Source organism: Canis lupus, chromosome 22, assembly GCF_048164855.1.
Source record: "Canis lupus baileyi chromosome 22, mCanLup2.hap1, whole genome shotgun sequence".
Lineage (NCBI taxonomy): Eukaryota > Metazoa > Chordata > Mammalia > Carnivora > Canidae > Canis > Canis lupus.
In genome coordinates, this window is record NC_132859.1 from 52,146 (window position 1) to 122,081 (window position 69,936).

Consider the following 69,936-nt stretch of genomic DNA (forward strand, 5'->3'; position numbering starts at 1 on the left):
GGCCTCTTCGGCGTCTATTCCAATCCCCTGACCCTACTTGGCCAAACTCCTACCAATGGGCAACAAAGAGATGTTCAAAACGGGGGCGCTTCCTCCTTACAGCTACTCACTGTGTGATCTTGTGGTGGGTATGGATCTTGGTACCCAAATTCATTTGTTCAAGAAATGAAAATAAAGAAATAATTTTCTTTATTTTGTTTAAAGTGATCTCAGATCCTCCATGCCCCCGTCCTTCGTGGCAGAGGAAGTGAGTCCCAGGCGTGACAGGGGATCTGTCCTGCGCTCTCTCCCATGTCTGGCGAGCAGGCCCGGGCTTGCTTTCCTGGCACCACGAGGCTGTCCCGGGAGGGCCCCCCTCCCCCTGCCCAGGGGCCAAGGCTGCCCGGAACTCCAGGGGCACCTCCAGGTCTGGGAGAAACTTCTCACCGCTCCTCCCAGGCCCACGTCCCTCTACACCTCGGCTTCTACGAGAGACAGTGGGAGACTTGACGTTCAGGTGGGTTTTGCTTGTTCTACAGAAACCCCTGAGGCAAGGATCTCCACCTGCTCAGAAGGCTTGTGAAAATTCAGGAAAACTGCGTGCAAAGTAACACTTTAAAGACGTTCTTGTGTAAAACTGGAACTCCGCCATCTGGGAGACTCTGCATTTGTCTTGAGTCCTTAGCTTTACCTGAGCAAATCACCAGCTCGTCAGCCTCCTTTTTCCCATGTGTAAGTGAGGGGAAATCATAGTAGAGACCCCTTCACGGCATTGTTACGAGGGTCCAATCTGGATTGCATGCAAAATTCTTAGGATTGGGGGATGCCTGGGGGGCTCAGCGGTGGAGCATCTGCCTCCGGCTCAGGCTGTGACCCTGGGGTCCCGGGATCGAGTCCGGCGTTGGGCTCCCTGCAGGGAGCCTGCTCCTCCCTCTGCCTGGGTCTCTGCCTCTCTGTGTGTCTCTCATGAATAAATAAATCTTATTCATCACACACACACACACACACACACACACACACACACACACACATAGGCAGATAACCAGGCAGAGGGAGGAGCAGGCTACACGCAGGGATCCCGACGCAGGACTCGATCCCAGGACTCCAGGACCAAGCCCTGTGCCGAAGGCAGGTGCTAAACCGCTGAGTCACCTGGGGATCCCCCAATAAATAAAATCTTTTAAAAAATTCTTAGGATGGTGTCTGGCTCACGGCGAGTACTCAATAAATGTTAGCTACGATTTTAATAACGTGCGGTGTTAGCTACGGACGTAAAATAGACTGCTAACCGTTATCTCCCGGCTTCGGGATGGATGGCATAGGTAAAGTTCTGTGGAGGGTGGCTTCCCTGGTCCCGCTAAGCCCTCCCACCTTCCCGGCTGTGAAGGGCCTTGATGAGGCCAGCAGTGCTTTCCGTGTTCCTTGAAGAGCAGGTGCAAGTCTGGTCACGATTTCCCATCAACCTCCTTGTCAAACCCAGGGAGAGTGATGATCCATCCTGCTCGGAGGTTCCTACTTACCGCGTGGCAGCTTTTGAGTTATAACCTCTCTTGTTCAGAGTTTTTTTCTTCCCTCTACTCCTCCCTCCCCTCCAAAATACTACAAGTGAGTATCATTTATACTGATTTTTTTTTTAAACCGTACCCTCTGGGGAGCTGATTCCCACCCCCAGAAAGTCTGGGAGGCCGGCCTCTGATGATATTTTTCCTAAGGCTAAGTCAAATTTTCGTTTGTTATGGAAATACTAAATCTTTTTAAAAAACAGCCTCCAGTCTTTGGGACAAACACTGATGTGGGCCGATGACAGGAGGGGAAGCTGGGAGGACGGGAGGCTCTTATGGATGCCCCGGGGCAGAAGTGCTGAAGCCTCAGACAGACGGAGACGGGAAGACAAGCTGGGTGTCTGGGCCCGAGGGGGACAGAGACAGAGACCAAGAGACAGGAGAGTCAGAGATCCTTAGGGTGGGGGCCTGGGGAAAAAGACGGCAAGGGCAGCCTGTGTGGTTTTCCGAGCATTCAATCTAAGAAAAGATTTGAAATGAGCGGGGAACAGTGATGTAAGGAAATGGCTAAAGGACGAGTTAACCGCATCTTTCCAAACTGAAAGCCGGACCCGGAAAGTTTCATTCAGGAATTAAACCCAGAGGAGGGCCGACAGACTGCGTACAGGTGCTCATATCTTTCTGACTTTGAGTCATTCTGCAGCTTTGAATAAGTCATCTCTGAAAGTATTTTTCTAGACTTTTTAAGAAAAAAGCTTGACCTTGTCGGGTTTGACGGTAATATGTTCGAGGACTAGTTTTATTTAGTGCCTGATGTGTGTTAAGTATTTAGTAGAGGTTTTAAAAATGTGTCTGAATTGACCCTGAACACAATCCTGTGTGGGAGATACTGTTTTTCTTTTTATTTTTTTTAAAGATTTTATTTCTTTATCTATTCATGAAAGACAGAGAGAGAGAGAGGCAGAGACACAAGCAGGCTCCATGCAGAGAGCCCGATGCAGGACTCGATCCCGGGTCTCCAGGATCACACCCCGGGCTGCAGCCACCAGCGCTGCCCCTGTTTTTCTTTCTAATAAATATAGAAAGTGAGGCTCCGGGGGATTAAATAGCTTTCCAAAGTCCCATGACCTGTAAGTGCTGAAGCTGGGATTCGAACCCAGGCCAGCTCAGGCTCACTGTCCGTCCAGCGCACTGCACCTCACCAGACGGGACCTGAGCATGATCTCCCCAGTGTTGTACCACCTTCTCCAGCTTCCAGACTTCCAAGGAACCCATTCCTCAAGGCTCCCATCCCAGCCGCATCCACTCGGAAGCCTGGTCGACGCAGCTGCCCTCTCCCTCCAAACAGCCCAGAAGGGCCAGCATCCCAGGTACATTTGGGATATTTCTTTACCTGATAGTCTCCCAGGGATGTTGTTAACCCTTGGCAACATACTGTCTTAGTTTAAAATTTTACCTTACTTGATAGCTTTTTAATTTTAGGTGGGTTTTTTTTTTTTTTGAAGATTTTATTTACTTATTCCTGAGAGACACAGAGAGAGGCAGAGACCCAGACAGAGGGAGAAGCAAGCTCCCTGGGGGACCCCGATGTGGGACTCGATCCCGGGACACCGAGGTCACGCCTTGAGCCAAAGGAAGATGCTCCACCGGGCGTCCCTTAATTTTAGTTTTTATATTTATTAGAATTAAACACGCAAGAAATTTGGAGAGCGAAATAATTTGAAATAGTTCTACAAGGGCTGTCTCTCACATGCTTGTGTTTCTGTTCTGATTTTTCAGTTTTGAGCATTCACTCTTGAATTCCCGCTATGGAACATGTGTAGCTCTTTCTTCCCCTGCCGAGCCCCCCTTACATGCACGCTCCTTCTCCATTCTATGTCTTCTCGATATTGTTATACGTTAAGGTGGTTTATTCAAAATTCAGTATTTACGTTAAGAAAATATAGGTTACCTTCCTAACGGAGCCCTTCAGTAAGCTGTGATTAAATTTCCTTTCCTGGACTTAGCGACTGTCTTATTTTTTCATTTGCTTTGTTTGTTCTGTATTAAGACATCATTAAAGTTCAAACTCTTTGCCCAAGGTCTAAATCCCCGCCACAGGTCTTCTGCTGGATTCACCCTCGTGCAGGAGCCAGTCGGTCCTCCCTGCGGGGCGTGCAGCTGTCCTGCGGTGCCCTGCCCTGCCCCTCCGGGGTGGAGCTCTCGCGTCCTACATTCTCCATTTATTCCCTTGTTTGTGAGGAGCCCCTCTTCCTGGAACTGCATGAGACAGGGGGCCTGCGGCCGTGCCCTTTTAATCTCAGTATTGCCAGCACCCAGCATCACAGGTGCCCAATACATGTGCGTTAAAGGAAGAGGCCAAGAAAGCAGCAGCAGAGAAAAAGTCATCACAGACCTAAGAGATAAAAGGCAAACAATAAGTCCTGATAATTTGATGTTTAAATGATTGACCTAAACATTTAACTTAAGATTTACGTAAGTGATGATGAAAGTTCGCGAGAACTCCTGGATGTAGGGAAGTCCGCTCTTCTGGCGTGGGGAAAGACTGTAGCTGTGTGTGGCTGAGTCACTTAACCTTCCCGTGTCTTGATTTCTTGTCTTTTCCATGAAAAAGAAAGGGATGATAATACCTACCCAGGAAGAGTGTTGTGTTGAGTGAGAACCAATAGCTGCTGAGCGCTGTCACGTGTCGTCCCATTAAAATTACATTTAGATCATATTAAATCGCTTGTATGCAAAATACCTACCTCCATGCCTAGCTTTTTGTAGTCCAGCTGACCTTGGAACAATGTGGTGGTCAGGGTCGCCGATCCCCCACACCCTTGGAAATCTGCGTGTAACTTTTGATTCCCCCAAATTTAACTACTAATAGCCTACTGTTGACCAGAAGCCTTACCCACCATGTAAACATTTGATTAACACATAATTTGAAATTGTGTTATATACTGTATTCTCACAGTGAGTTAAACTAGGGAAAAACTAGGGGAAAATGTTAAGAAAATCGTAAGGAAAGGGCCCCTGGGTGGTGCACCAGTTGAGCATCCGACTCTTCATCTCAACTCAGGTCTTGATCTCAGAGTCATGAGTTCAAGCCCCGCGTTGGGCTTCACACCAGGCATGGAGCCCACTTACGAAAGAGAGAGACGGAGGAAAGAAAAAAAAAGAAAATTATAAGGAAACCACATTGGCGGTACTGAATTTGTCGAGAAAGCCTGCGTCTAAGTGAACCTTCGCAGCTCAGGCCTGCGTTGTCCGAAGGTCATGACTGTACTCGGTGAATGAAAATGATTTCCTTGATTTCTCTCCTTCCTCCCTTTAAGAACTCGGGGCGCCCTGACGTGACGAGTACAACGGTATCAGTTATGTGGAAAATGGTCACAAGAGCTTAGATTGGGGTTCAGACGGGGTGTGGGTGAGGGCAGTGAGATCCCGCACTAATGTGGGTCCTCGGGACACTTGCTGTGCTTCCCTGGGAGAGTCTCTGTCCCGTCCTGAGCCTCCGGGCGCCCCTCGGGACACGGAGACGACGGTCCCCACCCGCCACCACCTCCCGGGACACGGGTGCTCTGCAGCCGCCACTGAGTGGTGCAAAACAGCTGGCCCTTGGCTCGCTCGGGAAGGGACCTCACTGCGAGAGCCCCCTTGGCGGCTGCCGCCGCTGATTAATGACTCTTTAATCCCAGAGCGGAATACCTGACAACATGGGCTCGGGCCAAAGAGGCAGAACAAACCTAATTAGCCTGGCCCACCCCTCACTAGGTGCGGGTTGCTAAGGGCCCCAGCGCGGCAGGCCGCCTCTCGGGCCGCTCCCTCCGGGCCTGGGAAAGAATCAAGTGGCCACAATGGGGCAGGGACTCCATTAAAAGCAGGGGCCGGCCAATGAATAAACATGCAGGTTCCCGTGTTGGTATTTCCCTGAATGCCGTTCTGAAGTGGGGTGCTCGGGGCCTCGGAGGCCGGCGCCCCCGTATTGTGCCGGGGGAGGGACTGGCCATTTGAAGTCAAGGTGAGGACATACTGGGGGCAGATGGAACCTGCTTTGTTTGTGAAAGAGTTTTTCTGCTATTTATGCTAATGAGTGGGAAACACTTCTCAAGCATTTCAGATGATTCTGTAATGAGGCCCCGCAGAATGTGCCAACATTGTTGGCCTAGGACAATTTTAAACTCCCACTCGCCACATTAGCAGCCCCTTTCTTTACAGGAAGGCCCTTGGAGGGTGAAAGAGGACAATGAAGGAAGAGTGAAAACATCACAAAGAGAGGCTTTTGTTTCCCTTTGCTTTGAACCCTCTCAAAAGCCCGGTTTCAAGGGGTGTGTTGGGCCTGCCTTTCAACGTTACTGAACCCAGAATCCCCTGTTGTTTAGCAACATAGAAAGCTGACCTTAATTGACTCCACTTCTGAGCAGGCTTTGTAAATCACTCTGCCCCGGAGTGGAATTTCCTGATGGGGTCCGGGTGTGACGGACACCGCTCTGCGCAGGGTGCAGGGCGCACCGGGCCACGCGCACGCTCTCGGCTTCGACCCGCCCGTGGACACCGTCGAGTCCGCTTCTCCATGCGCAGCCTCCGCCGAGGCAGCTGGGCTTCAGAGGACTTAGGGACCCAACGGCGGTCAAACACCCGAAAGAGAAGGCGCTGCGGCCGGATCGCAGGCCCCTGACTTGCCCCGCGCTGCCCGGCCGTGCATCACGCAGGTGCAAGCACCGCACAGACACCCGCGGAGAGGAGTTCACTGACATGTTACGTTGTAGGAAAGAAGGGCGCCGCTGGATCCTGGGACATTTTGGATTCCCTCCTTGCTCTTTGGTCATGGTCTCATTTTGGGGACAGGACTCCTCCTTGCCCGGGACTCCCACTGACTCACATCCGCCCCTTCCGTCCCAACCCCAGTTGCCCAGCTCAGAAGCGCCTGGGTATCGTGTCCCTCCTGGGCGCCTCCCTGAGCCTTATCAGTTCCAGGGGCGCTGTGAGGAAGGGGACGCCCTGGCCCTCGTCTACAAGGTCGGCCACGGTTCAGATCCGAGAGACGCGTCCACACCCTCAGAGCCTCCAGACTGGGGACGGTCAGGGTTGACTCTGATTCCGACCAGGGCTGCTGTGCTGGGCATGTGCTCCGGGGCGGCCGCTGCCCTGCAGGGCGGGGTTCCGAGCTGTGCCGTCGCCCTCCTGACACTCTTATTGCTCTCATCTTTGACCTTGTGCTCTATAAGAGAAGCCCAATAAAACAGGGTGCAAGGGCGACACGTGCGCTCGGCGTGTCCACGCAGCTCCCAAGCACCGGCCCGGAGCTCGGTGGACACAGCCAGCTGGACCCTGCTGGGCCCTGTGCGGCCACTGAGCAGTGCCCTGGCCCCAAGACGCCAGCCTTCTGTTCAAATCAGGAGGGAGGGGCGCAGAAAGAAGGCAAAGGCTTCAAAGAGACACGGCTGCCCCGGGAGCACCGTCACGTGCCTCCTGCAGGCCTGCCCCCTGCGCCACTGTTCGCGCTGAAGGCCATGAGGGAGCCGTCTGGGCGGCGGGAAGGGGCCACGATGTCTGGCTTCCCAGCAGCCTCCGCAGTGAACCCAAGCGCACAGGGACAGGAGAAGGCGTGGGTACGTGGGATGTCATAAAAGCAGTCGAGTGAGCGTGGAGTGGCGCTTCCGCTCTTCTGGAAGGAGCAGCACACACATGCACGCATGGGCGACAAGGTCGAAGCTCTGCATTTGGCAACTCTGCCCACGGGGTAGATGCTCTTATAGTTGCATTGAAAACTAGCACCCTACAATCTGTAGATGAATGGGGAAAACTCATGCAAGTGGTTTAAATATTTAATTTCTCTTTACTTAAAATAACGCTAAATGGCAAATAAAAATCACAAGTCGAGGGAGACACCACGGAAAAAAAGGAAAAGCTGCATATTTTGACACATTTAATGGCACTTTTCCCCCTGCTTTCTGGATGAGAGGCCCGACGCTTTCCTTCTGCAATGGCCCTGCATTACGTGGCTCGCCCTGTTCCAACAGAAGACATATAGAAATGAATATGATGTGTTTAAGACCTTCTGTGATCACAGATCCCATGACGAACTCACGGGAGCTGATGTGTGGATGTTACAGTTCTTTGTGTCTCACTTGGGTGCCGGAGGTGCTGTTGCAGGGCGCTCCTCACTCTGCGGGCCAAGGGTCGCCTGGTGGAAAGCCACGTGGACCTGTTACCTAAGTGAACACGGACAAGTCGCTTATCTCGGGCCCTCTCTTTTCTTAATCTGCAAAATGGAGATAACACATGCCCATTTTGTCTGAAGTTCCCGCAAAAAAAAAAAAAAAAAAAAAGGATATAAAGGTGTTTGGGGAGGGCTCCCGGGTGGCTTTGTCAGTTAAGTGTCTGTCTTCAGCTCAGGTCGTGACCCCAGGGCCCTGGGATCCCGGCTTCCTGCTCAGCGGGGGGCCTGCTTCTCCCTCTCCTGGGGTCCTGCTTTCTGTTGCTATCTGTCTTTCTGTCTCTCAGATAAATAAATAAAATCTTTTAAAAAAAGATACTTTGAAAAATTCGAAGTGTTGTGCATGTATAAAGGACTTCATAACTTTTAATATTATTTTTTTCTAAAGATTTTATTTATTCCAGAGACAGAACATGAGTGGTGGGGAGGAGCAGAGGGAGAGGGAGAAACAAGCTCCTGGCTGAGCAGGGAGCCAATGTAGGGCTTGATTCCAGGGCCCTGGGATCATGACCTGAGCCGAAAGCAGATGCTTAACCGACAGAGCACCCCCAACTTTTAGCATTATTAAAAAATCACAAGCTTTTAGCATCATTAAAAACTTTTACCCCCAACTTTCAGCATTATTAAAAAATCACAAAGCAAGAATCATGAACATTGCTTTGTTCCATCTAATTTGCAAATTAATTTTAAATGAATTTCCACCAAATTTGCATAAATCCAAATTCAAGTCTTTTTTTTTCTTTTAAAGAAATCTGTTAATAACCATTTGGAAGATAGTATGGAGCATCAGTATATTCACAACTTTTTTTCCTCCTTATGGTAATGCAATATATATCAATGTTTATAAAGGCCAGAGTGGCTTGGCCAAAGTAAGGAAGCTTTGTTCTATGCAAAAAAAAGCAAAATATAATGTAGTTTATACAGCACTCTGTAATCAAACAGTTGTCAAATCTGTGCATAGGGAAATGAATGAAAATAAACCAAAAGCCTAACAATTAAAAAAAAAAAAAAAACAACCTTGCACGGAACATAAGTGTGCCCTAATCACAAAGGCCGTATCATAATGTGGGCTGTTTTTATTACACCGTTTAGATAATTTTTGGATTAAAATATGTTTCTCCAAATGTAACCGCTGTTCACAGGCAAAGTCTGATAGATTCGCCTGCTGAGACTATAGAAATGTGCTAATCTTATCCTTCCGATAACAGCATTATAACGAAGTCTCTGTCATATAGTAAGAATTTTATAATAAATGGCAGACCGATACAGCAGAAGAATGAATGTACTAGAAGGAACACATTTTTGCCCTGGGACATTGGGAAACTAACTTCTCTTAGCATGGGTCTCAGTTTCCCCATCTGTCCCAGGGATAGAGTGGACAACGGACACTAAAGGGCCATCCGGCACTCATAATCTGTGTTTGGATGTCTGTGATGTGAGCTTCAAAGCCTCAGTGCCAACGTCACCCTCAGGACCACCTGAAGGGAGGCCATGAGGACACATGGCAACATCTGCACGGACGGATTCAGTGTCCCAAGGAGATGCAACGGATCTGGATTCTCAAATAACAGTTTCAAGTCCAAATCCAAATCTGTCCCTTGGCCTGATGTACTCTTCTCTGGATGGGACTCATCCTCCCAGAGCGGGGGGCTCCCCTCCCGGTGCTCAGAGCAGCGCGTTGGCCACCTCCCACAGCAGCTGACCCGTGTCTGTTGAACACTGAGTTACGGTTTCATATTTTATTACTCGTTTTATTTCTCCTTTCAGTCCACGAGCACTTCAAAGTCAGAGGCTCATCAAATTCAAAGTCATCCCTCTCTTACCCCGGCACACGCACGGGGCCTCGCATAGAGTAGGAGCTTAGTAGATGTGAATCCAAACGTTTTGAGTAACTGGAAAGGTGGCCACTGCCCATGTTGCTGACATAGATGTTCCTGCCCTTGAAGGGCCCCAGGCTGCCAAGGTCGGAGCTGGTGTCTATCTGCCTCCTGCTCACCAGTGGGAGGAATGGGGACACAACCTGTGCTTTTCTGGGAGGACACGACCCCCGGAAACCAAGTCCCGAAACTCCTGCTTGTCTTGCAAGCAAGAGCACGCTTCTCATGACCCCGGGCTTCTCTTGCTTAGAGTCCTGCTCGGAGTGGCGTCTGGAATGTGTGCTACCCCGTGATGAAGCTGCGAGGCTGGGCCCAGCAGCCGTGGTCATAACAGCCTTGGGGCAGGAACAACCCAAATGTCCCTCGGCAGGAGAATGGGCAAACAAAATTCATCATATCCTTACTAGAAAGTACTGCTCAGCAGTAAGAAGGAGCCATGGAGGAATCTTAAAAACATGCTGAGTGAAAGAAGCCAGATGCAAAAGAATACAGACTGGATGCTTTTATTTAATTGCAGTTCTAGAACAGACCAAATTCACTGAGAGTGATAGAAATAGGAACTGGTGCTTGCCTGGGGTGGAGCAGGGGGTTTGCCTGCAAAGAGGGCACGAGGGAAGTCTCTGGGTTGAGGGAAATGTTCTACAGCTTGACTGGGGTGGTGCTTACAGGGGCTCCACTTGTCAAAACTCGCTGAGCCGTGCACTCGGAAATCTCTACGTTGCGTTGCTTGTTCAATTAACTCTCAATTAAAGCCCCACATGATCTGAGCGAGGCTTCCCGGCCTCTCAGTGGGGCTGGCCGTCTCCCGGCTCAGACCTGGGGAGGGAAGCCACGGTTCCCGCAGCTGTGGCCACCCTACAGATTCCCTCACATCCGCCGGGGCGGCCCCAGCACGTGGCCCATTCCTCATCCAGGCACTTTGCTGGCACTTGGTGAATGCCTGTCTCTCCCGCGCTCTCTCGGGGCCCCCGAGAACCCCCATCCTTCTTCCCCTAAGCACTTCTTCAGATCTCCAGTTCTCTCTGTGTTTTCTCTGCTCCAGGCTAATCCCCAGTTTTTCCATCCATGCTTCATTGAACACGGTTTCCAAACCCTTCCTCCTTACAGGCCCCTCCCCTGGACACGGTCCAGCTGCCCCGGGCCCATTTAAACGATTCTCTGAACGCTTTGGCAGACAAACTCGACTTCTCCCTCCAAAGTGATTTCAGCAGGAGGAGGCAGGCTGTGAGCCATTGTCAGGACAGAGCCAACAGGTTAAACTTTTTTTTTTTAAAGGGGGAACAGAACTGAAAATGTGGTGGGAATCCCGCAAAGGCCCCGTGAATGATTGACACACATTTAAGCAGACGCCGTATTTGTGTGATGCCAGGGGGCTGATCCATTAATAGATATAATTTGTAGGCTCCCAAGGAGAGGTTAAAGAGGAGAGCACAGATTCCTTTGAGCCGACTTGGTGCTCCATGTCATCTGTCCCGGCCTTAATCAAGTTATCATATCAACCCGGTGTCTCCTGGACCCCAGCTCCCCGCCTGAATGAGGAAAAAATGTGCAGACAAATTTCTAGCAGCAGGAAGTTGGTGCTCTCCTGCGAGGTCGGATAAAAAGTACCTGTAACCTCTCCAGGCCTCCCTCCTGCTCCTGCTGGGAGTTCAGTTCAGGGGCCTCCCTTCTTTGATTACGCCTCGCGGGTCTTTTCTGGTGTAGGTATCCAATCCGTGCCCACCGGCTCCCTACGAAGCAGAAAACATTAGAGTTACTCTTTTGTGAAATTATGGGGAAGCCGAGTGGGCCAAGCGCTCATGCAGGGTGTGTGTGTGTATGCATGCGTGCAAGGAGACGCGCAGATGTGTGTCAGCAGAGGAATGCTGTCTGTTAGCAAATGTGGCATTGATTTATGTTCGCTTCCTTTAGTCACAGAACGACCGGGTGGCATCTCCAAGTTCTCACGATAAAAAAAAAAAAAACGGTAGAGGAAAAAAAAGGCTCCTGCTTAAGCCCTATAGATCGTTTTTTTTTTAGTGTTTGTGAAAGCTTTATAACATGCATAATTTGCAAGCAATGGACCAAATTCTATTATCGATTTCTCTGCCCCATGACTATATAATTCAACTTATTGTGCTGTATAGTATGTTATAATGAGGGTACAAATTACTGTGCTCTTTGTGACTGTTGTTTTTCTTTAAAGATTTTATTTATTTGAAAGAGAGAGAGCAGGGGGAGGAACAGAAGGAGCGGGAGAGGCAGCCTCCCCGATGAGTGGGGACAACCGGCCGGGGGATCACGACCTGAACCGGATGGAGGCAGCCGCTTCTCTGACTGACCCGCCCAGGCGCACCTCTTTGGGACCGTTTTCACAGATTACTGGACTTTCCTTGATGTGTTGGTAGATTTGAGTGTATCCATGTCTGCTAAACATTACTTTAGGGTGGAGAAAAAGAGCCTAAGGGATGTGTGTTGTAAGCATGTGCCTAGATGGCTTTTTTTCTTTTATTGGTTTTCTTAAAAAAAAAAAAAAAAAAGACATTTATTTTCCCTTGGTTTCACTCAATAGCCAAAAAATAACCGAAAAATTTTGCAAGACAATATTTTGGATTCATTTCGGGAAATATTAACCTAATCAAGGAGAGTCACAGCGCTGTCTTCTGGTCTCCAGGTGCCCAGGCCCCTGCGAGTCCCGCCTGGAGAGGGGCCTCCCGTCAGCCTGCGGCCCAGGGCGACCGGCCGGGACAGGAGGCGGCGGTGCTGAAAGCTCAGGACGACAGGGGCCTGTCGGGGCGCGCCGGTCGGCTAAACTCGTCTGTTCACTGCCAAGGGGGGGGAAACACGCCCTCCACCTCGAGATGCCTCTTGATTTACGCCCTTGAACAGGCCGGACGCTTGTGCAGGTTGTGCACCCTCCCTGTGCGGGGAGGCCACCGGCTCGGCCACCTCACTGCACCCACGGCCCTGCGCAGCCGGGCAGTAAATGTGATTTTCTGAGTTCTTTGACAGCTGGTGACAAAGGGCCAGGTATGGCACCGCGGCGGGGGTGGGGGCGGCTTTGCAGGAGGCAGCCCCGGGGCCCCATGCTGCTGCCTGTACCCCGGGGTGGGGGGCGCAGGGCAAGGCCAGCCCTCCGGGAGCCCCGAGCCCTCCCCATCCACCCCCTCCAGAAGCCCAGGCCCCTGACCCCACCCCACCGCCACTGCTGCTGGCCTGGGGACTCAGGACCCGTGTCCAGGGCTCCCCTCCTAAAGGAGAGGGGCTCCTCACTCTGTCTTAGAGCTGGAACTCCAAGGGCCTCCGCTGGGGTCGCAGGCAGCGGGTGGCTTTCAGAGCCTCGATCATTCCTCACCAAAGGTCTATAACTCCCTCGTCTAATTCCACCTCTTAGATAAAGCATGGGAGACCCCTAACTGTGGGACAGGGACAAAGGGCTGCGGGAAGGGAGGTGGAGGTGGGGTGACCGGGTGACGGGCACGTGATAGGATGAGCGCAGGGTGCTATACTGTATGTTGGCAAACGGAACTTCAATAAAAACAATGAAAACAATGAAAAATTAAAAGAATAATAATTCTGGCTCCTTCTAGGGTTTTGGTGGGGTCACCGGAAGCTGGCCCAGGCTCAGTGAACCCCCCTTCCCCGTGGGGTCCCTCTGCACGTGTACTGGGGACACGTCGTGGGTCTTGCCGGCCCGTCCTGTGTGCTGGTCTGTGGAGGGCAGCAGCGGCCCTCGCCCTGCCCTCGATGACACAGCAGAAGCGCTGCTAGGGGAGCCGGGGCGGGGGGGGGGGGGGGTAGCTGCTGGACCTCTAAGGGCAGGAATCAATGCTTCATTCATTCATTCCAAAGCACTGAGGAGCACGCCCGACCCCCCGGGCATCTCAGAATGTCCTCGCCCCTCAGGCCCCTGTCCTTCGGGCCCCCAGGCCTCCCGCTGGCAGCACCTGCCCACCTCCCGGGAGCGTCGGGCTCCTCACCGGCACAAAGGGCCCTTGCAGGGCGAGCTCAGACTCGCCCCTCCTCGTGCGGTCGTGTGTGGGCCGTACTTCCACCAGCCACCCCCGCCACCAGCCAAACGTTGCTCCTGTTCCTTTCCTGTCCAGAATGAGGCAGTTCATAGTGTTGATTTTATTTATAGAGGATGTCAGGATTCCAGAAAAGCGGGCTTGGAAAGGAACAAAATGTGGCGGATAACATAAGACGTACTGGGTGCTCGCTCACACTCTGAGCGAATCTGCACATAAAATGAAGCCCAATATCCTTAGCTGCTGTTAAAATACAACCGGCCTTATTTTATTTTATTTTTTATTGCAAAATGAGACTCCCCACTAGGCCGCTAGACTAATTCTTCCGCGGGCTTCATTTGCTTTGGCAGATTCTCGTGCTCGACCCCTTCTCTCAAAACCATCCCTACCAAATAGTGATACCAAAGCCTTAGAATCCATCTCAGAGGAGTCTTTTTTTCTGCTGGAGCTCTTTTATTTCAGGCTGATCCCCAGCTAAATTCAGGGTAACGCAGGACCTGTGTGTGGCCGTGGACGCGTGTGAGGGTGCGTTTGCCATCAGCAGGGAGAAGCCTGGAAATGAGGCCTGATTACATGAGAATCTAAGCGTGGAGAAGGCGCCCAAGGAGTTCTGGAAAGACAAAGCACCCTCAGCCCTGCACGCAGACAGCAGCTCGCCCCGTGTTTGTCCGGGTCCTGATGCAGTAGTTCTGTGTGTGCGATGCTGATAGCATAAGAATGTGATTATCCTTCTCTCAGGACGTCGGGTGCCAGCTGCCTCCCTGTATCGCTATCTGCTACCTCGTAGCACATCACCGCTGACTTAGTGGCTTCAGACAATGCACACATGATTTCACGGTTCCTGTAGGGTCTGGGGTCCAGGCACAGCGTAGCCAGGCCCCCTGTTTTAGGGTCTCTCACAAGGCTCTGAGCCAGGTATTAGCTGGGGTTGGGGCCTCATTTGAAGCTTGACTGGGGAAGGATCCACTTCCAAGCTCATGTGGTTGTTGACAAGTCTCAGTTCCTTGAGGGTTTTTGGATTGAGGGCTCCTTACGGGCCACCGGCCAGAGGTCACCTTCGGTTCCTTGCCACGGGGACCTCTCTGTACGGCCCCTTATTGTATCGAGGGAGGCAGCCAGTAGAGAGTCTGCTAGGAAGGGGGCGGCCACCATCCTACGTAATATGACCATGGGAGGGGCATCCCACTGCTTTTGCCAGGGTCCATGGGTCAGAAAATGTCACAGGTCCTGCCCACACTCGACAGGAGGGCTTCCAAGGGGCATGGGCCACCTGGCCTCCTTAGGGTCTGTCCACTGTGTTCATTTCACCCACTAGTAACCTGAGGACCCAAGAGGGGTGTGCTCTGGTCACGCTCTCTGGGACTTGGTTTAGTGCTTAGACTCTCATCTCGGGCTTCTATTCCGTCTGCATCCCCCCCCCCCCCCGCCCCCGCACGCTTCCATGAAACAAGTTTAAAATCCGCGACCCTCTGGTTCTAGAAAGCAGGCTGCACTCGGCGTAGCAGGCTTTACTGCCAGGTTAACCCCGCCTGCCCCACGATCACCGCGGCCCCTTTGCTAAAGGACTTGGGAAGCACAATTCCCCTGTTCCCCACAAAATATCCTTAAACCAAAATGATAGAAAGAGACCCCTTTCCAGATCAGTTAAATGAGAAAATGTTAAGCATCCCCAGGCACCTTGGTCCCCACGCCGCCCGTACCTCCCGTAACCGGGGAAACCGAGGCCTGCGAGTGAGCGAGCATTGGGGACTCGATCCCACCGCCGCCGGCGCTTCTCCGGGACACTTGGAAGCATCACAGACGAGGCGTTGGCTCCGGAACCCCCCGCGGAGGGCGGGATCCCCAGGGCGGCCCGAGACCCTGGTCCCCAGCCCCTTCTGGGCCTGAAGCAAGAGGCAAACAGTCCGGGAAATGGTGGTTCTAACGCCGATCGGCCAGGAGCTCGCGGGGGACAGAGCGACTCCTAAATTCCCAACAAGCACCCTCGAATAGTCACTCGGCTGCCTGCCGGGGACCCAGCGCTGCCTCCGGGATCCCGGTGAGACTCCGGTCCCCACTAGACCCCTGGGAGGCAAGTCTACTTGGACCTAAAGCCCGCGTGTTCCTCCTTCCTCCGGGGCCGCCGAGCCTGCCGCACCTCCTCTCCGGACTAGAAAGAAAATGTACTTTCTGACCTCCGGTCAGTGCGTTTGGCCAAACGGCCTCCGGGCAAAGCTACGAACACGATTTCCTGCCCCCACGTGTTCCCGTGAAGGAGGCCTCTGGCTGCATTGCCCTCCGTGGCTTAGGGAATAATCGAGGGAACAAACGCAACGGGAAATAATGAGCCCGGTGCCTCCTCCTGTGGACTTGGGAGCCCCGGCTTGTCTGCTGCCTTTGAAGAGCCAAAGTCAGGCTGTTGGAACAGTCCCGCAGACACGGGGGCCGCTCTCAGGGCGCGCTAACTAAATCGTTCTGATCCCGGGCTGCCTTCGTTTCCCTCCTGGCCCCAAAGGGACTTGCCGGAGTTGCTTGCTTTCCAACAGAAATAAATCAAAAATATGCTTTAGAAAAGGAACCAACCGTCAAGTCCTTTGGGAAAAAAATAAGGAAAGAACATTTATTTTAGCAATAAGATGATCTCTTCCGGGTTGCATACCTAATTTGATAGAAAGGTTTCTAGTTGAAAGACGGTCTACGTGAGGATTAGAATAACATGGGTTGATTCTCAGAACCCTTAGGGCTCGTTGACCTTACCGCCTTCTAAGTGCAGACTGTTGGAGCTCTGTCCCTTTGCACAAGTTGCTGGTCACCTCCCCTGTGAAGTTGCTGCAGGGACTGACGCCCCCGCAATGGGCTCTGGATGCACAGAGGTGGCTACTGTGCTTTGGGGATTCTCACAGCCCTCCTTTATGGCACTTGCTGGCATCGACGGCTTTGCCCCAGGAGACGGTGATGAACAGGAGGACAGGATTTCATTCCATTCATTTTCATTTTTGGAGGCCTTGCAGGCCTTACCGAGCTCACAGTGGCGCGTGCCTGTGAATGGATGGACTGGTGAACTGCTTTGTGGAAAATCTCTTTGACTTGGGTATCCTGAATCTGTTAGCAGACGGCCTGGCCGCGTTCCTCTGTATGTGCAGCCAGGTTACCTAACACCGAAGGGATACGGAGCTGCTGGGTACAAGCGTGCTTTAAACACAGACCAAGACTTCCAGGTGGAAATGCAGCAGGAATGAATTAGAGCATTCCTGGAAATCAGAAGGAGATTACTCCCGCACTATCCCCTATTCCTAATCGTGCCCTACATTTATGGAACATTCAATAGGTCCAGGGAGCATGCTAGGGATGGTACCAGACCATCACAAAGTCCTTTTGAGGTAGGTTTTCTCGTTCTCTTGCTACAGATAAGAAAACTGAGGCACAGCGATGAAGTCGATCGCCCTAGGTCTCCTAGCTAGAGACAGAGGCAAGTGTCAGGGTCTGAGCTGTCTGAGTCCAGGGCCCAGCTCATGGCCTCTGAAGAACCGTGGAAGCTTTGTCTCCCAGGGCTGCATTGGCTGGAATTGAGCGTCTATGACACTAGTTCCCATCCTGGAGCTTCAAATAGACGAGAGGGACCGAGTCCCTGTCCTGGAAGCTCTCTGAGGAGGGGGAGCGTAGGAGCTCAGACAAACGCAGACTGTTGTAATGCAGGATGAAATGGAAGTGTCATAAGGAAGCATGTGCCATGGGGAGGGAGCATACAGCGGTGGGGGGGATGGATCAGGAGAGGCTTCTTGTAGGAGGCTTCAGCACGGAGAGGAGTCTGCAAGGACAGGGAACGCAGCCACAGGTGTGCTGAGGGGGAGCAGAGGAGCGGCAGGCCCGGTGGGGACGGTGGGAAGGGGCTGGGAGGGGAGGGGGGCGGCACAGACCCCCGCTGCCCAAGGCTGCTGCCACGTGGTGAGCAGAGCCGGGCCACTTGAAAGGGGCAGCGAGGGCCTGCAGGCCAGATGGAGGAGGCTGTGTGGGGGTGGGGTGCTGTGCTCCAGCCGCTGCTCGCTGCTCTGACGTCTGGGAAACGAGTTCCAAACTGGTCCCTTCCCTCGGGGGTTGCCGCCTTCACCGCAGGTTAGTGGTAGTCCCTCCTCAGCTCCCGCGCGCCTCCGTCCACCTCCATTCCCTCCTAATTTTGATTTGGGACATTCCGTGGAAGTTTCTTCCTATGCTTCCTCTGTCTGAAGGTGGCCTGCAGCTTGTCCTCAGCCCTGCCTGCTGGAGCCCCTCTGGCCCCGCTCCGCCGTCGGCAGCTCAGCTCCCTTAGTCCGCGCCTTGGCCCCCATGCAGAGAGCCAGGGAGCCCCAAGCTGCAGAAATCACACAGTCGGTCCTTTGCCCTCTTTCAGCCTACGTCAGCGTTATTAAAATCCCATTGTCTACAAAGTGAACAGAAATTCACTCACGGGAATCTACTTGATGGCTTTTTCTAAAGATTTTATTTACTTATTTATTTGAGGAAGAGAGAGAGTGAGCACACAAGCAGGGGGCAGGGGCAGGGGGAAGCAGGCTGCCTGCGGGGAGCCCGCTGTGGGACTCGACCCCGGGCTCCCGGAGTCACGCTCTGAGCCGAAGGCGGCTGCTCAACCACTGGGCCTCCGGGCGCCTGTACGACGGCTTTGCAGGGAAGCACTGCCCGAGGGTCAGCCTCCAGGCTCTGGGCCATCCCTGTGACAGCTCATCTTCCATCTCTGCCTGAATGTGCTCAGTGGCTGTGTGGGCCGCCCCGCGAGGAGGCCCGGGGGCTTCTTGCCTGCCCCGCGTCAGGAGCTGGGGTGCTTCCAAACCCGCTGGAGAAGCTCCGGTCACGCCCGGGAACTCGGGGCACCCACTTCTCCTCTCCGCCCTGTGGCTTCTGCTCACCCATGCCTTCCACTCCCCTCGGCTCCAGCAGACCTGACGACAGTCCAAAACATTCTTGGAACCGGGAGCCTGACTCATTATTCATCCTTGGAACCACTTAGCCTGGTGCCGTGCACAGAGGAGTTATTCACCAAGTGTTTATTGACTTGCCTCTTTCCAGTTCACCGGGCTCCATGGGCTGCGAGCCTATTCGCAGCGCTCCTCGGGTGGCCTCGCCCACGAGCGCGGTCCCGGGCACCTGGCGCCCCTCCCCTGGCCGAGCAGGTCCCGTTCCCCGACCCCGTGACCATATGCTCAGCTCCGTTCTGAACACCCTCACGCTCACCGCCTCCCTCTAAAGCCAGCAGCGCCACAGCCTGACCTCAAAATGGAGGCAGTGGCCATTACGCCCTTTTTCAAGCTCCAAAGAGCTGTGCAAATGTAGAGGATGCAGCAAGTATGACGATGAGTTTTCTCTGCGGCACCGCAGTGTTAAGAGCTTTGGCAGGAAGGGGGCGTAAGGAATGACTTCAAAGTCCAGACAAAGCGAAGGACGGGGAAGTGAGTGTGGCCATCTTAGGAGAGTAGTCATGGTCTTGCTTAACAAATATTGATGAGATATATCTTGTGTACTTGTGGCTGGAAAACAAAATGGATTATTTTCCATGGTGTATTTATGATTTCATTCTTGCTATTCGAGAAACTATTTGAGAAACACAATAAATCATCAACCAGGAAAAGAGAAAAAGAATTAATCTATGGGCCCCAGCTTGAAAACTGTGCAACCTGTTAAATGAAGGGGGTTGGAATTGGATAATTCGTAGAGTCTCTCCTGGCGCTGATGGTCTATGGTTTAATGAGAAATCCAAACCATTCTCTTTGATTTCTTACAGAATTGAATTCCCTTTCCGTGTGTCTGTTCTTGGTGAACATCTTGTTATCTGCCGTTCTTTGTTTAAGTGTAGTTGTCCCCAACTGGACCGTGAGCCCTCCCAGGTCAGGACGGTGTCTTGTTCCGCTTTGTGCTATCCTAACACAGTGCTCGGCACGCAATGACGACTATTGCCAAAAGACGAGGTCAGAGATGCTGAAGACGGTAATCAAGGGGTTGGGCTGATGAGTGAAACTGAATACTCTTGTAGGTGGAAAGGATTATTATTGGGAGAAAAAGCTTCCAAACAGCCTGTCTGAGAACATTCTTCAGGTCCTTTCTCACGTCATTGGAGGTTGGTGAATAAGGTGAGGCTAAAAAGGATGGCGTATCTCCATGGTACGTGGTATTTTCAGCTTGCATTAGTTTTCTGGCTTCTTTTAGACTTAGCTGTGTCTGTCTGACACATTTTAATATCATAAGATGCTTCACAGGCTTCTTATGAAAAATTCCTGCCATGTACACCTAGCCACCCGTGCAGGGGTACCTGGTGTTGTGGTTAGTGGTTCATCACTCCATCTGAGCCGAGGCAATGTCAAGACATCATTTTTTAATTGAAAACCCACTCATTCATCCAGATGTTTGCCTCTGAAGAATAAATATCCTGATCTTTGGTATCAAGATCCTTATCCTGGGGTCCATTAACTGGAAGGGGTCCAAGGGTATCCTGAAAGTAGATGCAAAAACACTGAGACGATGCAAGACTCCTGAGCTGAGGGGCTGCCTGAGTGATCTCCTTCCCATCAGAATGACTTCCATGACCTTAGTTTGGTGACTTGTTTTTTTTTTTTTTTTTTTAGGGCAGTTTGTATAACTGTTGGATTTATTTTCCCTTGTGAAGCATTAATTTTATAAATAGGATCATTCAAGTGAGAAAAATTGTTGGAGGGTGCTACTGTTCTGGTGACAGCCAGCACGGTATCTCGTGCATCAGAGCGCCTGGGTCTCATCTCCTGCAGGCCTGGGAAGGGTCCTAGCCAGCTGGGTTCCAAGGTCTCCTGGCTCCTGGAGTCCTAACCAAGGAGGTTCCACTCCTGAACAGATTTAGTGGGCAGGATGTACTCCATAAACCCAAGTCAAGAGTCTGAAAAATGGCTGAATGAGTACTATGCCTTGCTTGGCTGAGCAGAAAGAATGAGAAGAAAAACAAAAAAATAAAGAAGACTGAAGTCATTGAAAAAAATAAAATTCAGGGGTAGATAAACAGAGGGGAAACATTTTACTGGCCTAAAATTGAAGAAACATGGAGTTGAGTTTATAGGGACTTGTGGAAATGAGGTCAATGCTTTGGCTGTAGACAGAGTGAAGCTGAGGCTCAGAGAAGGGCCGGGACTACCCGAGATCACCCAGCTAGTTAGGGACACACCGAGCCGGAGGACAGGTCTCCTGACTCTCGCTCTGGTAACCGCACAGCATCAAGTTAGCAAAACCTGTTTCACTTAGATCACCTGTGTTTATCTAATAGAGCCAGAGAAAGAAGAAGAAACAAGTTAATTAGTTATGATTCACCGATTCGACTGCCCCTGAATTCCTTCTTCTCTTCCTTTCTCATAAGAGTGTTTATTAAGGTTCACCTGCCCGCCCAAGCTCTCCCTGTGCCTGCGAGTCCTGTAAGAAGAAATGCGTCTCTTACTTGGTCTCATGGGAGGAATCTGTAAAAACACCCACTTGAGGGCTCACCAGGGCAGCCCCTCAAAGAATAAGATCTCATCCGGACCTGTTGTTTCTTTTCTAGTCTTTTTTTTTTTTTTAAAGATTTTATTTAAAAAAATATTCATGAGAGACACACAGAGAGAGGCAGAGACACAGGCAGAGGGAGAAGTAGGCTCCATGCAGGGAGCCCGAAGCGGGACTCGATCCTGGAACTCTGGGATCACGCCCTGAGCCAAAGGGAAACACTCAACCACTGAGCTCCCCCACCCCCAGGTGCCCCTAGTCTTTTTTTTTTTTTTTTAAGATTTTATTTATTTATTTATTTATTTGAGAAGGAGAGAGAGAGAGAGAGAGAGAGAGAGAGAGAGCAGGAGCAAGAGCAGGGAAGTGGCATGGGCAGGAGGCCTGGCAGAGGGGAAGGAGAAGCAAATTCCCCACCGAGCAGGGATCCGGACCGGGGCTCAATCGTGACCTGAGCCCAAAGCAAATGCTCAACTGACAGAGCCCCGCAGGCGCCCCTCTTTTCCAGTTGTTAAATACAGGACAGTTCAAACCTTTCTTCGGCAGCATATGCCTCCTTATTTGACTGGGTGGCAGATCGTATCGGGTCTCATTGCGTTCCTTCTGCCACCCCCGGCACACGCGCACATCCGGGATTTCCCTGTGCCCGGAGGCTCTCCCTCTCCAATCCAAACAGCTGGTGCATAATCCCATCATCACTCGGCTGCTGCCAGGAGAGGTAGCGCAGCCAGCTCAATTCAGAGCCAAGGGAGCAACTCATGCAGGTCACCAGGGGCAGGGGACAAAGCTGGAAGAGTAACCAGGGTCAGCTTCTGAAGGTTTTATTTTTTTAAAGATTTTGTATATTTATCCATGAGAGACCCAGGCAGAGACCCAGGCAGAGGGAGAAGCAGGCTCCCTGAGGGGACCCGATGCGGGACTCGATCCCAGGACCTGGGGTCAGGCCCTGAGCCCAAGGCAGGTGCTCAACCACTGAGCCACCCAGGTGCCCCAGCTTCTGAAGTTTTTAAATGCTAACTAAAAGAGGTTTTTCCCTGATCCTATAGACTGTGGAATGGCTGGAAGTCTTTCAAGGGGAAATACCACGATCAGGTGTAGTATTCAGGGAAGACTGTGGCTGAACTCTGTAGGTCAGACATAGTAGCCCTGAGTTCAGCAACAGGGAAACCCGTCCTCAGAGGGACAGGTGCTGATGGCTTGACCTGGACAGTTCCCATAAGGATAAAAGGGGGATGGTAGCAGTGGGAAAAGAAAGAAAGGGCCGTCTGGAAGGATCTGGCTATGGTAAGTGAAGGGCGGAAGAGGCCATGGAGCTGGGGGAGGAAGGGGAAGAGGGGAGGTTGAGGAACATGAGATTTCTGGGAGCTCCAGCACGTCCAGGGGAGGCTGGGGTGGGATGCAGAGAGAAGCCACAGATGCGGGGTGAGGGCAAGAGGGAGTGACAGTTCAGCTTTCAGTGCTTTGAGTTTAAGAGCGCTTGGACATGTGGGCAGGCCTGCGCTACAGGGAGTTGCAATGCAGGTTTGGAATCGGGGAGAAACCACAGCTGAACCTGTGGACTTGCTCGCCAGATGGTGACAGAGCCACGGGCACGAGGCTTGGATGGGTATCCACCCAAGCGGAGTCCAGCACTCCGACCGAGCATCAGCGTCCTGTATGCTGTTGCCGTACTACTCTTCCTAAGGCACAACCTACACCGGTTACCCCACCTACGTGCACACCCTTCAGTGGCCTCTTAAATAGAACACGGAAGATTTCTTTCAAGGTCTTTCATGACCTGGCCTCACACTGCCGTTCTAGAACTATTTCCAATACATGCAAACACCCTTATAGTCCCTATAAATTAAATTGTCCTTTCTTGAGTATGCTTTATTTCTCACGATCATTATTGGAATGCTTCTTCCATCTCTTCCTGCTGAAATCTTATCCATCCTTCAAAGGGTCCAATGAATTATTTCCTGGTCATCCCCATAAGGGGTACTTTGGGTTCTTATACCTCCTAGTTTGAATTGTAATCATATTTTTGTTCTATGACACCCCTCCATCCACCACCACCACATATTTTGTGAGCCTCCTCCAGCCCCCGAAACTTCCATACTGTGTGTTTCAAGGAAGGGACAGGACACAGTTGCAGAATGCAGAGAATAAACAGGTCAGATCTTGGCTTTTGAGTTTCAAAGGGTGAGGATGTGGAGCTACTAGAACCTGGACCTTTGAGTTTGCATTTTGTATAATAAATAACCAATTTGGAAGACTTGATGAAAAACCAGGCTCCCTCACCCCCAGGTTAAAGATTCTCTGGACCGTGGAGAGAAGGGAGGTGGAGGGAACATGATGAAGGAGAGAGGTTTATGGGATTCAGTATGAGAGCCATGCCTGGATGGGGCCACTCAGAAGAGGACTCATTCAGGGGCCATGGGAGCACTGCTCTGGGGGGTCAGAACAATTCCACAGACCACCTAGTCTCCATCCCAGCAGGTGTTGTTGGTGCTGAGGAGCCACGTCTTCCTGTTGGACCACCACCATGGACCATCCGTCAAGAACCACTCCTGCCCAGAGACTGTGTGTGTCCTCTCTGGCTTGCCTATGGGACAACTCCCTTCCCAACAGCCTGGGACCTTTTTAAGCCCCAAGAGAGAGAGGATGGGACCCCAGACATCCGGAGGACTGTTGGTGACGTGAACTTTCCTCCTGTATTTCCATGACCTTACATAGCAATGGCTCAGAGTTTCCCTCTTCCAGAAATGCACTCCTATTACTCGCTTCTCTATTGGCATCAGATGATAATCATTCTTGTATTAGAGATATTTACTCTTGCTGGGCAGCTTCTGTTTGCCTCTGGAGATGCACTCTCCTCTCTTCTCCATTCTGCTTTGCTCAAAGTGTGAGCTTCCTATTGGGTTTGGCCAGTGGGGACCCCAGCCAGGATACTGGAGGGCAGGGCAAGTGAGGTCAGGATACCTACCTTCTCCAGAGAGCCCTTCTCTCTGAGTTCCCCAAATCCCTCCCTCTTCCTGTTCTTTCCAAATGGGGGTAGTGACAATTTCTCCATTACCAGCCTGGTCAGGATACCTCACTTAGCTCTTATTACCCTATATCTTGCTTATATTTTTGCAACCAGTGCCTTCATTAAGCCTCTACTGGAACTGTATTGCAGATTCTATGTTCCAGAGATGGTTAAAACCCTATCTCCCATCCCACATTCTCTCCTTCCAATGTGACTTTGACAATTCTCCCTCAAGAGCAAGTGACACTGTGACTTCTGAATTAGTCCTACAAGATAATATGGCTTCTACTTGATCCTCTTGAGACACTTGGCTTTGGAGCCCTGGGCTGTCATGTAAACAGTTTGTCCTGAGATGGCCATGCTGCGAGGAAGCCCAAGTTGGCTCCTGCGGAAAGACGATATGGGAAAGCCCTGGAGAGATTGCTGGCCAGCCCCTGCTACTTCAGCACCCCGTCTGACTGCAGGATGGGAGAAATCCAGCTGAGACCTTCCGGACTCCTGTCCCGCAGATACTATGAAACATACTGAAACAGTTGCTTCTGTAAGCTGCTAAGCTTGAAGTGGATTGTTACGCAGCGATAGATAAGTAGGACAGACCCTGACTAATACCTTCCATGCACACGTCTCCCTATGAGTCATGAGTTTCATCTGGTGAAGGCATCACACCTCGTCACATTCGCTGGAGTGGCGATCACACAAGTCCATCCATTCATAAATAGGAATATATGTGAATGAGTCCAAAAGATGTGACTGATTGGAGTTTGGATCCTCAAGGAAGACTTGGGTGGTCAGCTCATGTGGGATGTAAGGCAATGGCACATGGCGTTGTTGACCACACGAAGGCGGGTGTATGGGTTCTACTTCTATTGGCAAGGATACCTCTTTGAAGCCCAGTGACCAAGAGCGGATGTCCCTCAGATTTGAGATACGCTTTTATTTTATTTTTTATAATTTATAATTTATTTATTTATTTATTGAGATACACTTTTAAAACAGTATTTGCATTAAGGAGTAGAACACTAATTGTGCCAAATGAGATCGTGGACTTTCCCGAAGACACTTATCTAAAGCCCTCAGTAAATGGGGCTCCCCGGTTTTCTCCCGTTTGTGTATGTGTGTTTTGTCAGGTCAAGGCTAGAACAAGAATCATCCTAAACTGGGAAATGGAGTTAGAAGTGGGGAGAGAGGCCACTGCTTGGATAACATTCCTGAGATGATGGGTTTGAAGAGTGGGTGTGCCAGAAATTTCCTGGAAAGTTTATTTTTGTTGAGTTTTAAGCCTGACTTCAGACCATTAGAGCTCTTGGATAATGCCAGTTTGTTGAAACATGTAGAGAGCCAGCTGTCCCTAGAAAGGAGTTTCTCTCTTGCCAGCTCTGAGTTTTGTGGTCTGGCTCGCCTATGTGCTTAAACACTTAACTTTTAAAGCAAATTGTAAGGAAAGGTCAGAGAGACGCTGCATTGCCCAGATGCAGGGCTGATGGGAGTTCATCTCGTGGTGTCTCTCCCAGGGGCGCTTGTGAAAAGGCAGATCGGGCCTCGGCGTTCTGGAGGTGGGCTGAGCCTCTGCAGGTGCTCACCTGCCCCCAGGTGGGGCCCTGTGGGTCCATACTTCCAGAGCAGCCTTCTGGAGGGCCTTCTGGAGGTTCCCCGCTCTGACCCTCCATTGGGCGGTCCGCCTACGCGGTCTCAAAAGTTTTGATTGTGATTTCAAGAATCTTCTAGTAAAATTGAAATGCCCTCCGGTTGGGGTGGGGTGGTGGAAGCGTCTCTACCTGAATTTGCTCAGCAAATAGGTCACAGTTATTTGAAATAAAAATTCATCCTAGTAACAACGTAACTGACTGCGGTTTACCCTTTGCCAGGCTCCACGCGAAGGGCTCTCCTGTCACGTTGACTCATTTAATCCTTAGACTCACCGGTGAGGTGAGACCCGTTGTGCCGTGTCACTCACGTGTGAAAAGACGGAGGCCCAGAAAGGTTAAGCTACTTGCCCAAGGAGCAGCCCTGAGACTGGCTGTAGGATCTCGGGGCCCCAGGTCCCCGGGAGGAGGACCCGGGAGGTGCCTGCTCACAGCAGGAGGGGCAGGTCCAGCAGGAGGCGGAGTTAGAATGGGACGCGGCAGCCCTGCCAGCCTCCTAGTCATTTCCAGGGACAATGTGGCTGCAAGTTCGGCCTAAAGTGGCATCATTTTGTCCATAGGAAACCATTCATCCATCTCTTTACTTAGCACTTACTGAGCCCATATGGCTGGGCAGCTCGGCGTCTCCAAGGCCAAAAATCAAGTGTCCACCAGGCCGAGGCCTCGGTGGGAGGTTCTGCATAAAAATCCATATCCAAGCTCATTCAAGTTGTTGGCAGATTCAGTTCCTTCCAGTGAAGGGCTGAGGTCCCCATTTCCTTGCCAGCTGTCAGCTGGAGGCTACCAGCGCCTGGGGCTGCCGCCCATGTTCCTTGCCAGAGTCCCCCTCCTCTCTAAAGCTGTATTGAATCCCCCTGTCAAATCTCTTGACTCCTGTCTCCAACCTCCAAGCCCAGATTTAAAGGGCTCCTCTGATAAGGTCAGGCCCACCCAACTCACTCTGTGTCTTTTTGTTTGCTTGTTTGTTTAATTCACGAGAGAGGCAGAGACACAGGCAGAGGGGGAAGCAGGCTCCCTGCGGGGACCCCGACGCAGGACTCGATCCCGGGACCCCGAGGTCATGCCCTGAGCCAAAGGCAGACGCTCAATGGCTGAGCCCCCAGGTGCCCTCACCTGTCTTAAAGTCGGCTCACTTGCACTTGGAAAATCCCTTCACGGCAACACCTACATTAAATGTTTAAGTAAGTGGATGCGGTCGTGTGTACAGCAGCAGTCGTGTGTAATTTGGGGAGTCATCCGAGACTTCCGCTTGCCACATCCGGGATGAGGGCTCTTGTGCTGCAACCAAGCCAGTCGCAGGCAAACCGGGGCCATTGGTCACCAACCTGTTGGCCTGTCACGCTAGTAGCAGAATCGGCCATCACCTCTCTTCTGCACGTCTGACCCCAGCCCACTGTTCCACACTTCCCAGTTCTCGGTGGGACGCGCCGTATCTGGGGGACAGGTGGCTAATGCTTCTCTGCGTGGCCTGGGGCCTCACCTTGGAGGGACAGTTAGGGCATAGAGGCTGCGGCCGTGCGCACCGAGCCCCACAAAGCTGGGTTTCGGTTCTAACTTCCCAGCGTCGTGATCTTTGCCCAGACATCTAGACTCTGGGAGCCTCGTATAGGATCCCGGCCTCCTGACGTCACTCGGGAGGGGAAACGAAATCGCTTACGTTACGCGTTGAACCCGAGGCCTGGTGTGTAGTAAGCACCCAGTGACACCAGTTGCTGTTGTTGTTAGTATTATCATGAATTATTATTATCATCAGCACGCCAGAGCCGTCGCGTGCTAGCAAACAGCTACTGCCTGGCGCCACGTGGGGTGAGGTGCAGGGCAAAGTGCCACCCTTAGGTCTTGTGCAGTCCCCAGCGCTTGGGAGAGTGGAAGGGGCTTCCTGCCGTGGGGTCCCGGCCCAGCCTAGGTAACCGAGCTCTACTCGGAAAATTCCTTGGGTAATTTGGCGCAAGAAACACATCTTCCTCCAATTTAAAACTTTTGGGTGGTACAGCCGTACAGATGTTAAATATTTTCTGTGACTAATATTAATATTAGTCATTAATATGACTCCAGAGGGTTTGGGGGGTGGTACTCCCGAATCCTTTGAACATCCTAGCAGCCTCTCTGGATGAAACGTGCATGTTGAATGTAGCATTTTATGAAATTAAAAAAAAAAATCTGCTGAAACAGCTGTGGGGTCTCTGCAGACCAGAGGGATGCCTTGGAGCCGCCGCTGTACCTCGGAGCATAGGGCCCTTCGGGAAACATCTGGAACCGGCGTGCCCAGCTCCATACAGGGCAAAGCAGGGATGACGTCGTCGTTTGCTGAGGGATTCCTCAGTTTCAGGGTGTCGCGGCATAGGAAGGGCGGCCTTCCAGGGCAGACCTGTGCCGCCAGCAGGCGCTGAGGGGCTTCGATTGTTTTCGTTAAAATAATTTCAACCTTAAATGGTTCTCTACAGAACAACACCCAGACACAAACAGAAGGCGGACAAACATCCCCTCCTCTCCTCCTCCTAAAGTCCACAGCTTTAGCTCGTAAAGGGCCTCTGTCCTGGATCCGCGGACCAGGTGGCCGCACAATCTGCAAACCCCTAACAATTGCAGACATGACAATTTTCTACTTGGCTGCCGTAAACAAACACTGGGTGGTGGGTAGAGAATGCCCGTAACGTCAGGACATGATTCCCGAAGGAAGAAACAGAATTGAGCCCCCAGATTCAGACCACTCAGGCAGCGCCAGGGCTAGGAAGAAAGAAAGAAAGAAAGAAAGAAAGAAAGAAAGAAAGAAAGAAAGAAAGAAAAAGAAAGACAGCCGCATCCTCCCTTCCTCCTCCTCGTTCCCTCGACGCAAAGGTCCCGGGAAGGGTCCCCTAACCCTAAGCTTAGTGGGGCTCCCGAACCCTAACAGCCCCCCCCCGGGCGGTGTGACCTCCGCAACAGACCCCTTAGTGATTGTGGGGAGAGACTCCCTCGCTCCCCGCCCTCCTCCCGCACCTGGAGATGGTGTTTAAGGCGTCGAGGTTGACGGAAAGTCTTTTTTAATTGCCTTTTCAGGTCTGTTTATTTATGTGGATTCTACTTCCCATCGCGAGCGTTAGTTCTTGAAATATTCTGAAATCTCTAGGCCGTCCTGTGCTTTTCCACGTCACGTGAGAGACGGTCGCGTCCCCAGATGACTCTGATGTGATTCAGCGTCGCCCTGTGTGGTGCCGGTGTCCGGCCGCCTACGGGCCACCAAGGGCAGCAGAGGTCCCGCAGGCCCCGCAGCCTCACCCGACCCGGCCTGCGGGGTCCTGGACTCACAAGACCAGAACCTGGGGCTGGTCCAGAATGTGCGGCAAAGGCCCCAGCCCAGGCCCACCCCTGGCGAGTCCGGCGTGGCTCCTGGCTGGCTGGGCGTCCATCCGGGAACCACAGGATGCGAAACTTCCTCCCCACCCCACTGTCCCCTGTTTGTAAATGTGAAAACTGAGTCCAGAAGGAGGCCGTGTGTCCGAGACCGTCCGACCAAGTTCGGGACAGGGCTCTCCTGAGACCCAAGGCTGTTTCCAGGGCCTGCCAGTCACCGGGCATCCTCTCGCCGGGCACTGGGATGTTGCCCCAGCACCTCCGGGGGGCCCGTCTGGCCCCGGGCCCGGGGGACGGCTGCAGTGACGCCGAGTGCCTGCAGACTGCGGTTTCCAGGGAAGAGGCCTCCGGGACCCCCTCACGTCACCGAAATCCCACCTGGAAGAACCCGGGCCCTGGCCCGACCTGCTCCGTCTGGCTCATGTGGCTTCGGGCCATTTGTCTTGTCTGGTGCGTTTGTCAAGACTGGTCCTTAGAGCTAATGTCAGTCACGGTAGCAGCGAGTCACCGGTGGCCTGTCTCTCTCTCTCTCTCTCTCTGTCCTTCTCCCCAGAACGAGACAGCGGTGTGGGCCTCAGCCACCAGTCCCTGGCGTGTGGCCGTCACCCAGCCTTGGGGGGCGCCTGCAGAGCTAGCGGGGGGCCGGCTGCAGACGGGGAGGCCACCGGGTGGCCGGTGCCCTGGGCGGGCCCTCGTTCTCCACTACAAACACACGCGAGCTTTGAATCAGTGTGCATCTCCCTCCAGTTCGCCACCGCGGCCGCCTCCTGATCCATCTCACGGTGGCGGGGCTCCGGTGAGTAGCTTTCAACTTCAAAATTCACCTAAAAATAAAAAATAGAAAAAAATTTCACTTAAAATAGTTTATTCGTAATTTAGAAAGGTGATGATCTGACTTAGCACTGTGTCCTCTCTTCCTCCTCTTCTCTCTTCCCTCTTCTCCCCTTTCTTCCTCTCAGCCTTCTTCTTTTGCTCCCTTCATCCTCCAGTGTTGGAGGTTGTTCCCCTCTTCTTCCTCCTTCCCGCTCAGCATCATCACCATCATCCGGGGCTGTCATTTCCCACCCAGAGCAGGCAAACAGAAGGAGGAGGAGGGGAGGGGGGGAGGGAGAGGAGGAGGGGGAGGAAGGGGAGAAAGAGGGAGAGGAGGAGGGGGAGGAGGGAGAGGTGGAGGAGGAGGAGGACGGGCAGGCGGTGGGGGGGGGCGGGGAGGGGGAGAAATTGGTGCAGCAGCCCAATCACAGTGCTCACAGCTTGGGTTTGGGCACCTGGGACAGTGTGATCCAGGGTCCGAGCCGCTTCAGCAATGACCTCTTCCCGGGGCCCCTCCTGCCACTTCCCATTTTGTGCGGGGAAGCCAAGTAGGGTTAGGTCGGGTCTGAGGCGAGCGAGAACTCGGTGGTCTCAGCATGGAGCCAAGATCCTCTTCTCTCTCTCACTGGCACAACCTCAGAGACTGTTTCATTCCTGCGCGAGGTAGAGGTAGCCCTGGGCCGCAGCGGGAGGAGCCTGAGCGCCTGTAAGCGCCAAAGCCACATCCACCAACTCCTGCTCCCAAACCAGTTCCTGCTCCCACTGTGTGTTAAGCCGCATAATTCTGTAACCGAGCGGTCAGCCTGTATCCACTGCCTTCCTGAGACATACTGCAGAATGAGACAGAAGCAAAGAAATCAGTAAAGACATCCTGTCTTTATTTAGAAACTTAGTATTTTCCATATCATGAATTTCTTGCATTATTTTTTTTAATTTTTTATTGATTTATGATAGTCACAGAGAGAGAGAGAGAGAGAGAGAGGCAGAGACACAGGCAGAGGGAGAAGCAGGCTCCATGCACCGGGAGCCCGACGTGGGATTCGATCCCGGGTCTCCAGGATCACGCCCTGGGCCAAAGGCAGGCGCTATACCGCTGCACCACCCAGGGATCCCGCATTATTTTTTATTTTTAAAAATATTGCACTAAGGGCCACTTGGCTGACTCAGTTGGAAGAGCGCGTTGACTCTTGATCTCGGGTTGAGTTCGAGCCCCACGTTGAATGTCGAGATTACTAAAAAAACAAACAAACAAACAAACAAAACTTAAAAAAAAAGAAAAAACATTGCAGGACACCCAAGTGGCTCCATGCCTGGGTGTCTGCCTTCGGCTCAGGGCGTGATCCTGGAGTCCCGGGATCGAGTCCCACGTCGGGCTCCCTGCATGGAGCCTGCTTCTCCCTCTGCCTGGGTCTCTACCTCTCTCTCTCTCTGTGTCTCATGAATAAATAAATAAGAGCTTAGGGAGGAAAAAACCATTGCATTGAAGCATTTCTCTTGAGTCCTGAGTTTTTTGGCATCCCTTTCAATTTTGCACCTGGTCTCAGCTTTGCCTGAGCCCCTCCTGCCTCTCCCAGTACAATTTTCTTGGTGATTAAGTCCTAAGTCCTGCTAATTCCAGTTTGTAGCTTCCTCCGAAGGTCTCTCCCCATCTGTCTCTCTGTCCCTGCCTCTTTTTTCCTCCATCTTTCCATCTCTTTCTGTCTCTGCCTCTTTGTGTCTCTGCGTCTCTGTCTCTCAATCCACTGCCGCCATCACACGAAGCCACCATCGCTGCTAACCGGGACTGAAGCCACAGCCCCTCGCCCGTCTCCCTGACTCACCCACCCTTGCTCCCTATCAGTCCTCTCCCTGCGGGGGTGCCAGGGTGACTTTCTAAATTGCAAAGCCTCTATTTGACATCTTCGGGTGTCTGCCCGCCGCCGACCAAGCTGCACCCAGCCCCTGGCCCAACACGTGTTTCGCCCGAGCCTCCCCATCTTTCCATTCCACTGCTTGTTACCGCGGGACATAGCTGCTGCCCTCCTTGTGGGGCGGGGAGTAGGGGACGCAGATAGAGACGAGATACAGCAATAGACTCTTGGACGAAGAGGCGTTTGTGAAAAAGCAGATGAACGCTCCAATAAGGTTGGGACTGGTTTTCTGTTTTCCCTTCCTGGCAATTCGAAATGATTATTAGCATCTGAAATCCTCTGAGAAGACTGGATAAAGGAACTCCTCGCCTGTAATATGGCATTTCCCTAAAATAAGCCCATTGAACCTCTTTTTTAAATTCAGAATTAACCTTTTGAAAGAGATGCTTTGCCGGACGGCTTGAGAAAACAAATTGGCCGAAGAGTGAACAAATTCTGGACGATTCACCTAAAGACCAACGTTCTAGGGTTGCCGGTGGTGTTTCTTCATTTATTCCATTGCTCCTATTGCATACAGTTCTGAGCGAACCAAAATGAATAGGACGGTAAGTTTTTATCCCCAAGATACTCACTGGGAAACGTGACAAACCAATATGGTAAGAGAGGTGGTGGTGTGGGGACAAAATAAAGGAGCCAATTCTGCTGGGGAGTCAGAACGACCTTTGGAGAGTGGATATTTGAACTAGGTCTTGAAAGAATAAGAGATTGTGGATGGAGACGGTAAAGAGATACTTGCCTACGAAAGCGAACACGGTATTTAAAGGGCACAAAAGGATATGTGATCGCGTGGGGTTAGAGGTGGGGAAGAGAATTCCCGGAGAGGAAAAGTCCCACATTTCACAGTCAAGAGGGCCCTGCGTGCATGGCTCCCCCTTGCGTGGTGCAGTGCACAGCCTACACGCCTGCACATGGGGGCCCTGGAGCAAGTCAGTGAGCTGAGCAAGGTCACCTCCTACAGGGACGCTCAAGTCAAGACTTTAGACTGCAGACCACCGTGGCCTACCAGGGAACATTGCTTCCACTTAACTTCTATCTATCATCTCTATCTATCTATGATTTTATTTATTTATTTGACAGAGAATGAGAGAGCACAAGCAGGAGGAACCGCAGAGGGAGGAGGAGAAGCAGGCTCCATGCCAGGACCTGGGATCTTGGCCTGAGCCAAAGGCAGATGCTTAGCTGACTGAGCCCCCCAGCAGGAGCCCCTGCTTTTCAGTTAACTTCTTTAAATCTACACAATATATGGATTATTTCTTATTTTTAAAAAGTTCACACAAAATATGAATTCAGAGATAAACCACAAGGCCCGCCCTTTCTTTACCACCCCACAACCATAACGGGAACTTCCTTGCCTGCTCCCAGAGGGGGCCAGTGGTCGGGTGTCCCCTCCGTGCACTGGTGTGCTCGTGAGTACACTAGCTGGAGGCGTCCTACCTGAAGGGTCGCGTCCTGCACGTTCTGCGTCCCGCTTCTCTCACCTACGGAGGTGCTGGGAAGGGCTTCTAATCCCAATACAAGTGGAAATCGGTCTTGTTCTTTTTCAGGGCTACCGTGCTGGGGACTGTGGCCCCTGCCGTGGTGCCTCGTGGATGGGCACAGCCCCTCGCAGCCTCCAGGGGACATTCGTGCTCAGGAAGTCACGTTCCTGCAGCTCAGAGGCCTAGTAAATGCAACGAGGTGGCGGGAGCCGGGTTCTGAGCCCGCCAGTCGCAGCGGGAGGCCCCACTCTGTAGGAGAAGATCCCCTTACCGCTGCCCGGCTGGCTCGTCCAGCACGGGTTTGAACTGTGTGGGTCCCGCGTACAGTGCTGGGTTTGGGGGGACTTTTTTGTAAATACGGTGCAGTATTGGAAGGACTTCCTCTCTCTTATGATTTTCTTTCTTTTTAAAATATTTTTATTTATATATTCACGAGAGACACAGAGAGAGAGAGGCAGAGACCCAGGCAGAGGGAGAAGCAGGCTCCATGCAGGGAGCCCAACACGGGACTCGATCCCGGGACCTCGGGGTCACACCCTGGGCCGAAGGCAGATGCTCCAGCACTGGGTCACCTGGTCGCCCCTCCTATGATTTCCTTAATGTTTCTGTTCCTCTGGCTTACTTTGTTGTGAGAGTGCAGTTGTAATGCACACACCGACACGATGCACACACTGACACGATGCACACACCGATGGCACAGATGTGTGGCCACCAGCTCGTTCTGTTACCGGTGGGCTTCCAGTCCACAGTAGGCTACGAGTAGTTATGTTTTGGGGGGAGTCAGAAAGTATATGCAAGTTTTTGGCTGCACAGGTGGCCAAGGCCCCTGACCCCTGAGTCGTTCGAGGGTCAACTGTATTTTCCTCGTATCACTACTGTCACTGGGAATATTATTTATTCATTTCTATTTACGTCTGTCATGCTCTCCCTCTATCACAACAGGAGCCCCCGCGGGCAGGGACCCGGTGGCTGACTCCCCACGTACCAAAACCATGTCCAGCACGCAGCGCCTGCCCAGCAAAAGTTCGCTGGGGGACCAGGGTGCTGAGCGCCTGTCCTCATCTGGCTGCGGTAACAGGACGCCACAGACCCGGTGGCTTCTAAACAACGGAAATGTGACTCTCGCAGTTCTTGGGCCTGGAAGCCCGAGGGGTAGTGTCTGGTAAGGGCTTGCTTCCTGGTTGGCAGAGGGCTGACTTCCCACTGTGTCCCCCAATGGTGTCCCCGCATGGTGTCCCCGCACTATGTCTCCACATGGTGTCCCCCATGGTGTCCCCACAGGGCCGAAGGGGTGAGGGAGCTCTGGGGAGGGTCCCTCCTATTAAAAGCACTAATCTCCATTCATGGGGGCTGCACCCTCATGGCCTCATCGCCCCCCAATGTCCTCACGTCCTGATACCATGACGTTGGGGGTTAGGGTTTCAACACACAGACTTGAGGGGACGGAGGGAGACACGGTCAGACCAGGGCAACGACTGGGGCAGCTCCTTCAGGTCCGAGCGGGTCTCCAGGGAGACGGAGAGGCTGACACCAGGCAGCGAGCTGGCCCCATGGGGGTGCGGAGCGAGCCAGGGCACGGCAGCGGACGCAGGTGGAGGACAAGTCTCGGGAGTCTTGGCACCAGGGCATAAAGCCCTTACCCCAATAGCCCTGGGGAATTTAAACAATTCTATTCATCATTCACTGAATTTCTTTCCAAAACCCTCAAATGCAGAGGAGGAACAAAAGTCGGGAGATTGTTTATGATCTTTGGTCCTTTTTTTTTTTTTTAACCTTGAAGCCCCGGTGAACAAAAACAATGGAGCTCACCCCAGAAGAACGTCGACCGTTGCATTTGGTGGCTTCCCGGCAGCTGACTGGGATGGGCGGGACCGGGGGACGTGGACCGCGGTGGCTCGAACAGGCCCGGGCTCACGAGGGTCCCACTAAGGTCACGGGGATGTGACGCGCGTGGCTTGCCACCCTCTTCTGAGGACCAGGAAAAAGGAACTGCAGACACCTCCTCTCTTCGCCGAGCCTCAGTGTCCTCATCTGCAGGGGGGTGACAGGCCCTGCCCTAGTGTTCTGGGGTGAAATGAGGGGTGAGTCTGAAAGTGCCGGGTAGGCCGCCAGGGGTCGGACAAGGGCGTCATTGTTTCACCATTGAGGGATCTGACTCGACCACGGCCGTGTCCGTAACAGGATAATCTCCCGAGATACCAATTTGGAATTTGTTCCTACTGCCATGTTTCCCTTTCTCCCTCTAGGTGGGTAGGCCTTTTGGGTTTCCCTGTTTCCGGACCCTTTGTGCATAGGGTTGAGCACGGGAGTTTCGAGATCGTTCTCTCTCCCTTTCTGGCCTGCCTTTGCAGAGGACTGTGCTAGCCTGGGGAGGAGGCCCCTGAGAGGCTGGGGAGCAGGAGCAGAAGGGAGGGAACCGGGGCACGGGGAGAAGGGGGCTGGAGAGGTCCTCCCAACTTAGACGAGAAGTGGCTTGGGTTCCGGCTCTTGCTCCCTACCCTCCCAGGACCCCAAAGCGGGACGGAGCCTGGGTGAGCCCAGGAGCCCATAGCGTCTGCAGATGCTGCAGCCCAGGAGCGGGCGAGCTACCCGCCTGTACAGGCCTTGAGGTTCGAGAACATCGGTACGACCTCTCCTCTTGCACACCTCGGGGCCTCCCATGTGCCCGGACCCAGTGGTGCTGCGGACCCACGAGCTGGGCGCCGCTCATCAGGATTGGCTTATTCAGAGAACGGTCATGTGGCATTTCTTTCATGCCCACGTTACGGAGTGACACCCATTACCCGCTCCCCGGGGAACAGGATGCCAGACAAATGCCTTTGGACAAGAAAGTGAGGTGAACAACAATATCCGGAAGAGGCATGTCCTGAAGGAGCCAGTAGACGTCAGGAAACCGTTGTCCTGTCTTTACCTCCGGCACCAACGAGCTCTGTGACCTTCCCTAAAGCCACTTCCCCATCTGCGCCTCCGTCTATATCTCGGTTGAGTGGGGGGAACTGGGCGGCTTTCCCGGTCCACGTTACTGCAAACCGGGAGTGGACTTGGGAACCGCGAAACCGTGGTCTGCACCGAGGCGGCAGTCGGGAGGCTGTTCCGGTCTTGCCACCTGCTGCGGCAAAGACGACCGATGTCGGAAAGGCAGCTCCTGCGGTCGCAGGGCACAGCCCGAGGAAATGCGGCACTAGGTCCGCCACCGCGGAAACGACGCTGTCGTGCGCTTGTGGTCTCTCTGTTGGGACTTTGGTCTTTGTGGTAACGTGTGTGTCCTGGGATTTTTGTTTAAAAAGAAAAAATAAGTGCCTGTGAAAAAAAAACCCAACCCCTCCATAACCAGCTCATCTTTCACCGGGGCTGGAGCAGCGCACACATGACCGCGTGGGGCTCCTTGTTTATGTTTTCTCAATGACTTCCAGATCACATCCGCTGTGTTTACAAGACGGAGACACTTCTCTAACCGCCGGTCCTGCAAGCCCAGACGGGGGTGGCCGGGGTGACGCCCAGCTGGGATGTCTCGGCCTCCGGTTCTCCCGGTGTCCGGCTCCGTCTCCACGGACGCCCCCGCGGGAAGTGCCTGTAGACACCAGCTTTCCGGACTCCAGTCGAACCAACATGTCAGATTATTTTTTTTTAAAGATTTATTTATTTATTCATTCAGAGAGAGCGAGAGAGAGGCAGAGACACAGGAAGAGGGAGAAGCAGGCTCCATGCAGGGAGCCCGAAGCAGGACTCGATCCCGGGACTCCAGGATCACACCCCGGGCTGAAGGTGGCACTAAACCGCTGCGCCACCAGGGCTACCCCCAACATGTTAGATTATTATTATTATTATTTTAAACTGTAAGCCTCAGGCCCAGGGTCGGACCCTGACTGCAGAGGTCATCTTCCCCGACCTGCGCTCGGCAACTGCTCTCCTTTGCCTCATGCCTCTCCTGATTCTTGCCAGACCCACAGCCCCCGAATCTCATTCTGTGGTTTCGTAATAGTGTCCCCCTACCTGCCGGGGGTCCCTGGCTGGCCAGGGCCCGCAGGCCATCTGCTGAGGTGCCCATCAGGGTCCACACAGTCCAAACTGAGCCTCTGAATCTTTTAGCTTGAAATATATGTGCGAGTATGTATCCCCGTGAAGCAAGCATTTCACTTCAATCCGCCACATCGGCTGTCCAGGGCTTCTAGGGACGCACTATGACCGTGGAGCCGCCCCCCGCATCTGTCACAGTGTCCTCGCGGGGCCTTTGTTGGCGGGCAGCGGGGGTCTGCGTCCGGGGTGGCGGGAACAGGAGACCCACTGGCTTCACAGTCAGGAGCTACTGGGCAGCAGCACGGCCTGGCTGTGTGACCTTGGCCCGGCGGCCTCTGATGCCCCGTTTCCTGCTCTGCCCTTTGCTCCCCGGGGCTGAGCTGCAGGACCACACGCCAGGCGCGAGCGGATATTGAACCTAATAAACCGCCACGGCAGCGGAGGAAAAAGTTCCCGAGCATCAGGCTCAAGGTCCTCGGGGAAGCGGCCCAGGAGGATGGGGATGCCGTCTGTTGCTATGCAACTGGGGTATTTGGAAAAACAAGTCTAAAAAAAACTTGCATTAATCACCAGCAGCCCTGAAGGCAGACACGAGGTGCGTGGGCCGAGCTGCTGCCTGGGCTCGGCCGAGGTCGGGGCGTCCCTGTCCCCACAGGCCTGGCCGGCTGGTGGCAGGGGGCCCTCGGGCCCGGCGGGCTTGCGGGGCTCAGGCTGCCTGCAGGAGCCGGGGTGGGGGGGACCAGAGGCCAGGAAGGGAGGCAGCTCCCCACGCTTCTGTTGCAGGGGTTTCTGGAAATGAGTAAGCAGAGCAGTCGCATTACCAGGACACGCAGAGCTCCATCGACTTTAGCGACTGTTCCCACCAGAGGTCTTGATTCCACCCACAACAGGCATCCAGGCCCACGCCTCCCGCTTGCGCAGACCACACGCGCGTGTGGTCTCCGCTTGCCTACCTTTGTTCCTCTTTCCTTTCTTCCTCCCTCCTTCCTTTCATTCTTTCCTCCTTCTCTTTTTTTTCCTTTTTTCTTTCTTTTCATTGTGTCTTGTACGCTATTAAAGGTCTTTTTCTTTTTAATTGGGTGACTATATTACATGTATAAAAGCAAAATAAAAAAATAAAAAATAAAATAAAAGCAAAATAAAAGACTTATAAAGGCGTAGACTGTGCTCCTTGGTATTGTCATCGCTGTCATCTAGTTCCTGCGGCTCCTAGGGCAGGAGTTCTGTTGGCTTCCAACCCCATAACCCCTTGACTTGGATCCAGAGGCATCCAAGTTCGAGCTCTGATGCTGATGCTGTGCGACCTCGGGCCAGTCACTTCCCCTTTCTGGGCCACGGCTGCCTTGTTTGGAACATGAAGAGGTCGAACCGTAGGGTCTCTAAGGTGACGTCTAGGCTGCAGCTCTTCCTGTAGGTGTCTCTCGCTTTATAAAACCCAACAACTGGGACAATAAATAAAAATCTACCCTCCCCAAATATCTTTTTACTTATGAGAAGAGCCAATAAAGGTAAAACTGCTTGTATTATACAAATGAATTTTTAAAGCTAACTGCCTCGTTTTAGAAATCCTTTGATTTACAGGGAGCACTTCAAATTCTCTTGTACCTATAATTGATAAAATTTTGTCTAGTTGGACATTTCAGTGACGGTTTTTTATCCCCATCAGCTGACCCTGCCACATCCATCAGACAAATTCAGCAGAAACATCCCTGTAATGTTCAGCTGAAACCTCTAATGGGTGTGATCAAATCAGGCTTAATGTTCGCTTTGGCGAACAGTCACTTGGAAAGCATGTGTTGCTTCCTCATTATCATTTTATTTCTGCCATTAGCCACATTTAAGAATATAAATCACTACTAATATCTTTTCAGAATGAAGGTTAACCCTCTCACCCCAGAACCGATCACCGTCTCAAGGGAGGGGGTGAGCCCTCACGGAAGAAGAGGGGGCACGTGTGGTGTGACCTCGGGCACGTCACCTCCCTCCCCGGGCCTCAGTTTCCTGCATGACACGTGGGGTGTCTAGGTCTAGGTCTGGAGCCGCTGTGCCAGGTGCTGTACAGTCCCCGCAGCGGTCGCCAGGCTGTTGCGTGTAAGAAATGCTCCCTCACGGCACTTGTGACGACCACCCCGCCGTCCCTTATGCCAAGGGGCAGTGGACACCCCAGTGCATCCGTGAGCTTTAGGAGGCAAGCGTGGTTCCTGAGACCTAGGAAAGCCACGTGAGGCGGGGGGGTGGGGGCTCAGCAGGGCAAGGGCCTCCTGGGTGAATTGCCCCGGGACCTGGCTTTCTTAGTCCTGCAGGGATAAGGACAGGTCCGGGGGTGGGGGTCCTGGGGTCCTGGTGGTCCTGGGCCACCAGCCTGGCCCAGAGGCTCCGCTGGTCTTGGGGGGCGGGCTTCCGAACTCAGAGACACCAAAGTCCTTTTACAAAATGCAATGTAACGTGGAGCACGATACACAAAACAGAAGCGGTACCTAGCCGCATAAATCCATTTGGTCCGTTCAAATTTATGACATTATTATAAACGCCACAAGCAGTTGGCCGTTCTGACGAACACAGGATTTTGAGCTCGGAGGACCCGGGTGACCGCTGCTGTCTTACCAGCCTCGGCATCTGCTCGACGGCCGTGATCTATGTTGTGGCGTCGTATCCCGGTTGCAAATAGGAACTTTTTTTCGGGGGGTGGCCCTGCTGTCCGGGGACGCTCCTCAAGTACACAGAGAGAGCGCGCGTTTTGCCCTGAGGTCGACCCTAAAATGAATCACCTTTCAGTGGCCGGTGACGTGTTAAAGTGGTGTCGCCCCCGCGGCAGCGTGCGTCTTATTTCTTGTTTTGGTTTAAGAACATTTCTAATTAGGAATCCCGGGTGGGGGGGGGGGGTCAGCGGTTTAGCGCCTGCCTTTGGCCCAGGGCGTGATCCTGGAGACCCGGAATCGAATCCCACGTCGGGCTCCCTGCATGGAGCCTGCTTCTCCCTCTGCCTGTGTCTCTGCCTCTCTCTCTCTGTGCCTCTTATGAATAAATAATTAAAAAAATCTTTTTTTAAAAAAAAGAACATTTCTAACTGTATCATAAAAATGCAGACGTCACCTGACTTGTAGAATTTCTGAGTCACTTGCGTGGACTGCCTTTGGGCAGTGGACATGGAAAATTCCGGGCGCCTAAGGCAGCCTTCCTGTGGGACGTGCTGAAAGCCGTCCTCCACCACGCAGAGGCAGGTGAGGGGCACGGGGGACCCCCAGCTGCTGATGTGCAAAGCCGTGTTGTAAAGCCAGGCTCTTAAATCCCACTGGAGCTCTCTGTTACCCTCTCCTGTGGCCTCCTATCCCCTTGGCAGTCTTTTTTTTTTTTTCCTTTTTTTTTAATGCTCCAGCCTCCTGTCAGCAGGCTCCAGACCTCACCTGGAGAGGGTAGGGGCCCGCTGTGAGGGGGTACAGCCCTCCCTTGAGACCACCATGGGGGTAGGAGTGCTGGGCTTATGACCCCTCCCAAGAGTGGGCGAATCTAGAAATGCCTGGAAGATCCTGGAGCTGCCTTCCCCACACTCCCATCGTGCCCTTAGCCAGTCTCTCTCTGCACCAACCCTGAAGGCTCTGGACTTTATTTTTAGTAATAAAGCCAGTATTTCCATAATACTCCAGGGTGCCTTGCTGTATATTAGGCGCTGTGGGGACAGAGGGATGAAGAGGCTCGGGCCAGGCCCCCAGCAGCTAACCGTCAACAGAAACGTGAGCTCCTGGGCCGGATCACCTCAAAGAGAAGCCGGGTTCATGGTGCTCCCCAAATATTATTTTCAACATCAGCTCGGCTTGTCTCAAAGTTCTTTTGATATTAATTCATTTTTTAAGTCCCGGTGAGAACTATTTAAATGTTCACATTCTTCTGGCCTGGCCCGGACCCACTCTGAAGTGGGAGCAGGCGCCCGTCAGGACGCTCACCCGTGATTGATGGCCCGGCTCCCGCTTTGTGTTCCTTGGCCTGTAGGGTTAGATCCCAGATTGTTCCAAAATGGCCAGGAGCGGTCAGCATGCGGGATCTCCAGAGTGTCAGACACTGGGTCACACGCTAGTAATACCTTACGACTGAAGGGATTATTTTTTTAAAAAACAGAACATTCTGCTATTTTTTGGTAGAGGCTGAAGGCTTTGCGTCTCGGACAATGAGGGGTAGGATTTTTTCCCAGGAAAGCAGCTGTGCGAAGGACAACCAGGAGACGGTCCTGTTTAGGCCCATGTACTACTTCCCTTCGAGGAGGGAGCCCCGGCTTGTGCGCACAGCCACGGGCCCAGCCCCACGCGCGTCAGCCGCCCTACGCCCAGGGGAGGTGCTCTGTGCAGCCCACATGCTTGCAGGTGGTCGCGGGTGTTACTGTGGCGGAGGACGAGAGGAGGTCTGTGAGCGATTTCCAATATTTCAAAGGGTTTAATGGGAATTCTGAGTTTGCTCAGATGCGGGTGCAGTCTCGCCGACACTCCCCTCTCCCTTGGCTTTGGCTGTGTGGTGGCACCAGGGACTACCTCGTGCAAGCCAGGAGCAGCTCTGCAGGGCCGGATGGCAACGCGATGACTCACCTGGGCTCCGACAGCAGACAGACCTGGGGTCAAGCCTGCGCTCGTCCACTTCCTGGCGGGAGGACTCCGATGGAGGCGCCTGTCCCTCTGCACCTCCACGTCCTTGTCTGTAGGATAAGGACAGTAATGACACCTACCCACAGAGTTGGGGTTGCTCCACGGTGAGTCCTTGATCAAAGTTAGCTGATACCCTTAGTAGCTTTGATTAATGAAAACTGGAAAACTGAATTTTTTAAAAAATACTTATTATTATTATTATTCATGAAAGACACAGAGAGAGGCAGAGACCCAGGCAGAGGGAGACGCAGGTTCCCTACAGGGAGCCTGGTGTGGGACTCGATCCTGGGACCCCGGTTCACACCATGAGCTGAAGCCAGACACTCAGCCCCTGAGCCACCCAGGCGTCCTGGGAAACTGATTATTTAATACAATACAGTATTATTAAACTAATTATTTAATACAAGTAGCACATCGGGGCTCCCACTGGCTTAGTCAGTAGAGCATGTGACTCTTGATCTTGAGGCTGTGATTTCAAGCCCCACGTTGGGTATAGAGATGCCTTAAAAATAAAATCTTAAAAAAAAAATAGCACATTGGTAGGCAAAAATCTTACAAAACTTAAAGCTCGGGTGGGGGTTGATTCCTTATGCTGGGTGACAGTAAGGGCTTTGATTTTCTGTGAGTCAGTAGAATGGACATATGTGCATGATTACAATTTAATTGAGACACTTTCATTTCACTCCCTCGGGCTGACTATGCATGTCTTCTTGTGTCACAAAACAAGCTCTGGACCATCATGCAGGCCGTGTGCCCTGTGGTGACCTCTTTCTAAGCCACCTCTGTGTCCTCTAGATGGAAAGCTGTTGATTGAAAAGGGCGGAACAATCCCCTCTGTCATGACGGCTGCAGATCACATTCAATCAGGACAGCGAAAGACACACTCTCTCCCCACACACACTTCCCAGCCCGTGACACGGGTGACCTGGGAGAATGGCAAGGATGGGGAGATGGGAGGCCAGTGTACCTGGGAAGTTCTCCATCACACCTCCACCCAGTGGCCGACGGAAGTAACTAGGGCCAGTGAAGCCTGTCCTCCGAGTTCGCTTAATTCCCAGTAGTCTCACCGCTACTCTTTGTTCCTGGAGGTCTTTCTCGGCAATGTGTGGAGACTCATTGTTTTTCTTCTTTAAAAAAAAAATACTGTGAACCTAAAGCTGCTCAAAAAATAAAGACTATAAAAAATATGCGCGTGTGTGCGTGTGTGTGCGTGTGTGTGCTGTGCTGAGAGCAGCACCAGGAAACGTAAGATTTGGATCCCAACGTTCCTTCATGTCGCTACATTACGTGACTTGAAGCTTTGTACTTAATATTCCAATTCCCCTATTTTTCTAGGCTGCGTGGAAATTTCCTGAGGAATGCCAGGCCGCTTGCCCTCCTTCCTGACACACAGCCCTCCCTCACTCACTTCGCAGTAGATGTTCTCTAGAAGCTCTCGCTTAGACCTTCTTTCTCACCACACAAGGACGTTACCATGAGTAACAACGTCTTTTTTTCCTACAATTGAAGACTTCACCTTTATGACAAATGGGATAAATTCATTTTCTCCTTTAGCAGACACTTGAAATGTAGTAGTTCATTGGAAGGGGCGGGGGAAACTCACTGTTGAAATCCATTTAGTTTTAGTCTTGACGAAAATGAAAGGAATGGAGATTAACAATTCAAAAATGGAGCTGGTTAATTAAAATTAACTCCAATTATACTACTTGCCATGCAGCTCACAGGGAATCATGTCTCTCCTGCTTGATTATGATGATGAAAACTTATCTTTTACTGGGATAAAATGAAGTCCTTCTCATCAGAGAGAAAAACTGTTTCCCAAGCCTGGCTGCAGAAGTGTTTGTTTTTCTAGAAATAGTAATAATACAGCCTCTCAAGTGACGCATTAAAGAAAGCTGCTCTCCAGACCGAGCTATGAATTAGCGTATGCTTGAATATGGGGGAAATCTTCTCACATAGGAATCTAAACTTAATAGGCCAAATGCATTTAGATTTCTACAATGGGAACCTTCAGAGTTGGAAGGACCTGAACAGGTACACAATTTCTAAATAATTCTGATTTATGAAGACGTACTCAAAATGCTGCGTCTATTAGATACGACGATTAGGAAGCCTTCGAATTCCCCTCTCCCCAGAGGAGATGAATTTAACCTCACGTGGTTAGTGCTCCACAGTCGCTTGGACAGGATACTGTCTCTAAGCAGGACATCACTGTTGAAGAAGACGTCCCAGAACGAAGCAATGGTGCAGGAAGTGGAGGAGCGGGGCCAAACAGAACTACAGGCTCTCATCTCTCGAGTGATTCCAGCTCTGCGATGGGAGACAGCAAGACTCTACCCTCTGAGCAAACACCACTGGCCGCAGTGATTCCAAGGGACCCTCTCCAGCAGGGAAGCCATTGCCCCTGTCGCAAACCATTCTGCCCGCCACCGGCCTTTGGAAAACCTGTTAGCCCGGGAGAGAAGGGTCCTTTAATGTTTCAATCTCACTGCCTCTGAAACTGCCCTTCAGAAACCCTATGTTTCCCCTTCTTTCTTTTCTTGGCAACACTAAAAGTCCTCTGTAAACATCCTCCCGGAAAAGGCTCTGTAGATCTGTCTGATAAACTTCGAATGGGGGAGAGTTTAAACTCCTGTCTGAGAACAGATTAGATGGAGAGCTTAAGAGATTATTCCCTTCAGAGAAGTAGCTGAAATCACCAAGCATGAAAAGGTGTCAAGGAGAAATAGAAATGAGGTGGTCCTGGTCTTTCTACACAGGGCTTCTTTCTCTCCCCAGAACTCGAAGTCCTTTGAGCCTTGGTTCTGATCAGGAGGAAGGAAGGTCCAGGCTCTTGATTCCAAATGCACAAGATTGGGAAAGCCAAGGTGATGAGCCCCTAGAGATGGGCTCAAGGTTAGAGCTAAACAACATAAAAAACACTCCAAGCAAACCGAAGTAGTCCATTGTGTGTGGGGGGGGGAGGGGGGGGGAGGGTGGCGCCTGGCCTGTTCAGTCAGTAGAACTTGTGACACTTGATCTTGGGGTCATGAGTTCGAGCCCCACATTGGGTGTAGAGATTACTTACAAATAAATCTTTAAAAAAAAGAAAGAAAGAAATAACCCATTGGGTCAGAAATGCAAATGTTCTTTTTTTTTTTTTTTTTTTTTTAAGAATTTGTTGGTGACTGAGGTTTTTTTTTGACAATTTCTCCCATCTCTCCTTCTACCCATCCTTCTTCCATCATGGGCCAAAGAAAATGTATTTGTCTATTGAAAACATTGATTTGATTTCTTCCTAAATTTAAGCTTCCTGAGGAACCACGTTGAAGGAGGATATGGATCCTGGAGGGTTTCAGGGACAGCTCTTTCACTCCCCCATATCCTACTCTGGATCCTTCCCTCTTGGAATGTAGCTGGTTGCTTTGCGTGCAGGAAACAGTGGGAGTTTCCCATCCCGGGAGACAATGTCAGAGACTCAATGGTGGTTACTCCAAAGTAGGGGAGATTCTCGCACTGGATGGAAGGGGGCCCAGGAAACCCCACAGGCCTTTTCTGGTTTGAAGACCCCTCCATCCTATCCCGGGGGCCCTTGTGGTTCAGAAGCAATTGCTATAAGTCAAGAAACCGGACTCAGATCTTCACCCTCCTTCCCACCCAGAAGATCAAACAGCAGGAGTGGGCGCATCATGGGGACGGCAGTACATGAGCAGTTCGGAAGGCCGGGTGTTGAGTGGCTGTGGAGGAGGCTGGTCTAGACAGTATCTAAACAAAACGGACAAATGGAAATGCCGCTTCTACGAGTGGCGTCTCTTCAGTGGGGCCATGATTCTAAGCTCTTGTGTGCTTGTGTGCTTGCCATAAAATCAACTGCATGTGTTTAAAGTGTACGATGTGATATTTCGACATGTGTATGCAGCCATGAAACCATCACCACAATCAAGATAGTGACTATATCCATCACCCACCAAAGCTCTCCTGTCTCCCTTTGCAATTCTGCTCAGCCCTTGGTACCCTATCCTCCCCTTTCCACCATCTCGGGCCACTAGGTGATTTGCCTTCCGTCTCAGTAAATTAGTTTGCATCTTGTAGAATGTCATGTAAGTGAAATCATAAAGGAGCTTTTTTTTTTTTTTTTGGCTTCTTTCACTCAGCATAATTATTCTGAGATGCACCCTTGTTGTTATCTATATCAATAATGTATTCCATTTTATTGCTGAGTAGGAATCTACTGGATGGAAATACCACAATTTTTTTATCCATTCGCTTATTGGTAGACGTTTTTGCTGTTTCTTGTGTTTGGCTGTTACAAATAAAACTTCCTTGAATATTCAGGTATAAGTCTTTGTATGGACATATGCTTTTATTTTTCTCGGGCAAATACCTAGGAGTGGAATGGCTGGATCATAAGTTAGGCATATTTTTAAGAAACTGTTTTCCAGAATGCTTTACTGTTTTGCATTCCCTCCCACCAGTGGCGTGTGGGAGTTCTGGTTGCTCCACATCCTTGCCAGCACTCAATATGGTTAGTTTTTGTTTTGTTTTAGAATAATTGTAGTGGATGTGTCAGGGGGCTATGGCAGCTCATTGTGATTTTAATTTGTGTTTCCCTAATGACAGATGATATATATCTTTTCATGGCTTGTTTGCCATCTGTATTCTTCTTGGATGAAGCATCTGTTTAAATCTTTTGCCCATTTTGTAATTGGTTTGTTTTCCTATTATTGAGTTTTAAAAGTTTTTCAACATAATTTGAACACAATCCTTTTAATCAGATCTATGATCTGAAAACATTTTCTCCAAAGTCTTTTGTCTTTTTTTCTCCAAAGTGCTTTTGTTTGTTTGTTTGTTTTTTATTTTCAGAACATTGTCTTTGGAGGAGAAGCTCTTGATTTTGGTAAAATCTAATGTACTCAATTTTTGTAAAGCACTGTGCTTTCTGGTATTATATCTAAGAAATATTGGCCTAATTATGGGTCACAAGGATTTTCTCCCATGTTTCTTTAAGAAATTCTGTAGTTTTGGGCACCTGAGTGGCTCAGTCAGTTAAGCAATAAAATGGAATACATTATTGATATATATAACATCAAGGCTGAGCAGGGAGCCAGAGGCAGGACTTGATCCAGGACCCTGCCCAGCAGTGAGTCTGCTTTTCCCTCTCCCTCTGCTCCTACCCTTCACCCCCTCATGCTCTCTTTCTTCCTCAAATAAATAAAAAATTCTTTTAAAAAAAGAAATTTTGTAGTTTTATATTTAGGTCTAACATCTATCATGGGTTATTTCTTGACTATGATGTGAGGTATAGATTGAAGTTCTTTTTTCTTTTTCTTTTTTTTTTTTACATTGTTTATCCAGTTGGTCCAGCGCAGTTTGTTAAATAGATCACTTTTTCTTCACTAAATTGTTTCTGCTGCTGTCAAAAATCAATTGACTATATATATGTGGTACCCGCTTGTGGATTCTCTGTATTGTTCTATTGATCAATTTGCCCATTGCTAGACCAATAACATATTGCAAAGACTACTGTAGCTTTAAATAGATCTTGAAATAAAGTAGTGTACAAGTCTCCAACTTTGTTCCTTTTCAAAAGTTTTTGGCTATTCTAAGTTCTTTGCATTTCTAAACTGGACAGAACTAGCCTGGCCTGGGACATACAGACACGAGTCTAAACTCCTTTAAACCACACTATTCTAAAGAGGATTCAGAGATAGATATTCAGTCATTACACCTTTATTAGAAGTACAGTACACAAGTCTCTTGAAGGATAAGGGTTTAAGTAACTTGAAAGACAGGAAGCGAGGGAAGAGAGAAGATGAGCTTCATGGAAGAGATGAAATTTATTGGTAGAAACTTGATAACTAGGGAGTAGCTGAAACGTTAGCATCTAGAGAGAATGATATAAAGTACATTCAACAGGACTTCCAATTAGATTACAGGAAAGGGCATAGGAAGAATACAACGGGAGACAAAGCTTCAGACTGTAAAGGGTCTTGAAATGAAGATTGAGGAGTCTGTGCTTGATTTTCTAGGTGATGAGGAGCCATGAAGTTTGTTATGTTTCAAGAGAGAAGGTTTTTAAGAGGGAGGGGATGGTCATGAGAGTCGACCAACAGCATCAGCTGAACCACTTCAAGCTCACATCCTGTTACAGACCCAATCCCCTCTTACCTGCTGGCCACTGGGGCAGGAGGAGGAAGAAGAGGAAGGGAGGGATAGGGCTTGTGGGAGAGGCTGATTGGCAGCAGGGCTTTAATTTCAATGGAATGTTTTCATGGGCATTGCCTTTCCCTTCCTGGATGGGTGAGTGAGTGGAGTTTCCTTGGGAGTGTTTTTCTTGGGCACTTTCATTGAGTTTCAACTGAAAACACAGGATATTGGTATGGATCTTCATGGTTTAGGTTGAATTGCAGGCCACCCCCAAATCTTCCTTGAGGTTACATTCTATCCAACTCTTCTCACTGTTCAAAGGCCTACTGAACACATATTTATAGAATGCTGAAGCTGGAAAGGGCCTCCAGGACCATCTGAACCATCCTTCTCCTCTTACTTCCACTGTTCTGCGAAAAAGTGAGAGTGGGAGAGTAACCCAAATCCAATAACACGCATCTGATGGTACCATTTACTCTGTAGAACCTGCCAATGGCAGCCCAAGGTCTCTGGCTGGTGTCATCATGTGTCCTGGTTTGCCCAGAATAGTCCTAGCTCTTGTCACTCTGGTGCAATAATTTGTAGTGACCTATTCACTCTCCAAAGGGCACCAGTCTGGAAGAGACATGGACGCAGCCACCCTAAGTAACACTTCCCAATGTATGGGCCGCACTGTGGAGTCGGCACGGGGGAGGGGGCGGGCTCTGAGAGTTACTGTAGAGGGTTTGTGAGTCCACCGTGCATCTGTAGTTTCTCAACTGGCAGAGAAAAGGTAAGACTACTACATTTTAATCATCTGAAGTGAATGTTGAAGTCACATACAGGAATCACTGGAAAGTATGGGGACATAAAGACCTGGTCTTATCTCCTTATCTGGCCCTTCCCCTCCCCCCTGCTCGTCTCCTAACCTCTTGTGGTCCTGCCCTGGGGATAATTCTTGGTGCCCTGACCCTGCCAAGCCAGGGCTTTTGAATGTTTCCCTCTGCGGAAAGACATGTGCCACCCCCACCCGTGTCTTGTGTGACTAACGAGCGCCCGCCTCTCCTTCCACACTCAGAGCTCTACTCCCATCTCCGTTCCCCACACAAGGCAGAGCTGAAGGGCTCTTCTGAGCCTCCCTCTGCCCTGTGTTCTCGTCTGTCCTGGGGCCCATTACCGCTCCCCACAGGCTCTATTTGTCTACATGCATATCTCCCTCCTGGGCCTCGAGCAGCTCAAGGGCCAGGGCTGCCCTAAGCCCTGAGCAAGGTGCCTGGTCCAAGGCAGGCAGGCAGGAAACATCTGTCGGGTGCATTCATTCAATCAGTATTTATTGAGCATAAACTTTGTCCCAAGCACCACACCGCTGGGGACCCAGGAGGGCATGCAACAACGTCCCTGTGGCTGGCATTAGGCCCAGTCCACAAATCCACGTGGCACAAGTGCGTGGACCGGTCTGCATCACGCATGTGTGTGCTCGTCTGTCTGTGCTGGCTAGAACCTTGGGTTCCTCTCAGGAAGCCCGAACACTTCAGAATAAATCAGTCTTTTTCCATGCAGCTTCTTTGTGAATTAAGAAGCATAAATCTCTGATCTATTTAAAAACAGGGAAAAGGAAGTCTGTGGAGGCTAAAATAACTTTCTCAAGGTTACTGAATTGTGTGGTTGGTCCTCTGGGAGAGAAGCCTTGTGCTTGGACCCAGCTTGGCCCAGGGGGTGGGGTGACTGTGACCTCCCCACGCCCTGCCCACTCCCCCGGGGTGGCATGTGGGGGACAAGCAGGCTGTGTCAGTGCCCACTGTCACCAGGCCGGGGCCCTCCCAGGACCCGGTGCAAGGCCTCTGAGGCTGAGCAGGAGCCGAGCAGGAGCCCTGAGCTGTTTGTGGGGAGGAGGGCTCTGCCCTCGGGGGTTTATTTGTGCGGTTCCTGGAGTGAGAGGGAAGGCTTGCAGCTGGGGCCCAAGTAAATACCGGGTCTCCAGCCACTCCACCAAGGATAATGCAATGCCCTGAAGCAAAAGAAGAGGGAGCCGGGGTGGGGAGGGAGGAGGCGGGTGGGGAGGGAAGGGAGAGAGACTGAAACGTGGAGCCCCTCTGGCTGGGCTGGGCCCTGGTGCAGCTGCCGGAGGGAGGGGAGAGTCGTTGGCCCCCAGAATTCGGTGAATCTGTCTCCTCTTCCTCTCCGTGTCCACACTCACCAGCCCCGATTCGTTTCTGCCTTGAGACCACCCTCAGCACCGGCTCAGAGAATTCTCTCTTCCTGGGTTCAGAGGTGCCACAACTCGGGCTGCCCTGGCTAATTCGGGACTCCTCCCTCCCTCCCTCCCTCCCTCCCGCAGTCACCACCTCCTGAATTCCGGATTTGAACTCTCTCTGGGAACAGGGAAGAATGAGGGCAAGATGTGGCCTCCCAAAGGCCAGCAGGGACAGGCGACCGCTGGGGACCGGGGAGCCCGTGCCCCCCAAGCCCGGGCCTGGCCCGGCCCCTCTCCCCCGAGGCAGGCTCTCCAGCTGAGTCTCCGCTGAATTCCGTGGCAGGCTTTCCCGGGTCCAGGCAAACAGAGAGCCGCAGGGAGGAGGAAGAAAATGACTTGGAGGTGGCGGAGAGTGCCAGCTGCTGGCATTTCTGAGCCCCGAACGCCGGATTACTCAGCAACCCTCGGGAGCTGCCAGGGGCCTCACTCCAGCAAGGCCCAGGCCTCCGCCCACGCCCAGTGCCCTGCCTTCCTGCGGCTTGGACCTCCCGCAGGGGGCCCAGGGCCTCCTCCTCCTTGCTGGTCCTGACCACAAGTGCCCTTCCACTTGGGAGGGGGCCGCTTGCTCTCTGTGGGCCCCCCCAGCACACCCAAATGGAGCCTCAGGGAAGGGGACCAAAGGGATTGGAAGAAGAGGAGAATTCCCACTCCCTGTGGGGTCGTGATCGAGGGGATGCAGCCCCCAGGTCAGGCTAGGAGGCTGGGTCTGGGGTGTGGGGGCGTCAGGCCAGCGACGCCCCTCATCCTCCCCTCCAGGGAATCTGGCAAAAGTCCAGAAAGGAGGGCCCTCCCAGGGGCTTCCTGGGGCCAGCCCGCCCTCCCTGCCTCCCCTCCCTCCTTTCCCACTGAGCTCACTGGAGACAGGAAGGCATAGATTGGGCGCCTGGTCCTGAGCCCGGCACCGAGTAGGTGCCAACACAATTGCTGAGTTCACCAGTGAAGGAGTAAACCACAAGCCAGCAGAGGAGAGAAGTGAGAGACTGAGCAGGGTTCGGCAGTGGGCAGATCCTGGGGACCAGGATGGAGAGCCGAGAGATTGCAAGGGGGGTTCTCTGGGCGCCTGGTGGCTCAGCGCTTGAGCATCTGTCTTGGGCTCAGGCTGTGACCCCAGGGTCCCGGGATCGAGTCCCGCGTCGGGCTCCCTGCATGGAGCCGCGTCTCCCTCTGCCTGTGTCTCTGCCTCTCTCTCTGGGTCTCTCAGGAAAAAATAAAATCTTTAAAAAGAAAGAAAGAAAGAGGGGGTTCTGTGACCTGGGGCAGACGATGTGCTCCTGCAGGTCGTGCGTCACACTCACTCACTGTGACACTGGCGTTAAGATCTGCAGCAGACACCGCACCTGTTGAACCCCGTAGACAGCAGCAGGCCTACTGGGAAGGTAATTCAGAGGACTCTGGCCCCAAAGCTGGGGGCCCCTAGGACCGTGCAATCCAATGATCCTAAATCACAAGGTAAGGAACCGAGTTAAAGGAGGCAAGTGACATTGCCAAGGTCACTCTGAGTTGGGGCGGGCCCCACACCATCCTCAGGCCACATTCCTCGTCTCCACCTGTCCTCCTCCAGGGGATTTGAAGAGGCAGCTTTTCCTGGACAACATTGATTGATGGCTGTGACTCATTAGCACATGGAACCAGTCAGACCTGGCCTTTCTTTGCCCTTTTGAAATCACCTCCAGCCCTGGAGCCTCCCGTAACCTCTTCTCCACTTCGCCAGCTGCTCTCACCTCCGAGCTCTCTGGAATCCCCAGCCTTTAAGAAAAGAAGCCTGTGTTTCGTTTGAATCACCTCACAGGGCCCCTGATAAGAAGTTCTTTATTTCTACCTGAATTCCCCAGAGACTGGGAAGCCAGTGTCCCGCTCGTGTGTTTTTCCACAGTGACGGCACACAGTAGGTGCTCAGTCAGAGCCCAGTGTTGGGAGGAGGCGGGAAGGAAGGAGACCAGGACTCCAGGCGGCCTGGAGAGCCAGCGCTTGGTGAGCTTGGGGTCTTCTCAGCAAAGCCCCGGCCCCAAGGAGTGGAACGGGGAAGGGCCTCTATGTGCTGATGGGGAGCAGAAGCTGTTCTCCAGGAGACCCTCATTTACACCCAAATGCATGCAAAGCACTGAGGGAGGTTCCCAAACCAAATAAAAATCAAACCAGATCAGGTCTGCAGGCCAGACGGAGGTGATGGGGCCACGGAGGAGGCGCGTGAGCCCCTGGCCTGTGCATGTGAGCCGCTGGCCTTTGCACGTGAGCCCCTGGCCTTTGCACGTGCATGGCCAGAGCTGCAAGTGCGGCCTCCTTCAGTAACGACCTACGACTCAGCTCACCTCGAGTCTAATTCCAGAGCCATCGTCTCAGGAGCCGCCTTGGGAGGGGTCCCTGCGTGCACATGCCACATGAACCTGGGTTGGATGCTCCTTCGGAGTGGGGTCTGCAAAATCACGCCTCCACTTACTTCAGCGTTTCAGTCCTGGGGGAAGAAAGCCACGAGGAAGGGCTTCCCACCCTACTTCAAAGATGGGGGCCTAACCAAAGTCAAGGGGAGCGATTCCCAGCCCGGACTTGTCATAACCCACAGGCTTTCTTGCCGTTTCAGGTGATGTCATAGGTTGCTCAAAATACAATTAAGTATACTTTAGCCCATTAATTTACACACACACACACACACACACACCTTGTGATGCCTGATTATGCCCATTCGCCATGTCATGCTTTCTCTAGAGTCGGCTTGTGGGGCAAGAACAAACAAGCGATAAAGCAACAAGCAGGCGACGCGTAGCCAAATGTTGCAAGGTCACCGGCACTGCCTCTACCTGGGTGTAAACGGTGCTGTGTGAAGGGCACAGAGCGGAGGAAGGCTCAAAGGAGGCGTGCGACTGTTCCTGGAGGGATCTCGTAGGCCTTCCGAGGGAGTTTGAACCCCGTGAGCAGGATGGCTGGGGAAGGTTTTGCAGGGAGAGGGGAGAAGGTGGGAGCTGCGTTTAGCAGGGGTGTCGGGAGCCTTGTGGACAGACAGTGGTGGGCGTAGAGGCCGAAAGCCCAGCTCAGAGGACATAGCAATAACTGATGTGCAAAATAGGGAGGACACTTCTGCTGGGGCAGAAACGATGGGACAGCCCTAGCGGGATTGAACTGCCTGAGCTCTTGGGTGATGACGGCACGTGGGTGTGAGGGAAGGAAGGAAGAAGACAGCCCGGAGCCGGAGTATCTGGGAGGACGATGGCCACCGCATCTCAAGTGCTGCTCTGGCCGGGCTGGCAGCCACTGGCCACAGGTGGGACACCTGAGCACCTGAAATGTGGCTGCTCTGGATGGAGAGGTGCCGTCACTATGACACACACACCTGCTTCAAAGACTAAGTACTGGGGCCCCTGGTGGCTCAGCGGTGGGGCGTCTGCCTCGGCCCAGGGCATGACCTGGGGTCCCGGGATCGAATCCCACGTCAGGCTCCCTGCAGGGAGCCTGCTTCTCCCTCTGCCTGTGTCTCTGCTTCTCTCTCTCTGTGTCTCTCATGGATAAACAAATAAATAAAATCTTAAAAAAACAAACAAAGCAAAAGACTAAGAACCAAAAAAAGAATGTCAAATATCCCATTAATAATTTCACATGTGGATTACATGTTGAAATATTTTGGATATATTATAGGATCAAATAAAACATTAAAATCAATCCGTTTTTCTTCCTTTTAAATAACGTGGCTACTGGAACATGTTAGGTCGTCTGTGCAGCTGGCGCTCGAGCTCCCTGGAGCAGCCCCGGCTTTACCAGCTTCCGTGACACTTGGGTTCACCAGCAGCGTTGTCACCACGACCATCGAGGCCCGTGTGGTGCGACGTTGCCAGAGGCAGGCCTCAGCTCCTCAGGACCTGACTTCGGGGGCGCTCACCATCCTCACGTCTGGGGGCACAGGTGCCGCCCGCTGCCCTTCGGGACACTCCGTGTGTCGCAATCACTTGTGACCGGTTTGGTCTGATGTTCTTCTCTTGCTTTCTGGTCACTGCTTGGGCTGCTCAGATGCTGGGAGCCCCGCTTCTTCCCCTTGGCACCTCAGGTGCTGCAGGTGTGCGAGGAACATGGATGAGTGGGCGAATGGGGAAGGAGGGGTGTCGGAGAGCGGAAGGCCTGGGGTGTCTTCATTGTCGTGGGCCGCGCATCAAGGGGCCTGAGCCTCGCCGGCGTAGCGGGCTTCCTGGGGGCAGCTCGGGGCTCCCCGGGTGCCAAGGCAAGGCCGGCCCTTCCGAGGCCGGGGCCCAGGCAGCAGCGCCCCCACCACCCTCTGCTCATCGGAAGGGCCACGGGGCCAGGCCGGATGGAGCAAAGGAGAAAGAAGCGCCACCTTGCCCCGCAGCAAGGCCAATGTGTGGCTCTCCCGAGGGCTGAGTTCGGAGACTTAGGGGCGCTTGGCATCCTGCGTGGGGAGGAGAGTGGAGCCGAGGTCAGGCTGGGCGGGGCGGGGTCCGCAGCCTGAAGCCCCGGAGCCTGGTAGACCCTGTGGCAGGAGCCTACAAGGTCTCTCCTGGGCCCGGGCCCACCCCACAGAGGGGTGCGGAGAAGAGCCGTGGGTGGCCCGTGGCCTGCCTCGCAGCCCGACCTGCAGCCTCGCTCAGGACTGGGGAAGGGATCATAAATGCTGAGCCGAGCCGCTGGTCTGTAAGGCTGGCACTCAGGAGACAAGATTATTTTCTCTAAGCAGTTGCCAAAGACTCGTTTTTAAAAATATGAACATTTCAGCTACAAAAGTCACATCGCCGCTTTGCAGAGTATGTGGAAAGCGGGGAAAGGAAGAAACCTCAGCCACGACTTCCTTCCCTAAGGGGCCCTCCGAGAGCGGCCCTGTGCTCCCTGCCAGCCCGGCTCTGCACGGGGGCCGGGGGTTCCCCGGAGCCTGTGAGGACGAGGACGGGCGGCCCTGCGGGGCAGCTCACAGTCACAGGTCACAGGGAGGACTTCCCAGGGACAAATGGCTCAGTCGGGCTCTTCCCGGGGCTCCTGTCACTTATCAGACCAGGGGGCCCAGGTGAGGGGCAGCCCAGCCCCGTAGGAAGAGTCTCCCGGGTGCTTCACCTGGTACAGGACGGCTCTGTTTTGAAGCAGCCATACAAATACGATCTTCATAATCTGATGGTTTCTTTCTTTCTTTCTTTCTTTCTTTCTTTCTTTCTTTCTTTCTTTCTTTCTTTTTCTTCTTAAACTTTGGGATTTGCTTTCCCGTCCCCTCTGCAGAACTTCTGATTCTCAAAAATTCCTGGTAATTCATTTGCGCTGAGGATCATTAATCTTCATGTTTAAAAAACCCCTTTGCCTTCGATTGCATCAATTCCCTGCCACTTGGGAGACGAGGGGAAGGAAGGAACCTGCAGCTCTCGGGTCCTGAGAGGTTTCCGTTGTGGTCTTAAGGCCGCAGAGCAGGGTTGAGAACAGATTTCCAGCTGCTCCGGATCGGTGCTAGTTACCTCTGTAGCAAAAGTGCAGGACAGCGGAGACCAGATCGAGGCCCCCCTCGGACGTCAGCAGGGAGGGAGCAGCGCAGCCACGGAGGCAGGCGGCGGGGGCAGGCCTCCTAGCTACAGGCCCCGGAAGGATGGCGCTGAGCCCGAGGGCGCGGGCCGGGACCCCTCCGTCGCGCCTGGCCGCCCTCTGGGCCGCACCAGCTACTGTCTTTGAGGCTGATTATCCACGTTTGCTATCAGGTTAACATTCCCAGGCCCAAGGATCCCCAGGTGGCTCAGTGGTTTAGCACCTGCCTCCGGCCCAGGGCCTGATCCTGGGGTCCCGGGATCGAGTCCCGAGTCGGGCTCCCTGCATGGAGCCTGCTCTTCCCTCTGCCTGGGTTTCTGCCTCTCTCTGTGTGTCTCTCATAAATAAATAAATAAAATCTTTAAAAAAAAAAACAACATTCCCAGGCCCACTTATCGATTGCCTTGGGGGTCACATGAGACGGGGGGCCATGAAAGCATTTTGTGAACCTGAAGTATTATTCAAACGTCAGCGGCCAGCTTTATCGATATCCAGCCTCTCAGCGCGCTGACATGCAGCTTCTGCGCATCTTCTGTACGGCAGGCCCTGTGCCACTTGCTGGGAGAACAGAGAAAAGTGTCTTTTGCCTCCGACACTTGCCCCTTCTGGGTTGGGGACACAGAGAACCAGACATGCTAACCCAGTACGACCAGCGCTGTGCTTGAGAGCCCAGGATGGGACAAGACGGAGGATGAGGGGCCATAGCAGGGAACTGGGGGGTCAGGATGGGCTTCTGGAAGCGGGCAGACTGAGCAAAGTCTTGCAGGACACCTAGGGTAGGAGGCCCCGAGATGGGAAGCCCTGGAGGCCCAGCCCCAGCCCAAGACAGTGTAGTGACAGGTAGAAGCCAGAGGGAGCTCGGAGGGAGCCTTGCCGGCGGGTGGTGACAGACAGGATGCGGCTTCTTACAGACCAAGGGCAGGTGCGTAGGCCGGGAGCAAATCACACAGGTCCTGCAGTCGCATGGGCCATAGGAAGCCTTCGGGTGTTTTCTCAGAGGTGTGAACCCTTGGACAGATGACAGGCTGGAGGCCGCCAGGCTGCAGGGGGGAAGCAGAGCCCCCAGACTCCTGCATGAAGGTCACGCCAATGGGGGTTGAGATTCCTCAGATAGGGAAGCCTGAGGGGGGCTCCTGGTGATCCTGACACCGGGAGGACGTGGGGGGCGGAGGAGGTCACGTGGAGCCCGGGGAGACGGAGGTGGGCATCTTGCAGGTGGGGGTTTGAGACCTACTGACTTCCATGGGAAGAGGCCCAGCGGGCAGTGGGATCTGGTCTGGAGCTCGGGAAAGAAGCTGAGGAGGAAGACAGCAGACGTGATGGGCTTCATGCGGGTGCCGATCCCTGCCGTGGCCGGCTGGGCAACGGGAGACACGGGATGCAGACACGTTGTCAGGGACAGCGGCCTCAACGGGGCGAGCAGGAGGGAGGAACCCAGTGACCAGGGCTGAGAAGTTGCCAGACAGGTCAGCAGAAGTTTGGAGGAAGAGGCGCCCCAAGGGCTAAGGAAGGAGGGCACGGAGTTGGCACCTGGTGGAAGCCTCACTGATGGTAGAGGGAGGGACAGAGAGAAGGACAGTCTGTTCGCTGGGTTGCCCGGGCCAGAGCATCCTGTGGAGGGAGGGACACAGAGGCCTGGCCATGTAGGAGGCCACGCGGGAGGAGTCATGGGGTCCGCAGGTGGGGGGAGCTGCGGGCTTGACGTTGGGCCTGCGGAGGCTGTGGAGGAATGAACATGCCTGTGCGCAGGGAAAAGGCAAAAGGTAAGGGAGGTGGGAAGGCAGGAATAGACCACACCTGCCCAGGGGAGAGCGCTGACCTCAGAGCTTGTCCCCTAGAAAGGAGGGAGCACCAGCCAGGTGAGGGTGAGTGTCAGGGAGGAGGAGGGAGGAGGAGGGAGAGAGCGGGATGCCACCACGGAGGGCAGGTCTCCACCCGAAGAAGGAGGAGCCAGAGGTCCGGGGGCAGAGGTGGTGTCCTCGCTCGCAGCCCGCGGCATCTGCACCCCCGGCCCAGGTACGGACCCCAACTCCCAGGACCCGGGTGCCCAGTGCAGGTGCACACGCTCCGCATCCCCCCCGGCCCTGCCCACTGGCAGCCTGGGTCGGGGAGAGGAGCACCCATCAGTCCAGCAGCCTCAAAACAAAGGCAGGGAGAGCCAAGGCGAGGAGCCGGGATGCACTAAGAACACAGCCTCCCAGGGAGCACAGCGGATAGGCTGAGGGCGCCCTGCAGGGAGGGAGAGCTGAGGCCTGCAGCCGGGGAGCCTGCGTGCCAAGCGCAAAGCTGGCTCTTAGAAAGCAAGTTGAGATCAGCCCAGCATCAGGTTAGGCACCGGCTGCTGCATTTCAAGACGACGGACCGCAGGAAATGCAACTTGTTGCTTTATACCAGCGTGTGTTTAAATAGAGCCGCGGCCTTGGGTTTTTGATACCGGATATCGGAGTTGGGTGACTACGTGAGGCCAGAACAGCCTTTTAAGTTACCCCTTTGAAGGACTCCCAGCATTAGGCAGTTCCAGAACGTCTCTCCTTTGGACGGATGCTCTCTGCCTTGAACTTACAGTGAAGTCAGGAGCAGCGCACTTCAGAGTTCTCTGGAGGACCACACTGCGCTGCCTCTCCAACCCTGGCTTCTCCACCTTCCCCCGCCTCTACCCCAAAACAAGGAAACAAAACACAAGTGAGGTAGATGGCAGGGGTGGGGGTGGGGGGTCCGTGAATCTGCCTCTCCCTTCAACCGTGTTGGGATGGAACAAACCCAGGGACGCCCAGTCCAGCAGCCTGCGGCCACCCTCCTTTGTGGCAGCGGCCGCCTTCGGAGCCCTCTTCCCGGCCTCCTCTGCCTCCAGGATGGCCCACAGTCTATTTCCAGCTTAGCGCCTCATTAGGGATCAACCACGAGCTCCCAGATTTGGCGGAATTATTCACCAACGAGGAGGCCGCCGTCAGCCGCGTGTCCAGCTCGTACCTGCAGCCTCCACACAGCCCCCGCTCTGGGTTTCTGGTTCCACCACAATGACATAGCTCTGGAGGGCGGGGGCCACTCCTCGGGGAGTTGGCTGGGGAGAAGCTCGAGGGCACTGAGCCTCTTGAAGGTGCAACACCAGCCCAGAGACTTCAGAAGCTCATTCCGAGAGCAGTGTGGAAAACCCTGGATGCCGCCCTGGTTCTGGACAGGAGCCTGAACCCGGGTCGTGGGGATCTGCATGCCCACTCAGACCCCCGTCTCTGGGCTTCCTGCAGAGCCACTTCCCAGAAGAGGAGAGGAAGCCATCCAGAAGCTGGGGACCACCTGACTTACCTCTGCAGGCTGGCTGGCCGGCCCCCAGGCCGCGCTGTGTGAGGATCTCACCACCACCAGGAGCCTCTGGAGCCCAGCAGCCTTTGAGGGGCCCCTCTGGCATCCCCCTGGTCCCAGGGCTTGGGCCTGAGCCTCTCCCTGGGGCCACTAGGCAGCTTTTTAACCACCATGGAGCCCCTCTCCCAAGCCCTGGACCAAATGGAAACAATATTGTTTTGGGGGGATCCCTGGGTGGCTCAGTGGTTTGGCGCCTGCCTTCGGCCCAGGGCATGATCCTGGAGTCCTGGGATCGAGTCCTGCATCAGGCTCCCTGCATGGAGCCTGCTTCTCCCTCTGCTTGTGTCTCTGCCTCTCTCTCTCTATGTCTATCATAAATAAATAAATAAATAATGAATGAATGAATGAATGAATAAGTAAACAAATAAATCTTTAAAGAAATACGGCTTTTTGCAGCCAAAAACAAGCAAAAAACAAACCCAAAGACACACAAATGAGTCTTTCATTTTGGTTTTTTTGTTTTGTTTTGTTTTGTTTTAGTTTTTTTGTTTTAGGCTTGCTGTCCTCTGCAAGGCATTAATGGCCAATCCCACAATTACCTTGTTATGAAGAAGCTTAAGGGAAATATCTGGTTTTGCAAGAGTCTATTTGTATAAAAATAACCACGGGGGTCCCCATTATGGAACAGAGCACAGGAAAGAATAACTGGGCATGTTCAAGAGTATTTGTTCCTCACAAAGCTGGGCTGTGGGAAGCCTTCCTTTACATTTTGTGTCCTACCCCTGAGCCCACATATCTACTGGGCATTCAGTGAAATGAAGGAATGGCTTCAGCACTTTCCCACTTAAGTCTTACTCCTGGACGTCATCTACGGCAGCTGCTTCTCAAACTCATGTGCCTTCGCTTTTGCCCTCTCCTGGCCCCGCGAAGGAATGGTATTCCTGTTACACATTTTGATGCCACACAGACGGGTTTTATGGCTGGGGGAAAAGCTGATAGACGCAAACCTATGTGGCAGGAAGCAGGACCTTTTGGGTGCTGGTGTCTGTGGACCCCAAGAGTTGTTCTCGAGGCTGGCGTTTTCTGAAAGCTGGACTTACGAAGGTCATGTCTCACAATGGTGACTAAACAGGTGAAATTAGTCCAACGTAAAAACAGATCACATTTGTGAATGATAAAACAGTAAGCCGCAAATAGCATTCCTTAAATAACACGGCTCTTGTCAGGTGATACTTGCAATTTTAAGGGAAAAACGTGGATCGATCTCTGCCTGACTAGAGGCAAATTACAACTGGAAACATATCCAGATGCAGAATAGATACGGGAAAGCCTTATTATGAATTTAGGCTGCAATTACTTACTTGGGTTGCAATCATAGCTCTTTTGCTTACTATAAAGAAAGATTTACAGTTACCCTCGCACAGTGCAGGAGGTGTAGCACCAGCCTCCCTCATTCTAAAATCTGCATATGGGGCGCCCGGGTGGCTCCGTGGTTGAGCCTCTGCCTTCGGCTCAGGACGTGACCCCGCCGTCCCGGGATCGAGTCCCACGTCAGACTCCCCGTATGGAGCCTGCTTCTCCCTCTGCCTGTGTCTCTGCCTCTCTCTGTGTCTCTCATGAATAAATAAATAAAATCTTTTAAAAAATCACAAGGAAGAGAAAATACATTTATAGTACTGTATTTATTTAAAAAAAAACCCCACCATGTATAAGTGGACCTGTACAGTTCAAACCTGCATTCTTCAAGGGTCAGCTATAAAATAAATAATATTGCAAGAGCCACGTTTAACCTGTTTAGGAGAATACGTTCTTTAAATGACCCTGATGCATTAGTTTTATAAAAGCAAGTGCTTTTGTAAACCATGAATTCAGACTCGCTACAAGTATTTGCAAAGTTTACTGCTCTCCCTATTGGATATTTAAAATTCAGATTTTTCACTAATTCAGACTCACATTCTTGTTTAAAGAGACTAATTCAGTAAGTTTATTTAATTCAGTGACTGTACTAGTGGAAAAATTCTAGCCAATTGCGGAACTATGTTCCCTAAATGGAAGGAGTCCTGATAAACAACAGATCACATTCTTTTTTCAGAAAAGAAGTGGATAAATGAGAAGGATAGGAAGCAATCTTCTAGGATGAAGAGGGAAAGTGATAGTGTTTTTAACTCTTGTTCTTCTGTTTTTTCCAGCAAGATAACAAGATATTACAGTGGAGAATAGGGTCTTAGGAGCAGATATGTGAGCAAATCCTGTGAGATGCAGTCTTCCTTTGATGTGCCACGCAGTGAGCAGGACTCTCACTAACACAGCCAGGCTATCTGCTTGCCACAGTGGAAATCCAAAGCCCATCTCTTTGGGTCTGTTTCCTCATCGTTAACTGCAGGTGAAAATACTTGGTTGCAAAATCATCCCAGACCTTGGTTGAACGTTTTGAAATATGCCCGATACAGGTTCCTGGAGCCACAGAGCATGTGTCAAAATGTAGAGATGCATGGGAGCGTGTTGAGGAAGGAGAATCGCAGACCATGAGGTTGAAGAGGTCTTCAGAGGCTTCTGGCCCAACCTTCTTGCCTTGTCAGGGAGGCAGTGGAAGCCCAGAGATTCCACGGGATTTGCTCAACATTTCACAGGTAGTGGCCAGGATTCCTAGACTGTGCGTCCAGTTCCTTGACCACATCTGGTGATTGTGCTCATTCAGAAGATATGAGTGTCATGAAATGGTGTAGAAATTATCCATTTGACAGTAACTTTTCTAAGGTGGAATTTGACTGGTCATATGCTGTGCCAGCAGTGTCGGCGCAGATTAGTCATAATTTGGAGGACCAAGAACTTACCTGCCATGACATGTCCCCTTTCCTTTCGTACCACCAGGGTACACTACTCTTTATTGCACTTAACGCAGAGTAACTACTGTTATTATTAATTATTTTACCGTTTGTCTCCCCTTCTAGACTGTGAGCTTTATAGCTGTCGAGATCATGCCTTTCTTCTCTCTTTATTCCCATAGTGCCTGCTCAGTCATTATCGAATGAGTAGATGGAATTCAGAAACTCTGGAAGGAGCGGTGGGCCTTCCACGTGGGGCCTGGTGCAAATAGAAGCAGTCCCTGGAGTCACCGGGCAAAGTCCAGGGTTGGCTTCCTGATCTGGTGAGCGCCCCCCTCGCTGTGCTGACCTGTGTTGAGGTCTCCTGTGCCCAGCAGCATTCCAAATGCTTTACGTGCATTTACTTATTTTATCCTCACCACCCCATGAAATACCACCCCTCTGAGCCCCAACTTACAGATGAGGCTTAGGACACTTAATATACCCTGGTCTTACAACCTACGCCATCTGAAGCTGGACCTTGTGCTTTAAACCCGTGGGCTATTCTGCAGTAAAACAAGGACTGAAGCAGACAGCTTGGTCCTCTTTTTCTTTTTTCTCCTTTTCCCTTTCTTTTTTTTTTCCTCTAAGCCAAGTTATACATTTGAAAATTTATTATTATTATTATTATTATTATTATTATTATTTACATTTGAAAATTTAAATATGACAACCCTGGTGGACTTCCTAAAATTTCCCCAAACTAGACCTACATATTTACCTATCTCTGCGTTTTCTTTCACCTTCCCATTCCTCCTTTCTCTTCCTGTTGATCTCATCCTTCACCTCTCGGCTCCAAGTGCCAAGTCTCTGAAAAACTTACCTGGTTTCCTCTCAAATCAGAATTAATCTCTCTGTTCTCAGGTGCCCTTTGTTTAAACTTCATTTTTGGCACTTGCCTCACCCTGCCCGGGTGAGTCACTTGAATGTTTGTCTACCTCCCCAGCTGAGCCAGAGCTCTGGGACTTGGGGCTGAGCAGCGTGAAGGAGCCTGAACTTTGCAGCACTTAGTAGGTGCTCGGAGTTGCAGAAGCCAGATAGTTTTTTTTGGTTTTCTTTTTAGGCGTCCTGAGTTGCGGTTGGCGGCCCTTCCTTGGGAGGCGGCCCCCACCCCGCCTGCCCCCGCCGACGTCGGGCAGTGGCCGCAGGCCGCGGGAGCCTCGGGCGACACTGGCCTCGGCCCAGGTTCCCGGCCTCTAACTGCTGCCCAGGAGCTGGAAAAACACTGGCGGCCGCCCCACCCCCAGGCCGCGGGAGGGGGGAGGGGGTGCTCTGCGGCCGGGCCTGCTGCCTGGGCGGCGGGGGCGGGCGGGGGCGCGGGGGCGGGCGGGGGCGCGGGGACGGCCGCCTGCCTGTCAGCGGGAGCGGGCGCGGGCTCGTGTGTCGGCCTCCCCGCCCCGCGGCCTCCCCCAGCGGCCTCCCCCCGCGGCCTCCCCCAGCCTCCCCGCCCCGCGGCCTCCCCCCGCGGCCTGGCAGGTTGCCGGCTGCACAGGCGGGGGTTCGCGCGGTTCTCACGACCTCTCAGGTTGCCTGAGCTCATCTGGGAGCTATTCATTTCCTGCCGGAGAGCAGCCGGGCCTGCTGAGCAAACCACCTTGGCCGCGGGGCCGCCCGGCGTGGCCGCCCTGCCTGCTCCCTCCCGGGCCGCGGACGCGAGCCCGGCGGCCTCCCTGGAGCCCGGGCCGCCCGGCGGGGGCAGCGGCGGGGGCGGCGGCGGGGGCGGCGGCCCATCTGGTTGCACTTAGGGCCGAGGAGGAAGCTAGCGGCGGCTGTTACCGGCCAAGGGGTGTGGGAAAAGTTAATGGACTTTAATGACAGGTTTCCCGGGACGCTGGTGACGACGAGGGGGTCCAGCCTACCCCGGGCCCCCAGCCCAGAAACACGCGGGCCGGGAGGGGGCGCGCGTGTTCACGGGGGGGGGGGGAGGTTGGGGGGCGCCACCCCGCGGCCCAGGGTCCCCCCTGCAGCCCCTGCCCCCTCCCGCGACCCAGCGCCCGGCCCAGCGCCCCCTCACAGCCCCTGCCTCCCCCCCGCGACCCAACGCCCCCCTTCCCCCCCCCCGCGACCCAACACCCCCCTCCCCACCCCCCCGCGACCCAGCACCCGCCCCACGGCCCTGTCCCCCCGCGCGGCCCAGCGCCTCCCCAACCCCCGGCCTAGTGCCCCCCCCACCCCGGGGCCCCTGTCTCCCCTAGGCCCTGTCACAAATACCCCATGGCCCAGCACACACACCCCCCGCAGCCCCTGTTCCCCCCGCCCCCGCGACCCAGCACCCGCCCCACGGCCCTTTCCCCCCTGTGGCCCAGCACCTTCCCCACCCGCGGCCTAGTGCCCCCCCACCCCGGGGCCCCTGTCTCCCCCAGCCCCTGTCACACACACCGCGGCCCAGCGCCCTCCCCCGCAGCCTCTGTCCCTCCCCACCCCCCCCCGCAACCCAGCGCACGCCCCCTGGCCCAGTGGCCCCCCCACGGCCCCTGTCTCCCCCCCCTTCCCCCCAGCCCCTGTCACACCCTCGCCCGCAGCCCAGCACCACCCCCCACAGCCCAGCGTCTCCCCTTGCCCTCACCCCCGCGGCCCAGCCCCCGGCCCAGTGGCCCCCCACAGCCCCTGCCCCCCCCCCCGCGACCCAACACCCCCCTCCCCCACCGCGACCCAACACCCCCCTTCCCCACCGCGACCCAGCACCCGCCCCAGGGCCCCTGTCCCCCAGCGCAGCCCAGCGCCTCCCCAACCCGTGGCCTAGGGCCCCCCCCGCCCTTGTCCCTCCCAGCCCCTGTCACACACACCCCGAGGCCCAGCGCCTTCCCCCCCCACAGCCCCTGTCCCTCCGCCCCGCGACCCAGCACCCCCCCCAGGGCCCCTGTCCCCTGCGCGGCCCAGCGCCTTCCCCACCCGCGGCCTAGTGCTCCTCCACCCTGGGGCCCCTGTCTCCCCCAGGCCCTGTCACACATACCCCATGGCCCAGCACACACACACCCCACCCCCACCCCGCAGCCCCTGTCCCCCCCGCCCCCACGACCCAGCACCCCCCCCCCACGGCCCCTGTCCCCCGCACGGCCCAGCGCCTTCCCCACCCTCAGCCTAGTGCCCCTTCCCGGGCCCCTGTCCCCCCTCAGCCACTGTCACACACACACCCCGCAGCCCAGCGCCCTCCCCCGCAGCCTCTGTCTCTCCCCCCACCCCCGCAGCCCAGCCCCCCCCCCCCCGTGGCCCAGAGCTACCCCCCATGGCCCCTGTCTCCCCCCACCCCCGCAAAGCCCAGCACCTCCCCACCCGCGGCCCAATACCCCCCCGCAGCCCCTGTCCCCCTCCCCCGCTACCCAGCGCCCCCCCCACGGCCCAGCGGCTCCCCCCACGGCCTATCTCCCTCCCCCGCCCCGCAGCCCTGTCCCACCCTCACACTCTACCCGGTGGCCAAGCGCCCCCCCTCTCGGCCCAGTGCCTCCCCCCACAGCCCAGCACCTCGCCTCCCCCCCACCCCCGCGGCCCAGTGCCTCCCCCGCACAGCCCAGCACCTCCCCTCCCCTCCACCCCCGCGGCCCAGCGGCCCCCCCACAGCCCAGGGCTTCCCCTCCTCCCCCGCCCCCGCGGCCCAGCGCCTTCCCCACCCCCGCGGCCCAGTGCCCCCCCCTCCCGCAGCCCCTGTCCCCCCCCTACCCCCGTCACACCCTACCCGGGGGCTGAGCGCCCCCCCCCGCGGCCCAGTGCCTCCCCCCACAGCCCAGCGCCTCCCCTCCCCCCCACCCCCGTGGCCCAGCGCCTCCCCCCACCTGCCCCCTTCACCGGGCCCAGCGCCCCTCCCCGCCCCCAGGGAGGTGGCCCGGACAGCAGGGGGCCTGGGCCCTGAGGGCCTCCATTGACAGGGTAATGCACTGGGTGGCCTCCCGGGCGGCCCGCATCCGGACACGGGGCTGGGAGCTGGGCCGCTGGGCCTTATCTCCGGGAACCATCGGGACAGCCTGGGGGGGGGGGGGCGGACAGGGGCCGCGGGGTGTGCCCCGAGGTCGTAAAACCAGGCCAGACCGGAGTGGGGGTGGCTGGCCAAAGTCGCAGTTGTCTTTGAAGCTTCACCACCCCCACCCCGCCACCCCAACTAATTACTCCAGAAACAGCCTGGGTGCAGGAGGGCACAAGGTCTTCGAAATAAACCCACTCATTTTACGGACCTGGAAATGTCCCAGATAAGGGAAGTGACTCATCCAAAGTGACACAGCCAGTTCAGTGGTGCAGCTGGCACAGGAGCCTGAAAGTTCCCATTGGGGCCTAGGGTGTCACCCTTCTCTCCACATTGTATGGAAACAAATGCCTCCTCTAAGAGTCTAGACCCAAATTCCAAGAAAAAAATAAAAAAGACAATTTTCAAATTATCAGAAGAGCAAATATTTACTTCTTTTCCTTAAATTTATTACTTCCTCCCCCAAGAAATTTATGTAGTTTTGATGAATAGAATTAACTTTAATTAATTTAAAGTTGGTGTAGAGATTCCGCTGTGTGTGTGTGCGCGCGTGCATGCACGGGTGTGTGGCTTCTTAAAGAACATAAATGTATTTTTATAAAAAGGAGACCCTGATGTCTCCATTATTTATGCCAGGACAGTTCAGGACTTCTAGGGCTCCTGAGGACAGGTTTACCAAATGCAGCACTCAGGCTTGTGTTCGATGTCTTAATAGAGCAATTGCTATTTTGTTTGTGTTCAAACAAGAGAGAAATCATGGAAAAATGGTACAATAAAGCAGGGTGTGTGTACATGTGCGTGTATTTCTCGGGGGGTGGGTGTTGGACACCTTTCACATAATGAGGCAAGTAGGGGCCAAATTTAAAAAAAATATCTTTGAAAACTCTCCCTCTGCGTCCAAAGCTGGGTCGGTCGAAGGTATTTGGGTAGAAAAGTGCTGTCTGCTGGCTAGATCATTCCCGCGATACGGCCGCTCTCCACGCTGGCCTGTGGGAAAGGCTGGAGCAAGGCGGGGGAGAGGTAAAGCTTTTGAAACAAGACAGAAAATCGTTGGCTTTATCTTTGTTAGGAAGGCTTCAAAGATTGATTTCTCCCGCCTCATCCTTCTCCTCCCAGAAGCCGTTCTAAAAGAAGGGGGATGAGAGGAGGCTGGCGGGAGGGGCCGGGCAGGGAGGAGGACTGGCCGGCGGTGGGGGAGGAGGGCGCGCCCGCCAGACCCACAGCGCGGCTGATGTGTCTGGTCTCGCAGGGCTCGTGGTTTTCATTTCCCCAACACCTGGATGCAGTCAAACACCTGGCCAAATCTGACAAAATCTGACAAGCCTTTGTGATGGGATTTGGAAGAAATTCCCTGCAGATCCTGGCACAGTTTAAAGCTGTCCGCTTTGAGTTAGGACTTGTTAAGGAGGGTTATGTGAGCTGAAACCCGAGACAACCCTTTTGCTTCTATCTGGAGCCCACATCTTGCCTGGAAATGGGGCATGACCAAGCGAAGGGGTCGCTTGCTGTTTGTATTAAAGGGAAGATGGCCTGTGTGCCTGCCAGCGCGGCCCCCACATGCTTTCTCTATTAGAGCCAAGCGCAGAAACTTATCAAAAACATATGTCTGGTGTTAATCATCTGGACTTGGGCTCCACTTGGGAGTCTAACTAGCTGTCCCCTGGCAGAAGGAATCTGTTGACCTTCTCAGCTTGCTTGAAGAGGGTGCAGAGAGGCATTTTCAAACTTTTGGATGCCGGTACAAGGGACTGCGCAGCTAGCTGCACCTATGTACTAAGTAAACGGGCTCCAACGTTTGAGGGCCAGAGGCTGCATCCGTTTCCTTTGGATGTCGGGGTGCGACCCCAGGGAAGCGGCGCCACGGGGGTCTCACTTACTGTGTGGTGGGCACGCATTACTCGATTGATTGACTTCAGTCTGGTTCAACCTTCTTCAGAAGGAGCTGTAAGGAAAACCAGGACTGAATGATATACCCAACTGCAACTAAAAAAAAAAAATAAATAATAATAATTGAAATCCTATTTAAGAGATTGACCTCAAATTGATCAGAGTAGCCATATTAGACGGGTTCTTGCAAATTAAGTGGAATTTACTTCATGGAGGCCGGTAAAAGGTCTGCTGGATTTTTTAAAATGTTCTTTTAATAACAAAAGAGCCAATGACTGAATTCTCAGATTACATGTAATCCACAAATTCTGCCAAGAGCTTTTTTTTCTTTTTTACATATATACCGAAATAATCAGTTCTAAGACATAGGAGCCTTCACTCTTTTTTCTTTTATTATATTTTCTCAAATAAACTTCCCAAAGGGAAGATATTTTAAGAGCATTTTCAAACATCTTTGGCATCACATAAAAAAAGAAATCTCGTGTAAAAAACGAAATGTCATCTGAGTTTTTTTTATAATACAAAGGCGCAATCCAATATGAACATATAAAATATATACAAATATAGTGCATGGTCAGTCACTTAATACAGCTCTCTACAAAAAAAAGTAACTTTTTAGGAATTAAAAAAAAGAAACAAAGTATCCACTTGATCATTACAGTCCTCTGGTCTCCCAGTGTCCAAGTTCCTGTTGAGTGTCCCCGGGGCGGGGCGGGGCAGGGCAGGGCAGGGGAGGGTGCCCGGGCCTTCAGTTCCTCCAGGGCCGCCACATGGAGTCCGCCGTGAGCGAGGGGCCGCTGGAGGGCGAGCCGGCGCCGGGGCCCACGGAGGCGCCGCCGCCGCTGGTGTAGACGGGGATGACCGGGCCGCTGTGGGCGAAGGCCCCGCTGGGGATGAGGAAGGCGAACTGGCCGTCGGGCGCCGGCAGCACCTGGAAGCCGCCGAACACCTTGGCGGCCTCCCCGGCCGGGCTGCCCAGCTTGCAGGGCGCACCGCCGGGAGGGGGCGCCGCGCCCCCGGGGATGGGCACGAGCGGCGGGGGCGGCGCGAACGGCGCGTGCTGCGGGCCTCCGGGGCCGGGCGGGGGCGGCGGCGGCGCCTGCAGGGCGGGGTGCGGCTGCCCCGGGTAGGTCATGGCGTTGATCTGGGTCATGCAGTTGGCCAGGTGGCCGAGCAGCCGCGTGCGCACCTCGGTGTTGACGCCCTCGCACGTGGACAGGAAGCGGGTCACCTCGTTCATACACTCGCTGAAGCCGGCGCGGTACTTGCCCAGCACGCTCGGGTCTGTGCTCAGCGCGGCTGCGGGCAGAGGGGGCGCGCGGGTCACCCGAGGCCCCGGCCCGCCCCGCCCGGACCACCCGGTGGGGAGGAGAGGGGGAGGGGGAGGGGGCCCTGCACCTCTGCTCCCGCCCCCGCGCTAGTGACCTTGGGCAGCGCCCTTCCCCCTCCGCGCCGCCCGGGCCTGGCTCCTGCAGGGCGGGGGGGGAGGGGGCGGCCAGGGGACCCCAGGCTGCGCGCCCCGCGCCCCCCTGCCCGCCGGCCCGCGCCCCCCCTCTCCGGAACACTAACAACTTGGAGCCGCGGCTATAAATAAGCCCAGACCGTGGGAACGCGGGGCTGAGCCAAGGCAGTAAAACGCAGCTGAATGCCTCTCTCCACCGCGGGCGGAAGTCTGGGAGGGGTCGCCGCGGGGCGCACGGGGCGCCCCCAGGGGACGCGCAGCCGCCTCACCCGTCATCTGCGCCCGCTGCAGGTTCCGGAGGTGCTTCACTGTCATTTCCAGAATGTCCGCCTTCTCCAGCTTGGAATGCCGCGAGCTCTGCACACAGCAGGAGGCAAGGCACGGACGTGAGGGCCCCGCCGGCGGCCCCGAGACCCGGGGTCACCCCCTCCGGAAGCGCCGAGACCTGGGGTCGCCCCGCCGGAGGCCCCGAGGCCTGGGGTCACCCCCAACGGCGGCCCCAACACCTGGGGTCACCCCCAACAGCGGCCCCGAGACCTGGGGTCACCCCGCCGGCGGCCCCGACACATGTGGACTCCCCGCCGGCAGCCCCGAGACCTGGGGTCACCCCCAACGGCAGCCCCGAGACCTGGGGTTCCCCCCGCTTGCCGCGGCCCCGACACCTGGGATTCCCCTCCCCGCCCCCCGACATCCCCAGACCCTGGAGGGGCCCGGCCTCCGGCCCCGAGACCGCAGTGCGGGCGG

General features: G+C 53.6%; 1 protein-coding gene and 2 long non-coding RNA genes across 3 annotated transcripts in view; 1 reads left to right on the top strand and 2 right to left on the bottom strand.

The window, feature by feature from the left end:
• Nucleotides 1-11,528: 11,528 nt before the first annotated feature.
• LOC140613751 (uncharacterized) lies at nucleotides 11,529-38,373 on the top strand. Its single transcript, XR_012014595.1, has 6 exons — nucleotides 11,529-12,572; nucleotides 28,724-29,467; nucleotides 29,571-29,813; nucleotides 33,285-33,528; nucleotides 34,161-34,380; nucleotides 34,999-38,373. It is a non-coding gene; the product is annotated as an uncharacterized lncRNA (long non-coding RNA).
• Nucleotides 38,374-66,258: 27,885 nt separating this feature from the next.
• Nucleotides 66,259-67,787, bottom strand: LOC140613753 (uncharacterized). The gene is made up of 2 exons (XR_012014596.1): nucleotides 67,721-67,787; nucleotides 66,259-66,842 (listed from the first exon to the last, which is right to left on the bottom strand). It is a non-coding gene; the product is annotated as an uncharacterized lncRNA (long non-coding RNA).
• Nucleotides 67,788-68,096: 309 nt separating this feature from the next.
• Nucleotides 68,097-69,936, bottom strand: part of HES1 (hes family bHLH transcription factor 1) — a 2,583-nt gene continuing 743 nt past the window's right edge. Inside the window, exons 3-4 of the mRNA XM_072792100.1 lie at nucleotides 69,462-69,549; nucleotides 68,097-69,029 (exon numbers count right to left, since the gene is read on the bottom strand). Coding sequence (XP_072648201.1) covers nucleotides 68,479-69,029; nucleotides 69,462-69,549 — 639 coding nt within the window. The 3' untranslated portion in view covers nucleotides 68,097-68,478. The remainder of the gene's footprint in view (nucleotides 69,030-69,461; nucleotides 69,550-69,936) is intronic.